Genomic DNA, 72089 nt, shown 5'->3' with positions numbered 1-72089 from the left:
AGGATTGCTGTCCTCCTCTTTATCTTTCTCTCTCTCTCTCTTTTTTTTAATGGGCAAAACTCTACCAAATAACAAGATAAACTTTGTGTAAGCCTTGGTAAGAGCAGAGTGTCTGACACCGTATGGTGCTATAATACTCAAAGCAAAAGCAAAATCATCTATGACCAGAAAAGGGAGTCACAGGACATCTAGAAGACTTATTGGCCAAGAGACCTGTAGCCTTGTAGTTCATTAGCTCTCCATAAGAACTCTCACGTGAAATGAAGTCAGTGGTGGTTCAAGTGCTTGAAACCCTCATTACTCTACCTCTAAATGTGAATTAATTAGGCAAGTTTACTAGCAGTTACTAGACCTCAAAAGCAAGAGAATCAGGCATTACTCTACTAAATATTGTTCTCCATAACTCCTCTATTTTCTTTAGGAAAAGCTAGTTAGCCTAAGACATTTGGCATAAGGGCTATGCCAAAGCTATGTTGGAGTCAGCCAGGAAGGATTCATGGGGGTCTCCTTGAAAATATTACAATAATCGAAGAAATCTTCAACCTATTGCCCCTCAGTACTGTTGGTCCCTTGTACTTGATTTTTCCCCTTAAGTTTTATTCCAATTTCTAATATTATCATTCCCTCTTCTTTCTCAGCAACTAGTCCTCCAAAGTAGAACTTAAACAATGACCAGACATGGCCCTGCAACAGAGCATATCCTTCTACATTTAGCATGCAATCATGAATCACAGGTATAAGACCCCTTGAACAGACATGGTTTTGGTGACTACATGTAGGACTTATTGCTTTTACCCAAGAAGAGGATCAGACATCCTAAGTAGCTCAGAAATTTTTCTGGAGCTCTTGAATGTGTAGAGGCAAGAAAGATTAAGCAACCTGTTGCCTCACATGAGGCATACTATCTTCTTATGTTTTCTTTTGAATTCAGGATTTCAAGGTTGGGGAAGGAGTGGGAAAGTAGCCATGGACATGTGAGAATGTAGATGATCCTTTTACATTGTCAGGAACGGTCAAATTCTATGCTTTATGTTGTTTGCTAAAAGACACTTTCCAAAGCTTTCAACAGAAAATGTAATGGCACACATGCCTATTCTTGGTGAACCCAGACTTTTTATCTAGTCTGTGATAGTCAATTTTGAAGGACTGCTTAGGGTAATGAATCCTTCAAGTTGTAAAGATGAAGGGCAGTTTTTGGACAATTCCCATTTTGCTGTAGGAAAACTAATCTGGAAGAAGTAAAAGGGAGAGATTGAAGTGGGAGAGAATGGAGGTGGAAAATGAGTTCAGTTGATCAAATATTTGTTAAGCACCCACTGTATGTCGGGCTCTTACAAGGAAGCAAGCAAAGAACAAAAGCATGTGATGGTCTTCCTCCTAAGAAGCTAGAGACCAGTAACCTGGATTGCTATAGAGCAGAAAAATGTCCACAAGCCCCTACAATACAGCACTGGCATAGGATGAAGAAGAAGTTTCTTTCTATGAGATCAATAGCATACAACCAAATAAGAAAGTCAAAAGTTACACAAAGTTCAAAAACCTAAGGCACCAACCTTTAAGAGATCTGACTGTTGGTGGTGACTTTGGAAGGAAAGTTATTATTAGGATTATTTTAGTACTAAGAGTTTTGAGCTGTCTATCCAATATTTTCATCTGCACCTCTGCTTTGGTAATACTGTGTGTGTGCGTGCGTGCGTGTGTGTGCGTGTGTGCACATGCGCCTTTTCATGTGTATGAAATATATTATCTATACCACACTCCACATAGGTTTGGGGGTTAATTACATACAGGCTGATCTGAATCTATACTCTTAGGGACGGGGTTAAGCTACTCTACCACATTGTGAAGAGTTGATATGTAAGAGACTCTGAACATCTTATAAATTATCTTTAAAATGTTTCCTTTTTTGGGAAGGGAGGAATAAGTATTTGTAAACAAATTCAGAAATATCTTTACCTAAACAAAAGAACAGTTAGTTAACCTTGTTGTGATTAGCAGAGAGGATAGCTGCAGACACTATAAAATCACTCAGCAACAAGATTTGACAAAACGTTAAAGATGGCTCTATTTTTCCTGTTTTATACAGGAAAATATTAAGGCCCTGGGAATTGAAGTACTTTTCCCAGCAGTGGAGTAAATGTCAGAGTCAAGGCTGTGTTTTACATCTCGGTTTCCCCACACATCCCACCCTATGGTTCTGTTGTGCTGTTCTTTTGTGTGACTCCTCAAAGCCTGGTTAAAGGTGGTACCGTATCAAATTGTATTAACTCAGTAGCACAAAACACCAGGGAATTGATTTATAAGTGTATTAACCTTGTGGCATTACTGAAGACCTATCTGATTAGTAGTTATCAAGTAGTCACCCTGGCTAAATATATAGGTTTGATTTTTAATTTTGAAAATGAAAAATATTTTAAAATATATGTCTTACATCCATATGTCCAGGAAATTTTAATCAATTTTTAAAACTTTCAAATTTAGATAAACTCATGTTTTTTGTTGTTTTAATTTTCACTCAATGAAAATAGAAAAAAACTAATTGGATAGAACAGCACAGCAGAAGCATTACTTATCGCCAAAAATGGGATGCAACAAGACTGAAGAAGAAAATGCAGGACAGTGCTTAAAAAAGCAGTCTAATGAAAAGTGGGGTCTCCTCAGGATGTCCTTAGGTAGACATTGCAGCAGAACTGCAAAGTTTTCTTTAGAAGGCTGGGGAAGAGAGGAGGAAACAGAGAAGGGGCAAGAGTGGAAAACAGAATGAGGCTCCGAATACCAAGCGTTAGTGCCGTCCCTATCACCTTCCTCACTTGATCACTGGGTGATCTTGGGCAAGTTTCTTCCTTTCCCTCAGCTCATTTCCTCATCTGTAAGGTAAGTCACTAGACAAGATAGCCTTTGATGTTCATTGTAACTCTCACTGATCTTCCCCAAGCAAATAGCTGGGAAAGACACTGTGCCCACAATATGCAAGACACAAGGTTTACAAGCAAAGAACAAATCAAAACAAAAGATGTTTTAAAACCCCTAATGTCACTTGAATTCTTACAACTAAGCAATGGTACATCATACTTTTACAAAGCCCTTCTGTGATTTCATTTTTAAAATCATTTCAAGTTTTATTTTACTTCATATTAAGATAATGGGAGATAAAGTGTTACATGGGTTCATGCAGGAATATATGTAAGAGACACAAAAATCCAAAATAGGTAATTGTTATGTTAGTAGTTCCCTTTACTGAGGGGGAGCAGACAAAAGAATGTTAGAAAAAGCTTCATAAAGTGGATTATATAGAATGTGCTTTAAAAGAGTTTTGTATTTTATTGAGTGGAAAAGAGCAATATGGGAAGTTATTGTTCAAGGGTTAAAGCTATGCAAAATGAGTCAATTACAGAGATAGGCTCTAAAACATAGTACGTATAGTTATTACTGAAGTATTTTGTATTTAACAATTTGTTAAGAGGGTCGAACTTAGGGGTTCTGACAACAACAACAACAATAAAGGGACATAGGAAACATTTGGAGGTGATGGATATATTATTACCTGGATATTTGTTGCGGTAACAAGAGTAATATCTATGTGCAAATTTGCCAAACTATATACATTAATTACCTACAGTTTTTGTATAACAATTTTACTTCAGTTCCTACTATATTGCCTGGCAAACAATACTTTATACTTAAAGTAAGAGCAATGATTATTGCATGTGTATGTTGAAAATAATAAAGAAAGCAGGTGACAATAAGACATCCTGAGGCTTTTGGAAATAAATAGCATTCACCTGCTTTCTCATCCATTGAGATATCACCACATTTATGTACTTGTGTGTCCCTGGAAGTTTCTTGTGGGAGATTTAGTTATTCTCTTTTCATTAGGCTCTACTAACCAAGAACAAATCACAGACTCAGACAGCGTCATAAAAAGGCCCAGACCCACGATGTCCAGAGACTCCAGGCTCAACCCACATTGATGCTGGCCCTTCAGCCATGAGATTCCATTTGCTTCTTCTTATTCTCCTTCTTTTTTCAATTCTTTTATCCCCAGGTAAGTTGGTAGCTGATTACTCTAAGGTTCTGCAGATTAGAAGGCTATATCCCTGGCCAGACAAGATCCTAGAATCAGTCCTGTGGGTTCAAGAACCTAATATTTACAGCTTCACTAGGATTATAATAGGGAAAAATAGAAAAGAGACTCATTTAGCAGTAGCTCCTGTTGATAAGATTCCATCCATGTTTTTTGATCTAGTGAGTGGATATAATAATGGATGCTGCTGAAATTCAATGCTGTCAGATCAAACTGCCTACATATAAATTTCCATGCCCCACCAAGGCATCTCAAGATACAAAGTAAGGATACAACAGAATGTGACCTCAATGAGATGCCTTTGTGGGACCTGGAAATTTATATGCAGGCAGTTAGATCTGACAGGATTGAATTTCAGCAGCATTTATTATTATATTTGCTCACTAGGTCAAAGGAGATGGATGGAATTCTATCAACAGGAGCTACTGCTAAATGAATGCTGACAAATCTGAAAGTTTTATTCAAAGAGACAAACAGAAAAATCATAATCCTAGAATAAGTGAAAATTATATCAGAGACTTCAAAGTAAATTCTATTTTACGTGTCTATGAATAAAAAATGATTCACAAAGTGAAACTTAGGACTAGAAAGGAGAGTTAAAGGAACTTCAGACAAGTGAATTAATAATAAGTAAAGACACCAAGAAGTGCCGCTCATGGTATATTACAGGTAACCACACAGAAATGGGTAACATCACTTTCAATACTAAACGGGCTAAAATTTAATGGTCTAAGCATGCATTTTGAGGGCTTTGGGGGAAAAAAAACAGCATAATACACCTAAAGAAGATAAAGGGAAAGTTATAAATACAAAATATAAATTAATGAAACAAATGAGAAAAAAACTAATATTTTAAAAAATGTTTTTCATAAAGTCTAATATACTTTATAATAACCTGGCAACACTGGACAAACGAGAACATGCTTAAAATAACTATTGCAGGAATGAAAGGTTAATGTCAAAACAGATGTTTCAGAGATTCAAATAATTTTTTAAAAAATATATTTGTATATTATCTTCCCTCTTTGCTGTGTACTTGGGGATTTTCCTGTTGCAGTTCACTATATCATGTGTCATCAATTGTGACTGTGTCATCAATTTTTATGCTAGTAAATTATTACCATCAGCATACAAATATGCTGTTAAGTATGTCCTTGCTTTTCTTCTGATGCCAGCTGTCATCCTATTTTTTGCTCCAGTTTTCAGCAAAACATCTTAAAATCGTTGTCCATACTCTCTGCCTTCAATTCCTCTCCTCTCATTGTCTCTTAAATATATCCCAGTTGGGCTCTCTCGCCTTTTTTCGATCATGTTATTGACACCACTCTTGTCAAAGTTACCAATAATCTCCATATTGCTAGATCCAATGATCATTTTTTTTTTTTTTTTTTTTTTTTTTTTTTGAGACGGAGTCTCGCTTTGTCGCCCAGGCTGGAGTGCAGTGGCGCAATCTCGGCTCACTGCAAGCTCCGCCTCCCGGGTTCACGCCATTCTCCTGCCTCAGCCTCCCGAGTAGCTGGGACTACAGGCGCCCGCCACTGCGCCCGGCTAATTTTTTTTTCTATTTTTAGTAGAGACGGGGTTTCACCGTGTTAGCCAGGATGGTCTCGATCTCCTGACCTTGTGATCCGCCCGCCTCGGCCTCCCAAAGTGCTGGGATTACAGGCGTGAGCCACCGCTCCCGGCCCCAATGATCATTTTTTACTACAACTTTAATTGGCCTATTAGCAGCATTTGACACAAATAATCACTTCCTTCTTCATAGTATACTTTCTTCACTTGGCTTCCAGGACAGCACATTCACTTGATTCTCAGCCTATCTCACTGGAGCTACCACTTCAGCTTCCTTTGTTTCTTCCTCATCTTTTCCCATCACACTTCCTATTGGAGAGCTCCGGAGCTCAGTTCCTGATTCTCTTCTCTTCTCCCTCACCACACACTCTGGAGGGGCTCAGCAGGTCTCATCCTTTTCAATTCTCCTTTTGGACCTCCTTTTGAACTGCAGGCTTATAATAAATTATCCAACTGCATAACTGGTATATCTACTTGACACTTAATTTCAAAAGTCATAGATATCCAAAATTGAACTCATGATTTTCCCTCATAAACCACTACCTACAGATTTTCTCTTCTTGCTGAATGCCATGGTCAGCACTGGAGCCTCTCTTAGCTCTCCTGTACACTTTCATCCTCAGCAAGCCTCTATCTCTGCACCTCAAGAATCTCTCAGGGCTCCTATCCCTTGCCCAGCCTTGGGCAGTAGCTGCCTCACACTCAGTGAAAGACCAAGAATCTGCTTCTCTCATCTACCTGCCCTGCCCTGCCTTCAGACCTCATCAGGCCCCTCTGCTTATGCACCTGTGAGAGAAGAGAGTGAAGGGGGCATTGTCTCTGCTCCCCCACCCACCCCCAGTAACAGAGGATTTTACCCGATTCTCACAGTAAGACCTTTACCTTACTCTCACTTCAAATTGCAGCAGTTCCTACATGCCTGTCCCTCAAAAGTGTCTCAGGTAATTCTGCTCTCCATCAGATCTTACCTAGGAGCACACAAGATAGGTCATGAAAAAACCATTAGTGGGGGCGGGCGCTGTGGCTCACGCTTGTAATTCCAGCACTTTGGGAGGCCGAGGTGGGCAGATCACGAGGTCAGTGGCTAACACGGTGAAACCCCGTCCCTACTAAATACAAAAAATTAGCCGGGCATGGTGGCATGAACCTGTAGTCCCAGCTACTCGGCAGGCTGAGTCAGGAGAATCGCTTGAACCCTGGAGGCGGAGGTTGCAGTGGAGGCGGAGGTTGCAGTGAGACAAGATCACGCCATTGCACTCCAGCCTGGGCAACAGAGTGAGACTCCAAAGAAATAAAGAGAGAGAGAAAGAGAGAGAGAGAGAGACAGAGAGAGAGAGAGAAAGGAAGGAAGGAAGGAAGGAAGGAAGGAAGGAAGGAAGGAAGGAAGGAAGGAAGGAAGGGAGGGAGGGAGGGAGGGAGGGAGGAAGGAAGGAAGGAAGGAAGGAGAGAAAAAGAAAGAAAAAGAAAGAAAGAAAGAAAGAAAGAAAGAAAGAAAGAAAGAAAGAAAGAAAGAAAGAAAGAAAGAAAGAAAGAAAGAGAAAAGGAAAGGAAGAGAAAGAAGAGAGAAAGAAAGAAAGAGAAAGAAAGGAAGGAAGGAAGGAAGGAAGGAAGGAAGGAAGGAAGGAAGAAAGGAAGGAAGGAAGAAAGAAAGAAAGAAAGAAAGAAAGAAAGAAAGAAAGAAAGAAAGAAAGAAAGAAAGAAAGAAAGAAAGAAGCAATCGTGAGTGAGAGTGAGTGAGAGTGAGTGTGTTTGGGTCCCTACTGATGATGCTAAACTATCACAAGCCCACACTCAGCCTTTCAACATTTGTTGGAGATTCACTTGTTTCCTTGTTATCTCCATCAAGGGCAGCTTCCTCCTGCTTCTGCTGCTGCAACTCAGCTAGGCACAAAGCATCTGTGGATCTGTTCTTTTTTCAGCAGGGCTTCATCACTCTGAATTTAAGTTAATTAGCTTTTTTTGAGACCTCAGTTCTGTGTTTTAAAATGAAATCTAGGATCTATAGATTATCCAGCTTATTCTCTTTGTCAGGGCAAGAGCATTTTTCTATAACTTTCTAAATTCTAAACAAAAGTAAAAGTTCACTTCTTTTCAGAATCCCCACGTGTCAGAAAGTGTTACTATTATCATCAGTTCAGTGATATTTATGGAATTCCAAGTTGACTCTAATATCAGCTTTTGGTATAAATTCTTTCTTTCTGATATGTAGCCTTTGAAATTTTATTTGCTGCAGATCTCTTGGTAGTGAACAATTTTCATTTTTATCTGTCAATTTCATATTGTGATTTTTGATCTTGAAAGACAGCATTACTGAGTACCCAATTCTATATTAACAGTTATTTGCTCTCGACATTTGTTGATACTAGTTTACTCATTTTTAGTTTTTGCTTTACTATAATAATCAGATAAATATTATTTCATTATAAATTATCCTTTTTTTCAATGTTTGTACGGTCTGGTGTTTGGTTTTAATGTTTTATAATTTAACTAAAGTGAGTTTATTTTTATATCATCTGTTAGAAATATATTCTTTGAATCAATGGATTTATACCTTTTCTTAATTTCTTTTTGAGAATCTCTTGAAATGGTGAATCATTTTACACTTCTCTCCCCCCATATTCGAATTAAATAAATGTTAGACCTTGTGTTTCCATGCTACATTCTGGGTATATCATTTAAACATTTTTTCTTCACTAGTTATCCTCTTACCTGTGTCTAATATATCATTAATAACTTGCATTTATTTTTAAATTATTTTTTGTTTCAGACCTGCCTTTTTTTTTTTTTTTTTTTTTTTTTTTTTGGAGATGGAGTCTCGCTCTGTTGCCCAGGCTGGAGTGCAGTGGTGTAATCTTGGCTCACTGCAACCTCCACCTCCCGGGTTCAAGCTATTCTTCTATCTCAGCCGCCTGAGTAGCTGGGACTACAGGCACCCACCACCATGCTCGGCTAATTTTTATATATATATATTTTTAGTAGCCACAAGGTTTCACCATCTTGGACCTGCTGGTCTTGAACTCCTGACCTCATGATCCACCCATCTTGGCCTCCCAACGTGCTGGGATTACAGGTATGAGCCACCATGCCCAGCCAGATCTGCCCATTTTTTCTATCAACTATATTGTTTTACTATTGTTTTTACATCTTTGTAATAGTAGATTGCTTCTTTAAACAATTGATACATACCTGCTTAATTATTTCTTCACATTGACGATTTCAATATATTTAGTTTTTAAGGGTCTAGATATGCTATTCATTTCATTAACTTTTATTCATGGTATCTTGCTTACCTGATCATTTTTAATACTGAACTCATTGTTCATCCTTAACCTGACATCATTTTATGGTCTGAAATGAGAATGCTATTATCCAGACTTCCTCCGTGAAGCTGACTCAATGCTTTAACTCAATATAGAAGTTTCAGCATTAACAAACTGGAATTTCTGATGGCCCAAGAGTCAGTAGTACCATCATTGGCATTACTGATCATAGCAGATCTTCCCAGAAGATCTGGGAAACCCTCACCCCCCTCCATCAGCTATCCAATGCAAAGTGCCCACTGCTCAAGCTCCAGTTCACAGACTATTTTTGTGTTTGAAAGAGGAGATATTTTAAGAACTTGCCTAATCATTTTCAGGGATAGAAATATTTCAAAGAGATCCTCTACTATACATATGTTCTATAGCAGCAGTCACTTGAGAGCAGCTCACTTGCAGTCATGGCCAAAAGCCTAAATCTTTCTTTCATTCTAGTCACACCTATTTTGTATCTTTTGGGGATATCTCAGATTCAGATGCATTCATAGTATTCTATGATTTGCGACACTACTATAGATTCTTCAAAATGTTACAACATTCCAATGGTATCTTGGGAGGTATAGAAGGAGAGGAAAAACAATGGGCTCAAATCTCCTCTGACTTCTCTTCTTACAATATGTTTCATTGTTCAAAACTTTTAGAACTACATTAATACAGCATTGACAGTGGGCATTCTTCTTTTCCTTCTGACTTTAATAGGATTGAAGGAAGTGTTTTGCTATGAAATTGCTATATGGGTTGTATTCAGATAAATTTTGACTTTATAAAGCCAATATTCTCCTCATTATTTTTAAATGCTTACCAGGATTCACAGTATTATTTTCAGTTCTCCCTGTTTAAAGCCATATTTAAATAACTTGATGACTTGGATATACTATATATGTTACTCTGCTACAGAAACAGAAAAACCACCACCAAATTATATTCTAAGATACTTGGTACACCAATTGCACCATCGATTTTTATCTAAGACATTCAATTCTTCCACAGGTGGGAGCACATGAATTAGCATCATTTACTACTTGTAGCTTTCACTACAGACTTTCAGACTTATGGTGCCTAAAAGAAATAGAATACTTCTAGCTGGGTTTAAAAGCTACAAATAAACAGAGGAAATATACACTATTTTGAAAGTACCACTTGAGTGTTATGCATGTATTTCAATATTATGTTGCTAATTTTAATTGTTCAAAGTTAAAGAGCTTAAACCTCCCCCTCATGCATTCCTGAATCACCCATTACTCCCACACATATATTGTTCGATACAGCATAAACCTAAGTAAATAAAGATGTGGCAAAATGAAAAAAGTAAAATAACGTTATACCATTCTCATCTGTGAATGGCATCAGTAGACAGATGTGAATAAAAGTGATGTGATTATAATTATAAAAATCATATTTAATAGGATCCATTTATTATTAAATGAACATTAGGCTACTTAATGAATAATAAATCTTTGACACAATGAAAACTCTTAATGCAGAGTGAGACCAAAATGAAAGTAATAACTGTTTTTCTCTTAACCCTTGCTTTAGTTGGTCTTTCCACCAGACTGTCACTTTAAGGATATTCTAATAGCACAAAGCCACCAGCTTTACCATTAGAGAAATCTTCATTAAATTATCTTTGTTGTAATAAAGGTCATCTGGAGGAAATACTGGTCTGGACACAATAATAAATGTCAAGCTTTCTAATATTTTCCAGTTTTAGACACAAATTGAAAGGATCATTTATAATGTCAAAAATATACTTTTTTCTAACTAATCTATCCTATGACTAAGACACTATTAGCAATTAAAGTAGATAGAGCAAATATAAATGTGGAGAGAAAAAGTAATTTCCACTTGTTTGAACAGATGAAAGCACGAATAAATTGAAAGTCTGAAATATTAGCTTGGGGGAATAAAATCACTCGGGGGAGCAAGAGCAGGATATACCAGCCTTTAACTCTACACTTCCCCCACGAAAAAATTTATAGATAGCTATGTACAAACCAAAATAGCGCTGGGAGGGTTCAAGGGACCACTTAAGAAACTACAGCAACACAGTGAAGCCAAAAAAGAAAAAAAAAAAAGAGAGAGAGAGAGAGTGAAAGAAAAAAAAAACAAAAAAACAAAAACGAATAGCCATATAGAAAAAACAACTCCTGAAATCAGCATACCTGAGACAGCAGAAACATCTTTTTTGGCTAGGAACGAAAAAAGCTGAAAGGGAGTATCAGTATCAGCCACAAGGTGGAACCACTATGGCCCTCAGTAACCCACTCTGGCAGAAGACACTGGCATTTTTGCCCTGCAGTAAGCAACAGCCATTTCTGAGAGAAAACCCAGAGGAAAAGATGAAGATGTACCTTCCCCTCCCACATCCCTTTTCCCCCACCAAAAATACCGTGACTGTTGTGCCAAACCAGGATCGGAACTACTACCTTTCTTAATCTGCATGTGTCTCTGACATATGAGCAGCAACCATTTCAAAAGCTCCCACATAGAAATGCTCATACTCAATTTATTCTGTTACTTAAGAGTGTTTAAGGATTTACATTCCATTTGTGGACTATCTCACTGGATCTTCTTTCCTGCAGTAAGAGGTGGTTTGGGTGCTGCTGAAGGTCATTGTCTCAATTTGTCTGGTGTTTGCAGAAGAGATGTCTGCAAAGTAGTAGAAGATCAAATTGGTGCCTGCCGAAGAAGGATGAAGTGCTGTAGAGCATGGTGGATTTTAACGCCAATTCCAACACCACTTATCATGTCAGATTATCAAGAACCCCTTAAACCTAAGTTGAAATGAAACTGATGTAAAATAAAAATACATCAAAAGTGAAGTTATTTGCATCTAAGAATGTAGAAATATACATATTAAGTACTTCCATCTTGATAACCATCTTGTGTTTTCACTTATCAACATAAATGAATAAATACTAATTTCAAATATACCCAATACTATTTCTTTGTGAGTCATTAACAGATCTTAACAAAACCTTTAAAAATGAGAAATCTGTTACTTTTGTTTTCCAAGATGGTGGATTGAAGGCATTGTTAGCCTGCCTCTTGCACTTGGAAAGACAAAATGGTGTGTAGAGATTCACACTGAACTTTCTTTCAAGGAGCAACACAGGAACTTAACAGGAAAATTGAAATAAGCCACAGACCATTTGAAAGAAGCAGCAGGATGCAGCTTACACCATAAGCTAGGCAGAAAATTTTGAGTTTCCAGGGTGTGAGATGGGGATAAACTGACTGTAAAATATACACTTCCATTGGGAAATCTATCAATCTAGGCCATAGGGGAAGGCCTTAATCGTACTCAGGGCTGGAGTTGATTCAGTGAAGAGTGACGACTATATGAGGAGTGGCATTGGGATGTGCTTTGAGTCTCCAGCACGTTCCCAGTTTCTGGCAGGATGGAGGGAAGCCATTTCTGATTCTACCTCACAGAGGACCTCCCAGAAGTCTGCCAGCTAACTCAAATGGTGGTCACAGGTTGAGAGAACCTCCCAACTGAAATGTTTGATATAATTTCCTGTGGGGACAAACTCCCCAGGCCAGAACTGAGAGGTGAGTGGGACGTGTGATGCAGCAGCAAGCACAGGAGCTGGATGCCCCTGTTCTGCAGGTGGATCAGGAGGGGTGTGGCCTGAAGGCTGCAGTTACTGTCTCAATAGGAGAGGCTTATGGTATGGGTCAGTTTTGAGCTCTGAGTTCAGACTTCTTGAAACTTAGCTAACTACTCCCAGTGGAACACTGTGGGTGTGAGACCTGCCTTGCCAAGCGTGTGGGAGCTGGATGGGGCTTACCGCCAAGCTGCTACTCCCCATTCTTCATATGGACTCTCCTTGTACAGAGGCAGAGGCAGCTTCACTTCTCTCTGGAAAATTACCCCAGTGGCCCAAGAACTGCCTTCCAATTCCCACTGGAGCCACTGCTTGTCCCACACGTAGAGAGCCAGAGCATCACTTTACCTGACCTAGTTCCCACCTGGTTTTGCTCAACCACCTACCCTGGTAGATTAACACAAATAACAGAAGAAACTTTTAGAAGCCCTTTCGCTCTACCCGTTCCCTGAGACACCAGAGTACCTCCCATGGGTAACATAAGGCAAGTCCAAATCTCACCACTACCACCACAGCTGGCAGTCTTTTGCAAGCACCACCTCCTGGCTGAAGGCCAACTGACACAGTCCATTAGAGCATCTTGAATTCAGAACATTCAATGTCATGACAGGCCAGGGAGCCTCCTCTGCCTTAATTTGGCTCTCTATCACACATTCACACACACACACACACGCGCGCGCGCGTCACACACACACACATCAACCTACTGGCAAACCGAGGAAAACACACACACACACACACACACACACACACACACACACACACACACACCTGCTCAATTCAGGCCATTATCCCTGATGAACATCGATGCAAAAATTCTCAGTAAAATACTGGCAAACCGAATCCAGCAGCACATCAAAAAGCTTATCCACCACGATCAAGTGGGCTGCATCTTTGGGGTGAAAGGCTGAGTCAACATACACAAATCAATAAATGTAATTGATCACTTAAACAGAACCAAAGACAAACACCAGACAATTATTTTGATACACGCAAAAATGCCTCTGATAAAATTCAACATCCCTTCCTGTTAAAAACTCTCAGTAAACTAGGTATTGATGGAACATACCTTAAAATAATAAGAGCTATTTCATACAGCCAATATCATAAAGAATAGGCAAAAGCTGGAAGCATTTCAATTGAAAACTGGTACAAGACAAGGAAGCCCTCCGTAACCACTTCTATTCAACATAGTATTGGAAGTTCTCGCCAGGGCAATCAGGCAATAGAAAGAAATAAAGGGTATTCAAATAGGAAGAGAGAAAGTCAACTTGTCTCTGTTTGCAGATGACACGACTTCATATTTAGAAAACCCATCATCTCAACTGAAAAACTTCTTGAACTGATAAGCAACTTCACCAAGGTCTCAAGATACAAAATCATTGTGCAAAAATCACAAGCATTCCATTACACCAACAATAGTCAAGCAGAGAGCCAAATCAAGAGTGAACTCCCATTCACAATTACTACAAAGAAAGTAAAATAGCTAGGAATACAACTAGGAGTACAAGGGATGTGAAGGACCTCTTCAAGGACAACTGCAAACCACTGCTCAAGGTAATAAGAGAGGACACAGACAAATGGAAAAAATTCCATCTTCATGAATAGGAAGAATCAATATTGTAAAAATGGCCATACTGCCCAAACATTATAGATTCAATGCTATATCCATCAAAATACCATTGACATTTTTCACAGAATTAGAAAGAACTATTTTAAATGTCATATGGAATCAAAGAATACCCCATATACCCAAGAAAATCATAAGCAAAAATAACAAAGCTGGAGGCATTACGCTTACTTCAAACTGTACTAGAAGGCTACGGTACCAAAACAGCAGGCTACTGCTGCCAAAACAGACATATAGACCAATGGAGAAGAGCAAAGACCTCAGAAATAACACCACACATCTATGACCACCTGATGTTTGACAAACCTGACAGAAACAAGCAAGGGAGAAAGGATCTCCTATTCAGTAAATGATGCTGGGAAAACTGGCTTGCCATATACAGAAAACCAAAACTTGACCCCTTCCTTATACCTTATACAATAATTAACTCAAGCTGGATTAAAGATTTAAATGTAAAATCCAAAACCATAAAAACCCTAGAAGAAAACCTAGGCAATATCATTCAGGACACAGGCAAGGACAAAGATTTCATGACAAAAATGTCAAAAGCAATTGTAACAAAAGCCAAAATTGACAAATCGGATCTAATTAAACTAAAGACCTTCTGCACAGCAAAGAAACTATCATCAGCATGAGCAATCAACCTACAGGATGGGAGAAAATTATCACAACCTACCCATCTGACAAAGGTCTAATAACAAAAATTGACAAGGAACTTGAACATATTTACAAGCAAAAAAACAAACAACCCCATCAAAAGTGAGCAAAGGATATGAACAGAAACTTATCAAAAGAAGACATTGATCTAACCAACAAATATATTTTTTAAAAGCTCAACAATACTGATCATCAGAGAAGTGAAAATCAAAACTACAATGAGATACCATCTCACACCCATCAGAATGGTGATTATTAAAAAGTTAAGAAACAATAGATGCTGGTGAGGCTGAGAAGAAAGAGGGACACTTTTACACTGTTGGGGAAATTGTAAATTAGTTCAACCATTGTGGAAGACAGTATGGTGATTCCTCAAGGATCTAGAACCAGAAACACCATTTGATCCAGTAATCCCATTACTGGCTATATACCCAAAGGAATATAAATCATTCCACTATAAAGACACATGCACATGTAAGTTTATTGCAGCACTATATACAACAGCAAAGACATGAAACCAACCCAAATGCGCTTCAGTGCTAGACTGGATAAAGAAAATGTGGTACCTATACACCATAAAATACTATGCAGTCATAAAAAGGAATGAGATCATGTCTTTTGCAGGCACATGGATGAAGCCATCATACTGAGCAAACTAACACAGTAACAAAAAAATCAAACACCGCATGTTCTCACTAATAAGTGAAAGTTGAACTTTGAGAAAACAAGGACACAGTGAGGGGAACAACGCACAACACGGTCCGCTGGGGACTGGGGGTGAGGGAAGAGAACTTAGAGGATGAGTCAATAGGTGCAACAAACCATCATGGCAAAGGATACCCATACAACAAACCTGTACGTTCTGCACATGTATCCCGTATTTTTTAAATTTAAAAACAGGAAATACTTATGGACACACGTACATACATACATACACACATACATTCTTCCCGGATCTTCATTCCTGGCAAGCCAAGGAACCTGGAGAAACACCAGAATTCTGTCCCTCTGAAAATGCAGGACAGGTCTACCTTCATCAGCATAAAATTTTGGACCAAATGTGGTAACTGCAGGTCCACCCCACAATGAGTAACTGAAAATTGAGGCAGTATTTCAGATCCAAAAAACCTGATGAAGCAATTCGTGACACATTTGGGTTGTTTTTGCCTTTTCCTACTATGAAGAGTGCCAGTAGGAAGAAGGAAGAACGGTGTACAAATATCTGTTTGATTCTCTGTTTTCAGAATCCTTTGCTTGTTTGTGTGTGTGTTTGTTCTTTCTTGAGACAGGACATCACTCCAGTCAGCCAGGCTTTTCCAGTCTGTAAATTTTGTTCTTTCCTTTTGTCAAGTTTTAGAAGATTTTATTTACTTTCTATTGAATTTTAAGGCATTTTTAGATGTGTATTAAAACATTATCTGACATGCTGTGTGTTACATTTCATTTATTTTCATCGTCCCTTTTTTATTTTATTATTTTATTTTATTATAGTTTATATTCTAGGGAATATATGCACAAAGTGCAGGTTTGTTACATATGTATACATGTGCCATGTTGGTGTGCTGCACCCATTAACTCGTCAAGTACATTAGGCGTATCTCCTAATGCTATCCTTCTCTCCTCCCCCCACCCCACAACAGGCCCTGGTGTGTGATATTCCCCTTCCTGTGTCCAGGTGTTCTCATTGTTCAATTCCCATCCATGAGTGAAAACATGTGGTGTTTGGTTTTCTGTTCTTGCAGTAGTTTGCTGAGAATGATGGTTTCCAGCTGCATCCATGTCCCTACAAAGGACATGAACTCATCCTCTTTTATGGCTACATAGTATTCCATGGTGTATATGTGCCACATTTTCTTAATCCAGTCTATCATTGATGAACATTTGGGTTGGTTCCAAGTCTTTACTGTTGTGAATAGTGATGCAATAAACATATGTGTGCATGTCTTTATAGCAGCATGATTTCTAATCCTTTGGGGATATAGCCAGTAATGGGATGTCTGGGTCAAATGGTATTTCTAGTTCTAGATCCTTAAGGAATCGCCATGCTGTTTTCCACAATGGTTGAACTAGTTGACAGTTCCACCAACAGTGTAAAAGTGTTCCTATTTCTCCACATCCTCTCCAGCACCTGTTGTTTCCTGACTTTTTAATGATCACCATTCTAACTGGTGTGAGACGGTATCTCATTGTGGTCTTGATTTGCCTTTCTTTGATGGCTAGTGATGATGAGCATTTTTTCATGTGTCTGTTGACTCCATAAATGTCTTCTTTTGAGAAGTGTCTGTTCATATCCTTTGCCCACTTTTTGATGGGATTGTTTTTTTTCTGTTTTTGTTTTTTTCTTGTAAATTTCTTTGAGTTCTTTGTAGGTTCTGGATATTAGCCCTTTGTCAGATGAGTAGATTGCAAAAATTTTCTCCCATTCTGTAGGTTGCCTGTTTATTCTGATGGTAGTTTCTTCTGCTGTGCAGAAGCTCTTTAGTTTAATGAGATCCCATTTGTCAATTTTGGCTTTTGTTGCCATTGCTTTTGTTGTTTTAGACAAGAAGTCCTTGCCCACTCTTGTGTCCTGAATGGTATCGCCTAGGTTTTCTTCTAGGGTTTTTATGGTTTTAGGTCTAACATTTAAGTCTCTAATGCATCTTGAATTAATTTTTGTATAAGGTGTAAGGAAAGGATACAGTTTCAGCTTTCTACTTATGGCTAGCCACTTTTCCCAGCAGTATTTATTGAATAGGGAATCCTTTCTCCATTTCTTGTTTTTGTCAGGTTTGTCAAAGATCAGATAGTTGTAGAAGTGTGGTATTATTTCTGAGGGCTCTGTTCTGTTCCATTGGTCTATAGCTCTGTTTTGGTGCCAGTACCATGCTGTTTTGGTTACTGTAGCCTTGTAGTATAGTTTGAAGTCAGGTAGTGTGATGACTCCAGCTTTGTTCTTTTGACTTAGGATTGTCTTGGCAATGCGGGCTCTTTTTTGGTTCCATATGAACTTTAAAGTAGTTTTTTCCAATTCTGTGAAGAAAGTCACTGGTAGCTTAATGGGGATGGCATTGAATCTATAAATTACCTTGCACAGTATGGCCATTTTCACTATATTGATTCTTGATTCTTCCTATCCATGAGCATGGAAAGTACGGAATGTTCTCCCATTTGTTTCTGTCCTCTTTTATTTCATTGAGCAGTGGTTTGTAGTTCTCCTTGAAGAGGTCCTTCACATCCCTTGTAAGTTAAATTCCTAGATATTTTATTCTCTTTGAAGCAATTGTGAATGGGAGTTCACTTATGATTTGGTTCTCTGTTTGTCTGTCATTGGTGTATAAGAATGCTTGTGATTTTTGCAAATTGATTTTGTATCCTGAGACTTTGCTGAAGTTGCTTATCAGCTTAAGGAGATCTTGGGCTGAGAGGATGAGGTTTTCTAAATATACAATCATGTCATCTGCAAACAGGGACAATTTGACTTCCTCTTTTCCTATTTGAATACCCTTTATTTCTTTCTCTTGCCTGGTTGCCCTGGCCAGAAGTTCAATACTATGTTGAATAGGAGTGGTGAAAGAGGGCATCCCTGTCTTGTGCTAGCTTTCAAGGGGAATGCTTCCAGTTTTTGCCTATTCAATATGATATAGGCTGTGGGTTTGTCATAAATAACTCTTATTATTTTGAGATATGTTCCATCATTTCTGAATTTATTAAGTTTTTAGCATGAAGAGCTGTTGAATTTTGTCAAAGGCCTTTTCTGCATCTATTGAGATAATCCTGTGGTTTTTGTCTTTGGTTCTGTTTATATGCTGGATTACGTTTCTTGATTTGTGTATGTTGAACCAGTCTTGCATCCCAGGGATGAAGCCCACTTGATCATGGTGGATAAGCTTTTTGAAGTGCTGTGGATTTGGTTTAGCAGTATTTTATTGAGGATTTTTGCGTGGATGTTCATCAGGGATATTGGTCTAAAATTCTCTTTTTTTTGTTGTGTCTCTGTCAGGCTTTGGTATCAAGATGGTGTTGGCCTTATAAAATGAGTTATGGAGGATTCCCTCTTTTTCTATTGATTAGAATAGTTTCAGAAGGAATGGTACCAGCTCCTCCTTGTACCTCTGGTAGAATTCGGCTATGAATCTTTCTGGTCCTGGACTTTTTTGGTTGATAGGCTATTAATTATTGCCTCAATTTCAGAGCCTGTTATTGGTCTATTCAGGGATTCAACTTCTTCCTGGTTTAGTCTTGGGAGAATGTATGTGTCCAGGAATTTATCCATTTACTGTAGGTTTTCTAGCTTATTTATGTAGAGGTGTTTTTAGTATTCTCTGATGGTACTTTGTATTTCTGTGGGGTCAGTAGTGATATCCCCTTTATCATTTTTTATTGCATCTATTTGATTCTTCTCTCTTTTCTTCTTTATTAGTCTTGCTAGCTGCCTATCAATTTTGTTAATCTTTTCAAGAAATCAGCTTCTGGATTCATTGACTTTTTTAAGGGTTTTTTGTGTCTCTGTCTCCTTCAGTTCTGCTCTGATCTTAGTTATTTCTTACCTTCTGCTAGCTTTTGAATGTGTTTGCTCTTGCTTCTCTAGTTCTTTTAGTTGTGATATTAGGATGTCAATTTTAGATCTTTCCTGCTTTCACTTGTGAGAATTTAGTGCTATAAATTTCCCTCTACACACTGCTTTAAATGTGTCCAGAGATTCTGGTATGATGTATCTTTATTCTCATTGGTTTCAAAGAACATCTTTATTTCTGCCTTCATTTCGTTATGTAACCAGTAGTCATTCAGGAGCAGGTTGTTTAGTTTCCATTTAATTGAGCAGTTTTGATTGAGTTTCTTAATGCTGAGTTCTTGTTTGATTGCACTGTGGTCTGAGAGACAGTTTGTTATAGTTTCTGTTCTTTTATATTTCCTGAGGAGTGCTTTACTTCCAACTATGTGGTCAATTTTGGAATAAGTGCGATATGGTGTTGAGAAGAATGTATATTCTGTTGGTTTGGGGTGGAGAGTTCTGTAGATGTCTATTAGGTCTGCTTGGTGCAGAGTTGGGTTCAATTCCTGTATATCCTTAACTTTCTGTCTCGTTGATCTAATGTTGACGGTGGGGTGTTAAAGTCTCCCATTATCATTGTGTGGGAGTCTAAGTCTCTTTGTAAGTCTCTAAGGACTTGCTTTATGAATCTGGGTGCTCCTGAATTGGGTGTATATATATTTTGGATAGTTAGTTCTTCCTGTTGAATTGATCCCTTTACGATTGTGTAATGGCCTTCTTTGTCTCTTTTGATCTTTCTTGGTTTAAACTCTGTTTTATCAGCGACTAGGATTGCAACCCCTGCCATTTTTTGTTTTCCATTTGCTTGGTAGATCTTCCTCCATCCCTTTATTTTAAGCCTATGTGTGTCTCTGCACGTGAGATGGGTCTGCTGAATACAGCAAACTGCTGGGTCTTGTCACCACCAGGCCTGCCCTATAAGAGCTCCTGACTCTTTATCCAACTTGCCAGTCTGTGTCTTTTAATTGGAACATTTAGCCCATTTACATTTAGGTTAATATTGTCACATGTGAACTTGATCCTGTCATTATGATGTTGGCTGGTTATTTTGCTCATTAGTTGATGCAGTTTCTTCCTAGCATCGATGGTCTTTACATTTTGGCATGTTTTGGCAGTGGCTGGTACCGGTTGTTCATTTCCATGTTTAGTGCTTCCTTCAGGAGCTCTTGTAGGGCAGGCCTGGTGGTGACAAAATCTCTCAGCGCTTGCTTGTCTGTAAGGATTTTATTTCTCCCTCACTTATGAAACTTAATTTGGCTGGATATGAAATTCTGGGTTGAAAATTCTTTTCTTTAAGAATGTTGAATATTGCCCCACCCCTCCCTTCTGGCTTGTAGAGTTTCTGCCGAGAAATCCACTGTTAGCCTAATGGGCTTCCCTTTGTGGGTAACCCGACCTTTCTTTCTGGCTGCCCTTAACATTTTTTCCTTCATTTCAACTTTGGTGAATCTGACAATTATGTGTCTTGGAGTTGCTCTTCTAGAGGAGTATCTTTGTGGCATTCTCTGTATTTGCTGAATTTGAATGTCAGCCTGCTTGCTAGGTTGGGGGAGTTCTCCTGGATGATATCCTGCAGAATGTTTTCCAACTTGGTTCCATTCTCCCCCTCACTTTCAGGTACACAAATCAGACGTAGATTTTGCCTTTTCCCATATTCCCATATTTCTTGGAGGCTTTGTTCATTTCTTTTTACTCTTTTTTCTCTAAACTTCTCTTCTCACTTCATTTTATTCATTTGATCTTCAATCACTGACGCCCTTTCTTCCAGTTGACCGAGTCGGTTACTGAAGCTTGTGCATTTGTCATGTAGTTCTTGTGTCATGGTTTTCAGCTCTCTCAGGTCATTTAAGGACTTCTTTACTTTGGTTATTCTAGTTAGCCATTCAGGAAATCTTTTTCCAAGGTTTTTAGCTTCTTTGCTATGGGTTCGAACTTCCTCCTTTAGCTCGGAGAAGTTTGATCGTCTGAAACCTTCTTCTCTCAACTCGTCAAAGTCATTCTCTGTTCAGCTTTGTTCCATTGCTGGAGAGGAGCTGCATTCCTTTGGAGGGGGAGTGTTGCTCAGATTTTTAGAATTTTCAGTTTTTCTGCACTTCTTTCTCCCCATCTTTGTGGTTTTATCTACCTTTGGTCTTTAATGATGTTGATGTACAGATGGGGTTTTGGTGTGGATGTCCTTTCTGTTTGTTTGTTAGCTTTCTTTCTAATAGTCATGACCCTCAGTTTCAGGTCTGTTGGAGTTTGCTCAAGGTCCACTCCAGACCCTGTTTGCCTAGGTGGCAGCAGTGGAGGCTGCAGAAGAGTAAATATTGCTGAACAGCAAATGTTTCTGCCTGATTATTCCTCTGGAAGCTTCGTCTCAGAGGGGTACCCGGTTGTGTGAGATGTGAGGTGTCAATCTGACCCTAGTGGGGGTGTTTCCCAGTTAGGCTACTCCAGGGTCAGGGACCCACTTGAGCAGGCAGTCTGTCTGTTCTCAGATCTCAAACACCATGCTGGGAGAACCACTACTCTCTTCAAAGCTGTCAGACAGGGACATTTAAATCTGCAGAGGTTTCTGCTGTCTTTTGTTTGGCTATGCCCTCTCCCCAGAGGTGGAGTCTACAGAGGCAGGCAGGCTTCTTTGAGCTGTGGCGGGCTCCACCCAGTTCGAGCTTCCCCACTACTTTGTTTACCTACTCAAGCCTCAGCAATGGCGAGCGCCCCTCCCCCAGCCTTGCAGCCTCCTTGCAGTTAGATCTTGGACTACTGGGCTAGCAATGAGGGAGGCTCTGTGGGCGTGGGACTCTCCAAGCCAGATGCGGGATATAATCTCCTGGTGTGACGTTTGCTGAGACCCTTGATAAAGGACAGTGTTAGGGTGGGAGTAACCCAATTTTCCAGGTGCTGTGTATCACGGTTTCCCTTGGCTAGGAAAGGGAATTCCCTTCCTCCTTGCACTTTCTGGGTAAGGTGATGGCTCACCCTGCTTCGGTTGCTCTGTGTGCTGCATTCACTGTCCTGCCCCCACTGTCCAACAAGCCCCAGTGAGATGAACCCGGTACCTCAGTTGGAAATGCAGAAATCACCCGTCTCCTGTGTCACGCTGGGAGCTGGAGGCTGGATCTGTTCCTATTCGGCCATCTTGGAACTGCCTCTCATCGCTCCTTTAATGAACAAAAGGTTTTAGCTTAGATATCTTCGTATTTGTCAAGTTTTTCTGATTTTGACTTTTCAAAATATGCTGTCATATACAAGAAACGCTTGGATATAAAATTCCATGAATATTTCTCTTTTCTTGCACTCATCACTTCGGTGGATGTCATCAATTAATCTCTGGGTTATAGCATGTTTTCTTGAAAGTGTTCTGTAGTCTATTTTGGGCATTGAGAATTTCATCAAACTTAAGTGAATATTTCTGCAAATTGAAGGCATAGTCCTTTTTGATGCTTTATTATTTGCATATATTGCTTCCACAAGACCATTTCATGCAAAGACTTGTCTTGTCCTCATAGCCAGATCATTACAACGTGATATAGAATCAATTGGTCAAAAATGGTAAGGTTATCTCTGGAATGTCAATTTGACTCCATTGATCTCTCCATGTTAATTAAGACACAATATGCTGTGTTAATTACATAACATCGCTACACATTCTCAAATCAGAAAATGTAGTTCCAACTTCTTGTCGTTCAATCGTGGAAAGAATGATCTTATCTCCCAGATGCACATGCTTGGAAGTACTTCTCAACACACACACACACACACAGTCACATCCAGACACAAAGATACAAATACACACACAGACACAAACTGTTTAATATGTACACAATTGTTAACTGGCATTGTTTTACATGAAATAAGGCAAATGTGTAGCCACTGTCCTAACCCAGTTCCACTCCTATCATATTTGCCCATAACACTGATTAGTAAATCTGATTCAACTGTTCCATAATCACAATTTAAGCTGTGTCCATTAAATTCCCAGAGGAATGCAAAAGGATACAACCTAAGACACAAAACTTAATTGACTGCTGATATTTCATTGGTAAATTGGGTAATTGATGGGTAAATGTAGTGGAACCAGTGGGTGGGCATTAGTTATATAAGCGGTGAAGCAGCAAGATACTTCATTATTAAAAGGTGTTTGAAAGAAATTGAAACACAGGAGTGTGTGTATTCAGCTGAACTAAAATTAGAAAACCCAGAAATAAATCTCACTTGGGGTGTAAAAAAATGGCATTAGGGGAGATTCTGGGTCAATCGTCCAACTGTGCAAACTGGATCTTGGAAGCAGGATCCCTTTCCTGCAATGAGACTTGTTTATTGGTGGTGGTGTTTCAGTGGAAACGATTTTGGAGAATGGCCCCTTCCTTTTGTGTATCTGCTGATTAGATTTCATGGCTGATTAGATTTCATGGGAAATCAGGGGTTTTAAACTCTATTTAAATGTTAACATAATTCATTCAAATGACAAAAAATCAACAGGTTCTTTGATGTGGAATCATCACAGATCCATTTCTTCTTAGGTACAGTTATTAAAGTTGACCTACCAGAGTGAAACAATTATGGAGAATGGCCCCTTACTTTAGTGTATTTGCTGATTAGATTTAATGGTACATTTATCATTAGGCATAGTGATCAAAGTTGACCTACCCAAGAGCAGAGATGTCCAGGACAGAACTCAGGACTCTGTAGAATCACAGAATATTGGATGCAACACTGTTCAAGCACATAAATATGCTCATTCAGAGGGTTTCGGTGTGACGTGTGTGTGAATTGCAGTGTAATGAGCATGACACGCAGACAGGTTATCAAGTGGACTCACCTCAAAATCAGTTATGGGCATTACAGAACACTGATGCCAAGTTCCCGGATCCAGAGGAAAGAAACTCCAGCATCCTGTGTAAAGCCATGGCATCTGGATTTCTCATGCTTCTGGGGATCATGCTCCTGAAAATAGTGACTCCTTCCTCCTTGTGGAGCATCTTTCTCAGCAGCGCTCATTTCTTCTTCCAGGACTCTGTCCAACAGAAAGGGGAAGCCTTCTGATAGAGCACACTTGACCCATGAAAAGAAAAGGGAAAGAAAGGAGACCAAAGGTCACACTCTCCTCATTCCACCATCCTCCCTAAAATCATCCTGATTTCATGGGCCCTGAGACCGGGGATGCTTCTGTACACCTCGAGGCCTTGGCACCTGGCCTAAATTCTATTCTCTTTCTCATTATCTGAAAAATTTTAAGAAAATCCCTAGAGCCAGGATCTTTATTCCTAGTAAGCCAAAAGTCCCAAAGAAACACCCAAATTCTGTCCCTCTTAGTTTGGGAAACAAGTCTACCTTCATCAGCATGACATTTTCCACCAAATGTGGTAACTGCAAGTCCACCACACAATGCTTAACTGGAATTGGAAGCAACATCTCAGACGATGAAAAATACATGCAACAATCCCTAAGACAAATGGTTTATTTTTCCCTTTCTTACTAAAACAACCGCCAGTTTTAACAATGGTATGCAAATCTCTTTTAGACGCCCTGCTTTTAAATCTCTATGTTTCCTCCTGAGACAGGGACTCACTCCCATCACCCAGGCATTTACAGTGTTTAATTCTGGTTATATGCTATTCTCAAATTTACAACTATTTATTTCATCTCTCTCAAATGTTGATCCATTATCACATACGTATTAAAATATTATCTCCCATGCTGTGTGATATGTTGTTTTATATTCATCCTTTCTTAAATGAACCAAAGGTTTTAGTTGGATTAAATTGTGATTAGTCAAGTTTTCTGATTTCATGATTTCTTAAATTGCGGTCATATGACCTCAATCACTGGAAATAGAATGTCATGAGTATTTCTCTTTACTTGCAATCATAAATACGGGGAATGTCATCAATTGGTATGTCGGTGATTGCATGATTTCCTGAAAGTCTTTCACAGTCTAATTTGGACACTGAGTATTTCGTCTAAGTTCAGTGCATGTTTCCGACACTTGATGCTTTATGATTTCGGTATATAGCTTCCACAAGAGCATTTCCTGCAAAGACATGTCTTGGTCCCCACTGGTAAGTCATCTCACTCGAACACAGAATCAATAGGCTGAACATGGAAAGGTTATCGCTAGAATACTTATTAGACTGCACGGATTTCTTCTTTGATATTAAGGAAACAAATACACTGTGTTATTAACTGTACTTCATTGATGATTCTCAAGTCAGAAAGTACAGGTCTGACTTCCTGTCCTTCAATGCCTGAAAGGATGATCGTATCTGCCAAGAGCACATAGTTAGAAGCACATCGCAGCTCAAACACACACACACCCAGACATATAAACAAAAACAAAGAAACACTCACATGGGCATGATTCCGCATGCCCACAAGTTCACGCAAGCAAACACATACACACAAACACACACATTGTTTTGTAAGGACAGAATTATTCCCTACCACTGTTTTAAGTAAACTAACGCATTCCCCAGGAGTTTTAAGTGAACTCCCTGGGGAATACAAGGGGACACACCCTATGACTCATTCTTTAACTGAGTGCTGATATTGGATTGGTGGACCGCGTACCTGATGGGTGGGTGGGGTGTTCGCGGTAGGCGGGGGTGAGTTATATAAGGGCTGATGCAGCCAGATGGCGCGTCATTTGAAGACTCTCTCGGAAGAGATAGCGTCTTTCTGCAACGTGTGGTCCCAGCAGAAAAAGCTTGTGATCCTTGCTCCTGGCGACATGGAGGCCGATTCACTCCACTTGGGAGGTGAGTGGCAGTTCAACCGCTTTTCAAAACTCATATCTTCTCGGCCAGATGCAGCTTTTGCTGAAATTCAGCGGACTTCTCTACCTGAGAAGTCACCACTGTCATCTGAGACCCAAGTCAACCTCTGTGATGATTTGGCTCCTGTGGCAAGACAGCCTGCCCCCAGAAAGAAGCTTCCTCTCAGTAGCAGGAGACCTGCTGCGGTGGGGGCTGGGCTCCAGAATATGGGAAATACTTGCTACTTGAATGCTTCCCTGCAGTGCCTGACATACACACCACCCCTTGCCAACTACATGCTGTCGCAGGAGCACTCTCAACTTTGTCAGCGTCACAAGTGCTGCATGCTGTGTACGATGGAAGCTCACATTACACGGGCCCTCCACTGTCCTGGCCACGTCATCCAGCCCTCACAGGCATTGGCTGCTGGCTTCCATCGAGGCAAGCAGGAAGATGCCCATGAGTTTCTGATGTTTATTGTGGATGCGATGAAAAAGGCATGCCTTCCCGGGCACAAGCAGGTAGATCATGACTCTGAGGACACCACCCTCATCCACCAGATATTTGGAGGCTGCTGGAGATCTCAAATCAAGTGTGTCCACTGCCAGGGCGTTTCGGACACCTTTGACCCTTACCTGGACATCGCCCTGGATATCCAGGCAGCTCAGAGTGTGAAGCAAGCTTTGGAACAGGTGGTGAAGCCCGAAGAACTCAATGGAGAGAATGCCTATCATTGTGGTCTTTGTCTCTAGAAGGCACCTGCCTCCAAGACGTTCACTCTACACACTTCTGCCAAGGTCCTCATCCTTGTATTGAAGAGATTCTCCGATGTCACAGGCAACAAACTTGCCAAGAATGTGCAATACCCTGAGTGCCTTGACATGCAGCCATACATGTCTCAGCAGAACACAGGACCTCTAGTCTATGTCCTCTATGCTGTGCTGGTCCACGCTGGGTGGAGTTGTCACAACGGACATTACCTCTCTTATGTCAAAGCTCCAGGAGGCCAGTGGTATAAAATAGATGACACCAAGGTCACTGCCTGTAGCATCGCTTCTGTCCTGAGTCAACAGGCCTATGTCCTCTTTTACATCCAGAAGAGTGAACTGGAAAGATGCAGTGAGAGTGTGTCAATAGGCAGGGAACCAGGAGCCCCTGGCGCTGAACACAAAGACAGGCGAGCAACGCAAGGAGAGCTCCAGAGAGAACCCTGCCTCCAGGTACCCGACTTGGAGGAGCACTTAGTGGAAAGAGCCACTCAGGAAAGCACCTTAGACCACTGGAAGTTCCTCCAAGAGCAAAACAAAACCAAGCCTGACTTCAACGTCAGAAAAGTCGAATGTACCCTGCCTCCCAACGTGCTTGTGATTCATCCATCAAAATACAAGAGTGGGATGAACAACCATCATCCTGAACAGCAAAGCTCCCTGCTGAACCTCTCTTCAAGGAAACTGACACCTCAGGAGTCCATGAACACTGACACACTCACTTCTCTGCAAGGGAGGACCAGGAGATCCAAAGGGAGGAACAAACACAGCAAGAGGGCTCTGTTTGTGTGCCAGTGATCTCAGGAAAAGTCTCCACCCAAACGCAGGAGTGCATGCGCACACAAACTGACACACACACATACACGTACACACACACACACCCACGAGGGGGTTCACGCACGCACACACACACACACCATCACATACTCAGTCAATCCGACATAAAGTAATGAGGAGCCCAGGTTTCTGTCTACACAAGAGGGACAACTGGATAGTGACGGCTGCGTTTCAGGATGAGCCCAGACATGGGAAACATCGAGTTTTGCCGTCGTGAGTCTTCTGAACCTGTGGGGGGATTGTCTGTGTGTTTGTGTTCATGGAAGATGACATTCAGTGTGAATTTCTGAATAGGACATATTGCGGTGTAGGGTTGCACGTGAAGTTATTGCAGGGGACGGGGTTGACTGTTTTCTCTTGGAGTGTGTTTCATTCGTCAGTTGTTGGTGAGCACCAGAAGTTGAAATTTTGCGAACGTGGGACTTCTGTGGATCCTTCTCCCTACCTTGAGTAGTGGAAACTGGAACGCATTTGAAGAGAGGAAGGGTGTTTTTCTTTTGAACCTGCCTCGCCGTTTTTACATTGCTTGTTGAATGGACCTCAGGCGCCCTAGGACTTGTGCCCTTGGTGGAACCCACAGAATGCTGGAAACAGACAGACAGACACACTTGCCTATTGAATGCTGTCCATTTCCAATGAATTGAAGCAGAAAATCATCCCACTGGTATGTGAGTCATTTGGAAGTAAGTCGTATTTATAATAAAGGAAATCAAACACAGGATCGTGTGTGTATTCAACTAAAATAAAATCAGCAAGCACTGAAATAAATCTCATTTGGTGTGTATCAAAATGGCATTTGGGAGATTCCGGGTCAATCGTCCAGCTGCAAAAGGTGCATCTCTGAAGCACAGTCCCTGACCAGCAATGAGACTTGTTCATCCGAGGTGGTGTTGCAGTGGAAGTGATTGTGGGAAATGGCCCCTTCCTTTTGTGTATTCGCTGATTGGATTTCAGGCTCCGTTTCTCGTTCGGTACAGAGATCCAAGTTGACCAACCCGAGAGTAAAGATGTCCAGTGCATAACTCAGGGCTCCGTACAACCACAGAATCTTGGGTGCAACCCTGCTCAAGCACACAAATGTGCGTATTAACAGTGTCTCTGTGTGACGTGTGTGCAAAGTACAGTGTGATGAGCATGACTGGCAGACAGTATGTTACCATCGTATGTCCCCAACCACCGGAAATAGAATGTTATGAGCATTTGTCTCTTCTTGCAATCATAAATTTGGGGAATGTCATCAATCAGCCGGTCGGTGATTGCATGATTACCTGAAAGTCTTTCACCGTCTAAACTGTGCATTGAGTATTTCGTCTAACTTCAGTGCATGTTTCCAACACTCGATGCTTTATGATTTGAGTATCTAGCTCCCACCAGAGCGCTTCCTGCAAAGACTTATCTTGTTCCCCACTGGAAAGTCATTTCACTCGGATATAGAATCAAGAGCCTGAACATGGAAAAAATCAAGAGGCTGGAATGTCTATTGGATTCCCCAGATCCCTACACACACACATGCACACAGGTGCACAGTCATTTCTACACAACATAATGTGGTCCTCAGGTTTTTGTCTATGTGAAAGGGACAACTGGTTAGTGATGGCCGCATTTCAAGATGATCCCATATCTAATATGTTGTTGTGGAGTTGTGAGTATTCTGATCAGGTGAAGGGACTGTCTCTGTGCATGTGTTTTCACAGTAGATGACATCCTGTGTAAATATCTGTAGACTACAGAGGTGTAGGTTTTCCCCTCAGGTTACTGGATGAATTTGAATTTATTGTTCTGTCTTGGTTTGTTTTGATTAGTCAATTGGTAGGCGAGAGTCGGTGAAATTTTGCTAAAGTGGTATATAGGTGAATCATTCTCGTGAATGTGAATAATTGAGACTGGGATGCATTTGTAACATTGGAAGGGTGTTCTTACTTTTTATTCCAACTTTTTTTGCATTTGTTTTCAACTGATCTCAGGTGCCCTGGGTAGAACCTAGGTAATTCTTGGAACAGACAAACAGATGCTGCTAATTTTATGGTGTGAGTTTAAGTTTAATTTAAAGGGAAAATTTTCTCACCAGTATGTAATTCATTTTCAAATAAGTTATACTTATCAGCAATGGAATAATACACAACACACTGAAGTGTGTGAGTATGAAACTACAGTCAAATTAGAAAGTTCTTAAATAAACTGCATTTCATGAGTAAAGGATGGAATTTTCAGAAATTCGAGATCAACCATCCAGCTGTGAAATCTGTGTCTTTGAAGCAGTATCCCTGTCCTGAGAGTTGTTTCTCTCTGGTGGTATTTCAATGGAAACTAGTTTGGGGAATAGCCCCTTCACGTTTTATATTTGCTTGTTACTTTTCATTGTAAATCTGCGTTTTTAAACTGTATTTAAATGTTAATAGAATCCATCCCAATAAAACATAACCAACAGATCTTCTCATTTCTAATCATCACAGATCAATCTCTTGTTAGTTATGGTGATAAGTTTACTTACCTGAGAGTAAATGACACCTGGGCAGAACACAGGGCTCCATAGAAGTACAGAATCTTGGGTCCAACCCTGTCCAAGCATCAAAATGTGTATATTAACAATGTGTCTGTGTGAATTGTGTGTCAAGTAAACTGAGTTTAGTAAAACTTGCAGTAGATTATTAATTTGGCTCACTTTGTAATCAGCGAATGAGCTTTAAAGAGTATCAATGACCAGTACCTACCCCCTAGAGATAAGAACTTCCAATGTCTTGTGTGAAACCATAGCATCTGGATTGCTCATGATTCTGAAGATAATTCTGTCCCCCATGGTTTCAGAATCACTGCAGGAGGTGGAAACAGATAACACATCAGTCCCTTGCTCTCTCTGCTCTCTTCACTCAGGAAAAGTCTCACTGGGACCAAGGAAAATCCTATGGTTTCCTAGGGAGAAGGATTTTTCTCAGGAGAGAAAATGCTGGCTCCTTCCTCCCTGTTGAGCCTCTTCCTCAGGATTGCCCCTTTGTCTCTCCAGGACTCTGTTCATCAGAACCGAGATGCCCCCTGGTTGAGCACACCTGGCCTATGAACAAAAAAGGGGAAGGAATGGTTCCAAAGACTGTACTATGCTCACTCCACCATCCCCTCTGAAACTATCCTGACTTCATGAGCCCTGGGTCAGAAGCTGTTTCTTTATATCTCTAGGCTTTGCCTCACAGCCTAAATCCTGCCCCATTTCCTACATCTTGTAAATTTTGACAAAACCTGTAGAGTCTAGATCTTTATTCCTGACAGGGCAAAGGGAGACACACCAGAATTCTGTCCCTCTGAGGCTGCAGGACATCTCAGCTTCCATCAACATGAAGTTTTGCATCAAATATAGTTACTGCAGGTCCACCTCACAATGAGTAATGGAAGTTGAGACAACATCTCAGACCCTGTACAGTTTTTGACCAAGCTCATTTAGTTTGGCAATGCTTTTACTCTAGAAATCAGTTGTGAAAACACTTAGGATTCATGTTATTTAGTCTTTTAATCAGTCTGTTATTATTTTCAATGTATTTACTACACGTTAGCTTAATATTTCTGATAAACTTTGTTGCAAAATTCTCAATATAATAGTGGCAAACCAAATCCAGCAATACATCAAAAATCTTATCCACCAAGATCAAATCGGCCTCATCCCTTGGGTGCAAGGCTGGTTCAACATATGCAAATCAACAAATGTAATTCACCACATAAACAGAACTAAAGACAAAAACCCCATGATTATTTCAGTTGACTCAGAAAAGGTCTTTGATAAAATCCAACACTCCTTTATGCTAAAAACTCTCATGAAACTAGGTATTGATGGAGCATGCCTCAAAATAATAAGCGCCATTTATGACAAACCCACAGTCATTATCATATTGAACAGGCAAAAGCTGGAAGTGTTCCATTTGAAATTTGGCACAAGGCAAGGATGCCCTCTCACCACTCCTATTCAATATAGTGTTGGAAGTTCTGGCCAAGGCAATCAGGCAAGAGAAAGAATAAAGCATATTCAAACAGGAAAAAAGGAAGTTGGACTTTCTTTTCTTGCAGATGGCACGATCCTATATCTATAAAATCTCATCACCTCAGCCCAAAAGATTCTTAAGCTACAAGCAACTTCAGCAAAGTCTCAAGATACAAAATCAGTATGCAAAAATCTCAAGCATTCTTATACGCCAACAATAGACAAGAAGAGAGCCAAATCACAAATGAATTCACATTTACAATTGCTACAAAGAGTATAAAATACCTACCTAGGAATACAACTAGCAAGGCAAGTGAAGGACCTCTTCAAGGAGAACTACAAACCACTACTCAAGGAAATAAGAGAGGACACAAACAGATGGAAAAACATTCCATGCTCATGGGTAAGAAGAATCAATATCATGAAAATGGCCATACTTCCCAAAGTAATTCATAGATTCAGTGCTATTCCCATAAACTACTATGGACATTCTTTACAAAATTAGAAAAAACTACTTCAGAATTCATATGAAATGAAAAAAGAGCCCATATACCCAGGACAATCCTAAGTAAAAATAACAAAGCTGGAGGCATCCTGCTACCTGACTTCAAACCATATTACAAGGCTACAGTAACCCAAACAGCATGGTAGTGGTACAAAACAGACACATAGACCAATGGAATGGAATAGAGATATCAGAAATAAGACTGCACATCTACAACCATTTTATTTTGGATGAAAACAAACAATGGGGAAAGGATTCCCTATTTAATAACAAATGGTGCTGGAAAAACTATCTAGACATATGCAGAAAACTAAAACTGGACCCTTCCATATACCTTATACAAAAATGAACTGAAAATGGATTAAAGATTTAAATGTAAAACCCAAAACTATAAAAATCCAACCCCATATAAAAGTGAGCAAAAACTGGGTGCAGTAGCTCATGCCTGTAATCCCAGAAGTTTGGGAAGGTGAGGTGGGCAGATAACTTGAGGCCAGGAGTTCAAGATCAGCCTGGCCAACCTGGTGAAACTCAGTCTCTACTCAAAATACAATAAATTAGCCAGATGTGGTGGCAGGTGCCTGTAATCCCAACTACTCAGGAGGCTGAGACAGAAGAACCACCTGAATCTGGGAGGTAGAGGTTGCAGTGACCCGAGATTGTGCCACTGAACTCCACCCTGGGTGACACAGCAAGACTCTGTCTTAAAAAGCGAAAATAAAAATATTTTAAAAAGTGGGCAAAGGATATAAACAGACACTTATGCAGCCAACAAACATATGAAAAAAAAGCCCAACGTTACTGATCATTAGAGAAATACAAATCAAAACCACAGTGAGATGCCATCTCATGCCAGTCAGAATGGCGATTATTAAAAAGTCAAGAAACAACAGATGCTGGCGAGACTGTGGGGAAACAGGAACACTTTTACACTGTCGGAGCGAATGTAAATTCAAACGCTGTGGAAGACAGTGTGGTGATTTTTCAAAGAGCTAGAATCAGAAATACCATTTGATGCAGCAATGCCATTACTGGGTATATACCCAAAGGAATATAAATTCTTGTATTATAAAGATACTTGCATGCATATGTTCATTGCCACACTATTCACAATAGCAAAGACATGGAATCAACCCAAATGCCCATCAGTGACAGACTGGATACAGAAAATGTGATACATATACACCATGGAATACTATGCAGCCATAAAAAGGAATGAGATCATGTCCTTTGCAAGGACATGGATGAAGCTGGAAGCCATGATTCTCAGCAAACTAATGCAGGAACAGAAAACCAAATACACATGTTCTCACTTATAAGTGGCAGATGAACAATGAGAAAACATAGACACAGGGAGGGGAACAACATACACTGGAGCCTGTCTGGGGGTGAGTGAGGAGGGAGTGCGTCAGAATAAATAGCTAATCCATGTGGGGCTGAATACCTAGGTTACGGGTTGATAGGTACAGCAAACCACCATGGCACACACTTACCTATGTAACAAACCTGCACGTCCTGCACATGTATCCTGGAACTTAAAATGAAATAAAATAAAATTTTTAAAAACTTTATTTTTTCTAAGTCGTGTTTGCAATTTTCAACGTGAACTTTGTAGTAGACATTTATCATATATAGAATTATATAGTTGATTTTTGAACAACTATGGGTCTACCATTCTTTAAAATGCAAATTCTTTATGAGTGTGTGTATATGTACACATGTGTGTGTATATATATTCGTGTGTGTATATATATGTGTACGTGCGTGTGTGTGCAGATAGATAGATAGACAGACAGACAGACAGATAGACAGATAGATAGATAGATAGATAGACAGACAGACAGACAGACAGATAGATAGATAGATAGATAGATAGATAGACAGATAGATAGATAGATAGACAGATAGACAGATAGATAGATAGATAGATAGATAGATAGATAGATAGATAGACAGACAGACAGACAGACAGATAGATAGACAGACAGACAGACAGACAGATAGATAGATAGATAGACAGACAGACAGACAGACAGACAGATAGATAGATAGACAGACAGACAGACAGACAGACAGATAGATAGATAGACAGACAGACAGACAGACAGACAGATAGATAGATAGACAGACAGACAGACAGACAGATAGATAGATAGATAGATAGATAGATAGATAGATAGACAGACAGACAGACAGACAGATAGACAGACAGACAGACAGACAGACAGACAGATAGATAGATAGATAGATAGATAGATAGATAGATAGATAGATAATGCTCCTGGTCTTCTGTTTGAGTAGGCTGAGAAGGAGGAGGGGGGAGTGATTGTTCTTGCAGTCTCAGAGGTAGCTAGGTGGAAGAGAATCTGTACAAACGAACACATGAAGTTCTCATTTGTAAGTGTGAGTTAAATAATTGTACACCTGGACATAGAAGTGGAATGATAGACACTAGAGCTCTGGAAGGGTGAGAGGGTGGGAGGGGCTAATAATAAACAATGGTTCAGATATCTGGATTCCTTGATCCCAAATGGTGTGCAATTATTTCTCTTTAATTTGTGTCCATTTACCAGCAAGTTTGAGAGGAGTGAACCAAGCTCAGAAAGACATTCAGCTCTAAAATCAGATGTGCATGGCAATGGGCAGAAGTACCCTCTCCCTTTCTCAGAACAAATCCAAGCTTCCTTTATACCCCTTACCTACAGGAAAGTTATGTTCCAAAATGTATTTCTGCTGGAGGCAAAACATTTTATATTTTATGAAAAAAAAAAAACTTGTAACTTGGTAAAACTTAGAAATTAATATTGGAAAAACAGTAGGGCACTCTCTTTGGGACTTAATCTTTGAGACACTTCAGCAGCATATACAGCTTGTAATTCGTCCTGAGAAAATCCAGATAGTATAAACTTGAGAATGTTCATGAGGAACGGAAAAGTACACATTTACTCACATATTTTACATTAAAGTTTATCAAGGGTAGAAATTCAAAAATCTGTTTTACTATGAATGTTCATATGAAAGTACAGACATTCACCTAAATTTTCCTGAAATTATTTAAAAATTAATTTGTCATTGGTAAGAGAAACTTCCAAACATCTCCATTTTACAAGTGTCATTATCCACATTTTCTCTAAAATATTCAGAAGTAGAAAAAAATATATAGATTAAAATAGCTCATATTTTTCAAATTTAAAATAATTGTTCAGTAACTGGGAAGAAAGGTTTACACAAATTGGAAATTCTGTATGTATATAGAAATTAATAAGATGAGAAAATTATGGCAAATAGTAGGGGGCTTCAATAAGTTCATGCAAAATAACAATTATGAAAAAACTATGCATGAACTTTTAGCTTTTGCATCAAAACACAAATATGCTAGTTTATTTTAACTTTTTTTTATTTTTGAGACAGGGTTTCACTCCTCTCACCGAGGTTGCAGTGCAGTGGAGCAATCTTGGCTCAAAGTAACCTCTGCTTCCCAAGCTGAAGCGATTCTCCTGCCTCAGCCTTCCAAGTAGTTGGGACCTTGTCTGGTTAATTTTTGTATTTTTTGTAGAGGCTAATTTTTGTATTTTCTGTCGAGGCAGGGTTTTGCCATGTTGCCCAACCTCCCAAAGTGCAGGGATTACAGGCGTGAGCCACCATGCCCGGACCTGTTTTAACATATGTGAACAGGATTTAAAACATCAGTCTGAAAAGAGCCACGTGAATTCTGCCGAACTTGAATTCTGCCAAACCTGAAATAAGAACAAACATCAAATTTATGGTGAAGCTGGGGTACAAAAAACGGTGAAATAAATTATTCTTTATGAAAAATCTATGGGAAAAATGACCTGAAGGATCAGTCGTTTACAAACGGATACCTGATTCTAAGAAGAGGTAAGACAATGTTGAAAATGAAGCCCACAGAGGAGGGGCATCCATTCCAATTTTTGAGAGAAAAAAAATTGTTTCTATGCCCTAATTGAGGAGAACTGACAATTAACGAGAGATATTATAGCCAACACCACAGACATCTCAATTGGTTCAGCTTACACAATACTGACTATAACGTGAAAGTTGAGAAACTTTACATTTGATGAGTCCTGAATACCCTTGTGCCTAGATCAGCTATGGACAAAAGCAGAGCTATTAGTGACTATTTTGAACAAGCAGAATCAAGATCCTGAAGCATTATTTTGAAGAATTATAACAGGGAGTGAAATTGACTTTATCAATAGGATCCTGAAGGCAAAGCACAATTAAAACAATGGCTACCAAGAGGTAGAAGTGCTCCAGTCAAAGCAAAAGCAAACTTCTCAAAAGCAAAAGCCATAGAGGTTTTGGGGATGCTCAAGGCATTTTGCTTGTTGACGTTCTGTAGCATCAAAGCACCATAATATTTGCTTAGTAGGAGAGTTCTTAGAGAAAATTAGCAAACACTTTTGCAGAAAAGTGCCCTGCAAAGCTTCACTAGAGAGTCCCTCTGCACCACAACAACACTTCTGTTCCTTCCTCTTGACAAACACCAGTAATTTTGAAAGAGTTTTCATGGGAAATTATTAGGCATCAACATTACAGTCCTGATTTGGTTTCTTCTGACCTTATTTTTCCTAATCTTGAAATAACTGTAAAGGGCACCCATTTTTCTTTAGTTAATAGTAGAAGACTGCATTGGCATGGTTAAATTCCCATGACCCTCAGTTCTTTAGCAATGGATTGAATGGTTGGGATCATCCCTTAATGCAGTGTCTTGACCTCAGTAGAGATTATATTGAGAAATAAAGTTGATATTTATATTTTTATTTTTAATTCCATTTTTCACTGACATTTTTAAATCCCTTCACAATTCGCATTTGTCCCAAAGGTATTTAAATTTAGAAATCATATCAAGTGAGGTTGGTGCCACAATGGCCGAATAGGAACAGCTCCAGCCACCAGCTGCCAGCGTGAGCAACACAGAAGATGGGTGATTTCTGCATTTCCAATTGAGGTACCGGGTTCATCTCACTGGGGCATGTTGGACAGTTGGTGCAGGACAGTGGGCGCAGCCCAACGAGTGAGAGCCGAAGCAGGGCAAGGCATCGCCTCACCTAAGAAGTGCAAGGGGGAAGGGAATTTCTTTTCCTAGTGAAGGGAAACTGTGACACAAAACACTGGAAAATTGGGTCACTCCCACCCAATACTGTGCTTTACCAAGGGTCTTAACAAACAACACACCAGGAGATTATATCCCATGCCTGGCTTGGAGGGTCCCAAGCCCACAGAGCCTCTGTCATTGCTAGCACAGCAGTCTGAGATCTAACTGCAAGGCGGCAGTGAGGCTGGGGGAGGGGTGCCCACCATTGCTGAGGCTTAAGTAGGTAAACAAAGCAGCCAGGAAGCTCGAACTGGGTGGAGCCCACTGCAGCTCAAGGAGGCCTGCCTGCCTCTGTAGACTCCACCTCTGGGGACAGGGCATAGCTAAACAAAAAGCAGCAGAAACATCTGCAGATGTAAATGTCCCTGTCTGACAGCTTCGAAGAGAGTAGTGATTCTCCCAGCATGGAGGTTGGGATCTGAGAACTGACAGACTACCTGCTCAAGTGGGTCCCTGACCCCCGAGTAGCCTAACTGGAGAGCCTAACTGGGAGGAACCTACCTGGAGCGGACCTCAAGCAAATTCCAACAGACCTGAAGCTGAGGGTCCTGACTGTTAGAAGGAAAACTAACAAACAGAAAGGACACCCACACCAAAACCTCATCCATACATCAACATCATCAAAGACTAAAGGTAGATAAAACCACAAAGAGGGGGAAAAAGCAGTGCAGAAAAGCTCAAAATTCAAAAAATCAGAGCACCTCTCCCCATCCAAAGGAACGCAGCTCCTCACCAGCAACAGAACAAAGCTGGATGGAGAATGACTTTGACAAGTTGAGAGAGGAAGGCTTCAGTTGATCAAACTTCTCAGAACTAAAGGAGGAACTACGAACCCAGCACAAAGAAACTAAAAACCTTGAAAAAAGATTTGACGAATGGGTAACTAGAATAACCAATGCAGAGAAGTCCATAAACGACCTGATAGAAATGAAAACCATGACACAGGAAGTACATGACAAATGCACAAGCTTCAGCAACCGACTTGATCAACTGGAAGAAAGAGTATCAGAGATTGAAGATCAAATGAATCAAATGAAGCAAGAAGAGAAATTTAGAGAAGAAAGAGTAAAAAGAAATGAACAAAGCCTTCAAGAAATATGGGATTATGTGAAAAGACCAAATCTACATCTGATTGGTGTACCTGAAAGTGATGGGGAGAATGGAACCAAGTTGGAAGATACTCTGCAGGATATCATCCAGGAGAACTTCCCTAACTCAGCAAGGCAGGCCAACATTCAAATTCGGGAAATACAGAGGATGCCACAAAGATACTCCTCAAGAAAAGCAACTCCAAAACACATAATTGTCAGATTCACCAAAGATGAAAAGAAGGAAAAAATGTTAAGGGCAGCCAGAGAGAAAGGTTACATTACCCACAAAGGGAAGCCCATCAGACTAACAGCAGATATCTTGGCAGAAACTCTACAAGCCAGAAGAGAGTGGGGGCTGATTGTCAACATTCTTAAAGAATTTTCAAACCAGAATTTCATATCCAGTCAACTAAGTTTCATAAGTGAAGGAGAAATAAAATCCTTTACAGATAAGCAAATGCTGAGAGATTCTGACAACACCAGGCCTGCCCTACAAGGGTTCCTGAAGGAAGTACTAAACATGGAAAGGAACAAACAGTACTAGCCATTGCAAAAACATGCCAACATGTAAAGACCATCGATGCTAGGAAGAAACTGCATCAACTAACGAGCAAAATAACCAACTAACATCATAATGACAGGATCAAGTTCACACATAACAATATTAACTTTAAATGTAAATGGGTTAAATGCTCCAATTAAAAGACACAGACTGGCAGGTTGGATAAAGAGTCAAGACCCATCAGTTTGCTGTATTTAGGAGACCCATCTCATGTGCAGAGACACACATAGGCTCAAAATAAAGGGATGGAAGAAGATCTACCAAGCAAATGGAAAACAAAAAAATGGCAGGGGTTACAATCCTAGTCTCTGATAATACAGACATTAAACCACAAAGATCAAAAGAGACAAAGAAGGTCATTACATAATGATAAAAGGATCAATTCAACAAGAAGAGTTAACTATCCAAAATATATATGCACCCAAATACACGAGCATCCAGATTCATAAAACAAGGCCTTAGAGACTTACAAAGAGAGTTAGACTCCCACACAATAATAGTTGGAGAATTTACCACCCCACTGTCAACATTGGACTGATCAACGAGACAGAAAGTTAATAAGGATATCCAGGAACTGAACTCAACTCTGCACCAAGCGGACCTAATAGACTTCTACAGAACTCTCCACCCCAAATCAACAGAATACACATTCTTCTCAGCATCACATTGTACTTATTCCAAAATTGACCACATAGTTCGAAGTAAAGCACCCTTCAGCAAGTGTAAAAGAACTGAAATTATAACAAACTCTCTCTCAGACCACAGTGCAATCAAACAAGAATTCAGGATTAAGAAACTCAATCAAAACCACTCAACTACATGGAAACTGAACAACTTGCTCTTGAATGACTACTGGGTACATAACGAAATGAAGGCAGAAATAAAGATGTTCTTTGAAATCAATGAGAACAAAGATACAACATACCAGAATCTCTGGGACACATTTAAAGCAGTGTGTAGAGGGAAATTTATAGCACTAAATTCTCACAAGAGAAAGCAGGAAAGATCTAAAATTGACACCATAACATCACAATTAAAAGAACTAGAGAAGCAAGAGCAAACACATTCAAAAGCTAGCAGAAGGCAAGAAATAACTAAGATCAGAGCAGAACTGAAGGAGACAGAGACACAAAAAACCCTTTAAAGAAGAAAAGAGAGAAGAATCAAATAGATGCAATAAAAAATGATAAAGGGGATATCACCACCGACCCCACAGAAATACAGACTACCATCAGAGAATACTAGAAACACCTCTACGCAAATAAACTAGAAAACCTGGAAGAAATGGATACATTCCTGGACACATACACTCTGCCAAGACTAAACCAGGAAGAAGTTGAATCCCTGAATAGGCCAATAGCAGGCTCTGAAATTGAGGTAATAATTAATAGCCTACTAACCAAAAAAAGTCCAGGACCAGAAAGATTCATAGCTGAATTCTACCAGAGGTACAAAGAGGAGCTGGTACCATTCCTTCTGAAACTATTCCGATCAATAGAAAAAGAGGGAATCCTCTCTAACTCATTTTATGAGGCCAGTATCATCCTGATACCAAAGCCTGGCAGAGACACACCAAAGCAAGAGAATTTTAGACCAATATGCCTGATGAACATTGACACAAAAATCCTCAATAAAATACTGGCTAACCGAATCCAGCAGCACATCAAAAAGCTTATCCACCATGATCAAGTGCGCTTCATCCCTGGGATGCAAGGCTGGTACAACATACTCGAATCAATAAACGTAATCCAACATATAAACAAAACCAAAGACAAAAACCACATGATTATCTCAATAGATGCAGAAAAGGCCTTTGACAAAATTCAACAACCCTTCATGCTAAAAACTCTCAATAAATTTAGTATTGATGGAACGTATCTCAAAATAATAAGAGCTATTCATGACAAACCCACAGCCAGTATCATACTGGATACCCATACTGACTGGGCAAAAACTGGAAGCATTCCCCTTAAAAACTGGCACAAGACAGGGATGCCCTCTCTCACCACTCCTATTCAACATAGTGTTGGAAGTTCTGGCCATGGCAATCAGGCAAGAGAAAGAAATAAAGTGTATTTGATTAGGAAACGAAGAAGTCAAACTGTCCCTGTTTGCAGATAACATGCTTGTCTATTTAGAAAACCCCATCATCTCAGCCCAAAATCTCCTCAAACTGATAAGCAACTTTAGCAAAGTCTCAGGATACAAAATTAATGTGCAAAAATCACAAGCATTCTTATACACCAATAACAGACAAGCAGAGAGCCAAATCATGAATGAACTCCCATTCACAATTGCTTCAAAGAGAATAAAATACCCAGGAATCCAACTTACAACAGATGTGAAGGACCTCTTCAAGGAGAACTACAAACCACTGCTCAATGAAATAAAGGAGGACACAAATAAATGGAAGAATATTCCATGCTCATGAACAGGAAGAATCAATATTGTGAAAATGGCCATACTGCCCAAGGTAATTTATAGATTCAATGCCATCCCCATTAACCTACCAATGACTTCCTTTACAGAATTGGAAAAAAACTACTTTAAAGTTCATATGGAACCAAAAAAGAGCCCGCATTGTCAAGACAATCCTAAGTCAAAAGAACGAAGCTGGGGGCATCACACTATGTGACTTAAAACTATACAGCAAGGCTACAGTAACCAAAACAGCATGGTACTGTTATGAAAACAGAGCTATAGACCAATGGAACAGAACAGAGCCCTCAGAAATAATACGACACTTCTACAACCATCTGATCTTTGACAAACCTGACAAAAATAAGAAATGGGGAAAGTATTTCCTATTTAATAAATGCAGCTGGGAAAACTGGCTAGCCATAAATAAAAAGCTGAAACTGGATCCCTTCCTTACTCCTTACACAAAAATTAATTCAAGAGGGATTAGAGACTTAAATGTTAGACCTAAAACCATAAAAACCCTAGAAGAAAACCTAAGCAATACCATTCAGGACATAGGCATGGGCAAGGACTTCATGTCTACAACACCAAAAGCAATGGCAACAAAAGCCAAAATAGACAAATGGGATCTAATTAAACTAAAGAGCTTCTGCACAGCAAAAGAAACTACCATCAGAGTGAACAGGCAACCTACAGAATGGGAGAAAATTGTGGCAATCTACTCGTCTGACAAAGGGCTAATATCCAGAACCTACAAAGAACTCAAACAAAATTTACAAGAAAAAAACAAACAACCCCATCCAAAAGTGGGCAAAGGATAAGAACGGACACTTCTCAAAAGAAGACATTTATGCAGCCAACAGACACATGAAAGAATGCTCATCATCACTAGCCATCAGAGAAATGCAAATCAAAACCACAATAAGATACCACCTCACACCAGTTAGAATGGCAATCATTAAAAAGTCAGGAAACAACAGGTGCTGGAGAGGATGTGGAGAAATAGGAACACTTTTACACTGTTGGTGGGACTGCAAACTAATTCAACCACTGTGGAAGACAGTGTGGCGATTCCTCAAGGATGTAGAACTTGAAATACCATTTGACCCAGCCATCCTATTACTGGGTATATCCCCAAAGGATTATAAATCATGCTGCTATAAAGACACATGCTCATGTATGTTTACTGCAGCACTATTCACAATAGCAAAGACGTGGAACCAACCCAAATGTCCATAATGACAGACTGGATTAAGAAAATGTGGCACATATACACCATGGAGTACTATGCAGCCATAAAAAAGGATGAGTTTGAGTCCTTTGTAGGGACATGGATGTAGCTGGAAACCATCATTCTCAGCAAACTATCACAAGAACAAAAAACCAAACACCGCATGTTCTCACTCATAGGTGGTAACTGAACAATGAGATCACTTGGACACAGTAAGGGGAACATCACACACTGGGGCCTGATGTAGGGTGGGGGGAGGGGGAAGGTATAGCATTAGGAGGTATACCTAATGTAAATGACAAGTTAATGGGTGCAGCACACCAACATGGCACATGTATACATATATAACAAACCTACACATTGTGCACATGTGCCCTAGAACACAAAGTATAATAAAAAAAATCATATCAAGTGTGAAATAAAGAAAATTATATATAGAGAGGGAGAACAGAATCTACAAATATGCATATTTGTGTACATACATCCATATACATACATATGTGTGTGCATGCAGTAATTTTATTCTCCTAAAGCAATGCCTCTGCCTTCCACCCTCACTGTACATGTCCTAGTCCTGTGATGTCCCTAGAACTGAGCACTTGATTTCCTTCTCTGCCTCCCACATGAACAGGGAATAGAAATGGAAACTACACTCTGTGGTTACTGTTGTGAAAATACATGTCCCCCACAGGCTAGTTTTGCATCTTACATTCCAGTTCCCATTGTGAAAAAAGCAAGCAACAAACAAAAACTACAAAAGAAAAACTGAAATATTTGAAAGTCTAGAACCACAGAGGTTCCGGATTCACCCACCACCCACAGTGACCTCCGCCGCCCTCCAGACCTGAGGCAGTTGCGCCTGAACAGCCTGCCTCTTCACCATCCATGAAAAGAGGTGACCTTAAACTTCAATAGATTTTACTCTGTTCAAAAGGAACCAGGTCAACATTCAAAGTCAGTGGTCTGGCAACTCTAAACTTTGGCCAGAAAGTATTGGAAACATTTAACGTGCAGTGGATGAAGCAGCCTGGCCCCACTGCACACAACACACTCGTGGGGACTCAAAGAAGGATACTCAACATCCGCTGGGTGAAAGTGAGGACAGACCCAGAAACATGGGGGGTAGGGGGGTCAAACCAGGAAGGCTCAGGCCCTGACCTCCTCCTAGGCCCTGCCCCTCCAGAACTTGCAGTTTTTTCTGACCCGGAAGTGGATTTCACTGATGGAAAAGAAGTTCAGTATTTCTGGTCCAGCCCAGTAAGCTGCTCCCGTCGCCCAGCCTTCCACACCCCTGCAGACGTCACAATGCCTACTCCCACTAACCCCACAAGGGAGCCATGCATCTCCTAGAGACGGTCCTTGGCCTGCAACCCCGCGATGGGGTCCAGGGTCTGTGTCCATTTCTGGTTAAAATTGCTCTAAGGCTGGTCACTGTCTTGGCCTTCCCTGTTTCCCCTCTGTTTACTTCTCCCCTCCTCACCCCATATGAAGTTTTTACTCAGGAGATGGATTATCTCCCCTCTTGGAACATCAAGGACACCACCAGGACACCGCACTGTCTCCTTGACCCTGGGATTCTGCAGACCTCAGTCTTCCTCTGAGGTCCCCTCCCTCCCCACCTCATTTTTTCCATCCTTCTGGGGCCTGGGTCTGCTATACCTCAGGCTTTCTCTTCAGTCACATACAGAAGGAGCCCCCTTCATCCTTGGGCTCTGGCCACAGTTCACCTGCTGCAGGACACTCAGTGGCTTTCAGTAGTTCATCCAGACATCCAGATGGAAGTGAGATTTCCTGGAAGAAAAGCAGGACCCCAGAATTACACTGAATTCTAACACAAGAGCCCAGAGTCCCCTTCTGCAGGAGACATTAAGCTGCAAACACTACATAGGCACTTAATGCTCAGCTGCCCTTTTAACATCTGGTCCAGTTGTATCCCTCCTCCTTGGAATATCTCAGAAAATATATCTCCACCTAGAGTTGTTTAAACGCATCATCCTATGTGATTCCAGACCATCGGGGGTACAATGGGTCCTCACCAGAACTTCCACTCTGCTTGGAAGACTTAGAAAATTCTGAGGCTGCTCAGAGGGTCAGATTCCCATTTCTGTGTTCCAGAAAAACTTCAGTCTTCCCCGGACAAGTGAGGAAACAGAAAGTGTCTAGTCTCTGGCACATCTTTTGCAAGCAATGGCAGCTCCCAGGAACCAAAACTATCAATGAATATATTTTTGAGACTCTGGTCAAAAGAAGAGTCATTCTGCAATTTCAGGTAGGATGGAGTGGTTCTGTGGCTCCTGAGGTGATTTTGAAAAGATCTGGACCCTCACAAGAACCACGGAGGACATTTGGCATTTCCAGACCAGGAGGAGTGACTGATGGGCCTCCAGTGTTACTAGGAAAACGTTTTGTTGGACAGCTTTGCTTTGGCTTTCAGGCCTTCACATAGGTTGCTTAGATCATGGAAGTGCTTCTGCATTTCTGCATAGGCTCAGGATGCCTTCTCAAGTCGTCCCTGCAATTATGAGACAGTTTCTGTCTCCAGAGGTCACTTAGAATAACACAAGAGGCTTCACCTTCAAAGGGACACCAGACAATATAGCCACAGTTCAGCCAAGATTATCTGTGTTTACATACCTGTAAAGTAACACTCCTAGTTACCTCCATTAACGTGGACGTCTTTCATGAATAGAGAAACTCTAGTGATTGTTATATAACAGCTGCCACAAAAATTAACCAATAAAAATAAATGATAAATGAAAAATATTTAACAATTATGATAGTGAACGCAATGACCTAAATAGTAAGAATTTGAATACTGGTGACAATATGAACATAAGGATACAAAAATCAATGTGGAGATTCTCCTAAATATATGAAAAGTTCACAAATTGGGTCCGCCTTGTGTAATTTGGAGTCAGAGTCAAAGAATTTCACTATGAAATGTGTTCCATGATGGCAAACATGAGAAACAGGTGAAAGGAAAGCAAGCCACAGGAGAGCATGGGCTAATAGGACCACTTGTGTGCAAACCTCTCTAGTCAAGGACTACCAGCCAGAGGTGAAGAGAGTTTGGCTTGTGTCTTGCCTACCACTGGGCACACAAAAGCTTTCAGTAGTGCAACCAGATGGCTGGTTTGGCCTGGTTCCCTGCAAAGAAGACATGTATCTCATCCCCACCAGCCCATCAGTCCTGGAACTCAGAATCCTACATGCAGTAAACATGAAGCTCCAACTCCATAGCTGACTTCACCTCCTTACTGTCCTTCTGCCATCTGGTGTTTCAGGTGCTCTCCAGATCTGGACTTCTTGGCTCCCCTACCTTTATCAAGTGAAGTCAGGATGTATCATTCTCAGAGTTCTCCTGCCAGTCCAAGGTGAAATTCACCAATACAGGCATACCCTGGATGGACTTTCTTGGAATATTTAGAAAACAATGAGTTTGCTCAGGGGTGGTGTGAGCTCTAGGAGTAGAGTTACGGTTTCCCATGGAAACCTGAGAGGACTTAGAATAGTCCCAGAGGCCTAAGCAGTCCAATCTGCCCTGGAAACATCAGGAATGATATACTTGGTCTTCCTGAGGCTCCAAATTTTTCTAAATAAACTCAGAGGTTACAGAACCATTTTTCTCTCAGGAACTGAAGTGGAGTTATTTGCCTTCTACCAGCATCTCACTTTTTTTATTTTCTAAGTTAGCTTTTGAGCCCAGAAGTAGATATTCCTTGTATTTGATTTACACAGAGAGCTTCCTAGAATGCCCATGCGTCTGGATACTTTCTGCATTCACTCAGGTATTCACAAAATGCTGCAGTTCTGCTGAAAATCTATGAGATGAAGAGGGCTCATATGGGAACAATGTCACAGGCTTACAGGAATATGCTCTTAAATACCAGCTTTTTAATTATTCTCTTCATTAAAATGACATTTATATCACACCATTATGATTGCTATTAATGTTATTATTATGTGGGTACAGTTCTTTATCATGGATATATTTGTGGTAGTTATTATGCAATGTTGAATAATTTTTTTTTTATGTTCTGAAGACTGTTGAATTTGCTGAAGATGATTAAAAGACAACCTTAAAACATACATACCACAGCAACCCAAAGACTCCTACTGTATCACCTGGTGTCCTGTAGAATGGGCTTCGTGAGTTATTCTTTTATTTTTTTGGGCAAGTACCTATTCATATCAGCATAGGAGATGGATGAAGTGCACCCTGGTCTTGCCATGGGCTCAGAAAGAATTCATACATATGCTTTATGTGCTAGCAACTCTATGTGTAGGCCTGTGAGCCCTAGAATGCACTTTCTTTCACCAACTAGTCCACCTAAAAGTTTTCTAAGTCAAATTCCCCCTCCATGCTTGGATAGGTCATGAATGGTTTTCTGTTACCCACCTAAGATGAAGGGATACTGCTAAATCAGGTTTGTGGCCAAGAAACTTTTACCTGGAGTGGCAGGAGAGGGACTACCTGTTCACCAGAGTCTCTGCAACATTTTCTTTTTCTTCTTCTTCTTCTTTTTTTTTTTTTTTTTTTTTTTTTTTTTTGTGATACAGTCTCGCACTGTCGCCCAGGCTGGAGTCCAGTGGCACAATCTTTGCTCATTGCAACCTCCGACTCTCAGGTTCAAGCGATTCTCCCGCCTCAGCCTCCTGAGCAGCTGGGTTACAGGTGCATGCCACCACACCCCCCTAATTTTTGTATTTTTAGTAGAGATGGGGTTTCAGGCTGGTCTCAAACTCCTGACCTCGAGATCTGCCTGCCTCAGCCTCCCAAAGTGCTGGTATTACAGGCATGAGCCACTGCGCCCAGCCTCTGCGACATTTCCTAAGTCAGAACAGTAGTTTTTTGAACCACCTTTTCAGTCAAAGAACTCATGAAAAAGTCCTCCAAGAACTTGTGACCTTCTGGAAATTGTCAAAATCTCTACAGGTGTCCAGAGTCATCCAGAGCTGTATTGCAAACCATTGACTGGGTTCCACCATTAGTAAAGCAAATGCGAAATATGCCATGCCCACCAAAAAGAATCCAGAAACCATGGTATTTAGCTCTTTCCATCTTTCTTGCCTCCTGCAGGTGGGTGAGTACTGAGTATGATGCCCTCCTACAGCCTCTGGAGGACATGCCAGTGCCTAGAGGTACCAGTAGAGAGGGGCCATGAAAGAGCAGATGACAGTCAGGTGGCTGGGAATGACATTATCCTGGGGTTTATTGCTTGTCATGAACTCTGTCACTGGGCAACATGTACTGGTCTGGACACGTAACTTCTCTGGATCCCTGTCCCATCAGCCAGCTATCTTATCTCCTGAAAGCTGGTAGGTGTTGGTCAGCATGGTGTTACAGGACCAGGGTTATATTTACATTCCCTCTTAGGCTGAAACACCAGAAGTTAACACAGGAGTCCCCAGGTGTGCACATGCCAACCTCCAGATTGTTTTTCTTCTCGTTCTAGATGTTCATCCTTGCTTTCTGGGACTTGAAATAACCCTACACCACCAAATATTTATGCCTATTATACACTTAGGGAAAACTTGTATGTCCCAAGTCTATAGGGTTAGTATTATTATCAGTATTATAACCACTAGTACTAGTATCATGATGATCATCATTCCTGTTAATATTCATCAATATTTTTATTACTACCATTGTTAATATGAATTTTTCACTATTGTACAGCAAGGAATATAGTTTATCCATTCACAAATGGTTTTCAGTTACTAAAGATGACTACAAGGCATGCTCTGCAGACATATACACACACAGCTGTCCTGGAGACCAAGCTTTGCCACCAATTGCTCTTTCATAAGATGAGCTCCCCCAATACCCATCAGTTTTTCAGGACTCGACCTGAGCTGGTTGGGCTAGACCTGGAAAAGTTTCCTATTCTCAGCTGCACCCTGAAAAATTTTAAAGACTCTTCAGAGGCCCAGTAATAGCTTTTGGCAGCTTCCAAGACCAGGGAGGGTTTCTTGACCATTCAGAGCCATTCAGATATTCTAAGTAAACTCAAGGAACCAGAAACCCAACTTGCAGTCATGAAATACCAGTGAATGGCCTCTGTGAGTCTCTTCAAGTTTTTCAAAGATAACTGCCTGGAAAGGCTGGCCAGGAAGTCACCCAACCCCATCCCTCTGCAGGATGTTCTATGTCAGCCAGGGACGCAGTGAATTGCCATTGAACAGAAGGGAGGAACAGAGACAGCATGCCTGAGCTTCTGGAAACATTCTAAGTGCCCTTGTTGGCCCAGAAAAGACTGGTGCTGCCATACGAGGCACAGATATGGCAACTTAGCCACTTTAGGAACCACACAAGGTTTAAAGGCTCCCAGGAAGTCCAGGAAGGGCAAACATGGCCTTTTAGAGCCATCAGATTTTATTCTAAGTCTACGTGGGAGACAGTGCACTGGCTTCATAAAAACATCAGTGGAGGTGCTATCACTTGCCCCAGTGTCCGGTCTTTTCCACCTCATCTCAGAGCCAGGCAGCCACCATTTCCCAAAGCTGCTGTGCAATGAAAGGGGAATATTCTAGGTGCTCTCCTGTGCCCATGAAATTCTGTGGCTGCACTAAAGGCAGGGGTTGTCCTCTGGAATGCTCTTCAGGAATCTGACAACACTAGTCAAGATTAGAGAAGTTCAATTCAACGTCATACAAAACCAATCACAAAAAAAAAAAAAAAAAAAAAAAAAATGCATAGTGAGACAAAATGATGAACCCACCTGCTAATAATCATGAATGACAATAACAACAATGATGATCTTAGTGATAATGCCACCAACACTGTTAATGGCAATAACAATAAACCTGGGGTAATGGGTGTTAGGGTCCCGATTCACCGATGTGAAGGATGCCGCCAATTTCTGGCCTTACAGAAATAAAGAAAAAGTAAACAGCTGAAGGAGGAGGAGGTGAACCTGGAGCTCCCGCCGGCCTCTGGGCGCTCCTTGGTGGAAGGAGAGGGACTTGGTCCTGAGCCTGCCCAGGATCCACCCGCACCAGAACTCGGGAGTCCCAGTCCCTGGATGGGCTCAGTCCCACCCAGGCCAGACGCCCCAGAGCCCCGGAGCCCGGGTCCTCCAGCCCTCGCTGCCGCCGCTCCTTGCGGAGCCCGGGCCCCCCGCGCCACCTCAGCCACAGTGCGGCTCTGCGAGGGCAGCGCCAAGGATGCTCCGGGCCCAGCGGGGGCATCCGGCCCCAACGGGATACTGACGCCCTGAGGGCGCGGAACAGCGCGGCCTGTGCAGGGCCCGCCATATTGGGCCTTGCAAAAAGAGCGGCCTCTTCAACGCCCCCACCCGGAGAGGCCCCAGCCCCAAGGCCAGGGCGGCGGCGCCTTCCTCACCCTGGGTAAAGAAAACTCAGGTCCTCCCTGGAGACCCGGCTCGCCGCGGCAAGCAGACCGCGCATGCGCCCTGCATGGCCGGAACGATGGGTTTCATTGCCCTCTGCCGGCCATGAAGTGGCAGCACAGGACGTTTGGCCTTTACTGCTTAGCGGTGGACCTGAGTCTGAATCACTGAAATTCAGGTATGGATTATTCAGTACCTTTCTTTTGGAAGATCAAATGGAAATTGAGTACGATATCTTGTGCTTTAATTAAAGAAGATGGGAATAAAGAAACAAATTCGAAAGTTAGTATACAAAAGTCGATTGATTCCCTCTATGTGAAGGGAAGAAGAGCTTGAATAAGAGAAGCATTCTGTGTTATGCTTTAATACTGGACATCTGCCACCATGCACTTGTCAAATCCCGTAGAATTTCACAGCACAAATAGTACATCTTAATGTGGCTCAGGACTACATATAATGTCAGCCACAGTTTGAGGGTAAATTACATGTTTAATTAAATAGATTAAACAATAAATAATGTTATGAGCTCTACCTGGACACAATCCTTGCCTCTCCAACCAGTTTGCCAAGGGCTTGAATTTCTTGCTCGTTATCCTCACACTTGACATAAACCCTGGCTGCTGAGTAAAATCAATCACTTGTGGAGATTTTTTAATATAATCATGTGTCAATTTCAACCATGGATAAGGCCATTTAGCCTTAGTAAGGCCTATCGTATTAAGATTGTGCCTGTTTTGCAAAATTTCAAGTCGTCACCCACTTATTATTCAGGAAAAGTTTTCTCTTGAGTTTTAGGTTCAGTACTGAGGCTCCTCGATGGACAATACATTTTCCAATTCTGAGGACAAGGCAGAGGAGGCCCCATCTGTGAGAACTTTCATTTTGCTTCTGGAAAAGTACATTGAATCGAATATAGGAAAGGCTTGCATGGTGGCTGACAGGTTCGGCTGTTTTAGCATGCTGGCGTTTTATCTTCTGGACAGAAGTAAAAGAAACACAACTGTGTCTGTCTCTGTGTAATAACTCAGGACTTACCTGAGTAAATTCTGGGGTGTCATGAGATGAACTGCTACCTCCACTTAGAGAGGCTTCAGGGACAAAATTTCAAGAGATTTCTGAGGGATAGAAGAGCAGGGCTGCCTTATTCTCTGATCCCAGGTAACTACTCAGAGACACAGGCAAGGGCTGGGGACACCCAAATGCATATACTAGGTGTCTTTGATCCAGCCTCCATTTCCTTGCTAAATCTATGCAATGACACACTGAGAAATCTGGCAAGTGGGGCTGAAGATCCCTGATGTGTCAGTTCTAGGGTTGGATGGAAACAAGTGGTTTTCGTGGACATTGAAGTAAAGGGAGGTGAGCTGTGAGGAAAGAACCGTTGAAGACTGGGGAGACTCAGAAGTTGGGGTAGAATCTCGACCCATAAGCCAAGGAGTGCAGATGCAAATCGATTTGTTAGGGTGAAAGAAGGACTTCACCAACACACTAAGTTTTTTCAACAACCGATTGTATTCTTTCAACATTGTAAGTATTGATCTTTTGGAAATGTTTAATGAGATTTCTTATATAATTCTGCATTCAATTTATGCCCAGGTCACTTTGCTATTATATGTTTATGTGCTGCATTTTTATGAATAGACATTTTCTCAAATTTCTGAATTATTTTGCTAAACTATGTGTTAAGAGTTTTTTCTAGAGGTCTACCTTCTTGACTCACTTTTCTGATGAGAAATCTATCAGGTTTCTCCACAGTAATTTTCAAGTTTGATAGCTCCTCAATGTGAGAAACTTAATGTCAAATAAGAAATGAATTACCCCTAAAGAATCTTCTCCTTTCAAGATGCTAACCATGTTTTGTCCAGTGTGAAATCTCACATGTGCCACAAGCGTTTCTCTGTGAAGAAAGGATTTCTCATGATTTTTCAAGGCATAACTTCTCCAGTAAGAAGTGTTTGGTATTCCAAGAGAATTCATTGCCCTTGGAAAGACTTTCCCTTCTTATTTAGCTTATAAAGGATTTCCTCTCTTATTTTCCATTTTAGCAGCATTTTATCACTGTGTTTTCTTGTGAACATCAAGCCTAGTGCTTGGCTGAATGTTTATTCACAGAAAATACAAATAAAGGGTTCATCCAAGTAAAGTTTTCTTACGTTATTTGACAACAAATTGCACATAAAAACATTTTCACACTGAACGCAGAGCTAGAGATTCTCGACCTGAAAGTCCCACACGTTTTAAGTTATTAAAACTGTTGCTGAAGACTTTTAGTTTATTATGTTGACAGTTTCAGCTCTCTCATGTCATTTATGATCAGATCACTAACAAGTCTTTGGTACATACGTGTCGTACAATTTCTCTTCCATATGAATTTATTGATGTGGACTGAAGAATAAAGGTAACCGAAGTAACGTCCATGTTGATTATAGTAATTTTTCAAAATGTGAGTCCTTTGGCATGTTTAGATGTTACAACTGCAGCTGAAGTCTCTTCCATATTCCTTACATTCGTCATTCCTAACACCATGTCATCTAAAGTCAGAATATGTTCTGAAGACATTTATCATTTTCTCTCCAGGGTGAATTTTCTGATGTTATTTAAGATTAGTACACTGACTGAAGGCTTTCCCACATAAATGGCATTCACATGGCTTTTCTCCAGTGCATGTTCTCTCATATCATCTAAGGTCAGAAGATAGACTGAAGGCTTTCCCACATAGAAGACAAGCATGTGGTTTCTCTTCAGTGTGAATTCTTGTGTGTCCTCTAAAGCCAGAGCTTTGACTAAAGACTTTTCCACTTTTATCACATTCATAACGCTTTTATCCAAGGTGAGTTCTCTCATGTCTTCGAAGGTTAAAGGATTGAATAAAGCCTTTCCCACACTGATGACACTTATACGGTCTCTCTCCCCTGTGAGTTTTCTCATATCTTCTAAGGTGAGAACACTGAGTGGATTTTCCACATAGATGACATGCATATGGCCTCTCTCCAGTGTGAGTCATCTTGTGCCATCTAAGGTGAAAACAATTAGTATAGACCTTTTCACATATATTACATTGATATGATTTACCTTTAGTATGAATTTGTTTATGTGGTTTAGGGGAGAACTGATTACTAAGGGATTTTCCACACTGTTTGCTGACGTAGGGTTTCTTTCCACTCTGAGTTAACAAACACTGAGTCATTGTGGAACTGTGAGTGCAATCTTCTCCCAAATCATTACATTCAAAGGGATCCTCCAGAATGAGAGAGTTCTCCTTTAGGGACAAAGATTAAAAGCTCTTAATGATTTACCAACATACATCTATACATTCATTTCACCACCTTTGAATCCTAGACCAACCATTCAGTGGTAGAGCCCAGTTGTAATCTTTCCAGTGTTCCTTGTGTGAAAGGAAATTAAATTTTGGCACCCCAAACTCATTGAACCAAAGGGAAAAATCAAGCTGAGAACAGGGTCACACAAACCTGCCTCCCTCTTCTGGTTCCTAAATAATATGGCTACAAGATGAAAAGCTACATGCCTCCCCCATATTTTGCCCACAAGGAAATTCCTCATGAGCTGTTAAAGTTACACCATGGCAATGCAAACTGATAGCTTGTCTTTACAGGCGCAGTCATCCCCAGTTCACCAGACACAAATGCATATCCGATTGTTTCCCTGCCCAATTTTGCCTATGTTGTCTTATATAAAATGCAGCTCTCCTGCATTATTCCTCTGCCTCATTTGTTTATGTCATCTTATGTAAAAAAATCCAGATTCACTGAGCCAGAAAAATGCACGAATTACTATTTTTTTCTACCCACCTTTTGCATGAAAATTGTGTACTTCTCAATATCCCACCCTTTCCCCCTTTAAATTTAGAGAAAATCATCTTTGGAGAAAGGTATACACCTGTCCCCCAGGTGCATGTCCTTAACTCTGGCAAATAAATTTCCTAAAATGATTGAGACTTGTCTCGTCATTTTTATCGATTGACACTTGCATACACGTTATCTCCTGCAGACACAGATATTTTCTCTTTTGTATGATCCCAACTGCAGAGCTTTTCCATTAATTGTGATGATATCAATATCTTTCAAAGTCTGAGCATAAGCAATGTCTATGCACTTGTTCTATTTTAAAGATCTCATGTTATGGTTTAGAGCACAGGTCACTTTATTCATTGAATTCAAAGTATCAAATTTTCTTTTGCTTAGAAAGCACTTAATGCCAGCCTAATTACACTCAGGTGACTGTGCGTCATTACTAACTTAACCCATTACCAGGTGTTTAACTTAGATGACTGGTGTACACAGCTATAAAACTCACCATTGACATAACGGTGGATGTGTCTTTTCTGATAGGATGCATGGATATCGTGTGTTTTTTCTTAAGGGCACTTTCCTTGTCTGAAATAATTGAAAAATAAATTGTTACCTTGGTATTATGGTAATTGAAAAACCCCAAGGCCGGTTTATTTTTTTTCAAAAATTAACACTTAGCTGTGACAAATGTGTCAAATGAAGAAAATCCTTCAATAGAAGAAACAGATTGTACAGCGTCAGCAATTAGAAAAGGGTTTTAAAATTAAAATGTGAAAAGAGTTAAAATGGAGATGTCTTCACAGGGGTATCGGGAAAAGAGGCAGCATGTGACAGTTTAACCCCAACAAGTACATGAATTATCCTTTTCCCGAAAGTAAAAGAAAAGGCAAGAGGACACAAGAGTAGCATCTGGCATATGAACAAAATGATAATAACATCTAAGGAATTCTGCTCCAGTAGCTTAACCTACATTTTAGAAATTACCACTCATTTGATAAAACCGCTAATTAATATTTGACTGATATTATTCATTGACAAAGCACCTCCTCCTATTAGAGCACAGGACCCTGTTGCTTACCCAGATTCTGGCCTTGCAGAGATTCTCTTCCTTCCCGCCAGAGCTCTTTTCCTTGCTCCAGCTGCAAAGTTATATAGGATTTGCTTATCTGTACCCTGTTAGTGGAAACAGTACATGTGTTTTGAGTTCACTGTCAATAAATGTGCATTATCACCAACTGTAAGGCAGGCCACCGAGGAAGAATAAAAACAGTGAAGGTCAGCTCAGGCCACAAGACCTAGAACACAGAAAACTCCCCAGGATTTTTCTGACCCAACGTGAGACTAGAAAATAAATCCAAACGAAAGGTCCATCAGGAAAAGAAAATTTAAAACAGTCAGGACCTATGAATGCTGAGTCCATGCCTAAGTTCCAAGACACAATGCGTAATACACAGTCTTTTCAGAAAGAGATTAATTAAACCTCTGCACAGTATGTTTATTATTATTCTCATGCAGAACAAAAAAAAACATTCGATTTACAAAAATAATTGGTGTTCTATACAGAAAAGATATTGCTATTGTTTTTACTAATTGGTCTCAGCCTAAGCATAGCGACTAAAGCAGAAGAGTTATTTAGAAAATATTTAATTTAATACATTGAAAATATTCATTAAGTTCCCAGGTGTGTTCTGAGTATTAGAGACTGAGTACCAAGGAAACCATGAAATCCTTGTCAAGATTACATTGTAATTGAGTGACAAACTAAATAAAACGAAATAAAATAAAATAAAATAAAGCTATTTCTTTCAGACAGATTTAGAGAGCTCAAACTTTTTTCAGATAAGATCTGTGAATCAGAGGAGATTAGAGTGAGATATGGGGAAGCTGTTCCAACACTTATTGAATGAATGAGTCAATGTGTGTCTACATACGTATGTGAATGTTGAGGGACTCACCGAGGGATACCAGGTGACTGATGTTTGCCAGCATTATCTCTCTGTACAACTTTCTCTTGGATGTGTCCATCATGGCCCACTCTTCCTGGGTGAAGTCAATAGCTACATCTTCAAAAGTCACTTTGTTCTAAAACATCACAGACATTTTAGTTTAGACAGAGAATCCCTTTTAATGTCCAGAGGAGGAAGGCTGAGATGACATAGGTAGGAGCTGGGTATGCAGAACACTCAGTGTTTTAGGTTCCAGCCAATTCATTCTCAATACTAAGCTGGTATCTGCCTTTCAGATTCACTCACAGAGACATACCCACTCTTAATCCATTAAACTTTCCTATGAAGAAATATCGCATGAGATGTGGCATAATATAGCCCAGATATTTTTCAGTAATGTGTTAATCACCTGTACATAACTGATTATAAAATTTTCACTTGAACCTTCATAAATAAAACAAATTTACCATGAATTTCAAGTAAATTACAGATTTGTCACAAGGCAAATAACCATGATTTACTACTGTTTAAACATGACCGTGATTAAATGAATTATTTCTCTAGATAAACCACAGGTTTTTCACCAATCAAATGGTTAAAAGATCTATTATGTGTTTTGAATAATCTAAAGAAGTAATAGAAAACATGTTTCCTATCTAGCAAATATTTATTAAATACAGGTCATTGGTCCCTTATTCATTAAAAAGTTAGAAAGTGATGAACCAGACTCCAGCATTCTTCAGAACTGAACAAGTTTTACGCAGAATATAGGATTCAATTCATACATATAGTCACTCTAATGTTATGTAATTCAGGTGTTCATGACAAGGCTTAAAGACAGTCCAGCCGCACAAGACAAGACCGCTGAGGCTGCTATACTGAGGAAGTCTTAGTCTGATGATTCCTGTCATATGAAGCCTCCTGTTCTCAACTTTCTCTGGGCAATCCAAACATCAGTTATCACTGCCTCTCTTTTAACTTTACCTTGTCACTTGGCTTGTTCAAGGATAAAAAGGCCTCTTTACGGTTTTGTTTTTTTCTAACCAGCCCTTATAGAGCATTTCCACAGAACCCTAAATTGTACTATATCTACAATATTCCTTCTCCTGAGTGTGCAACCATAGTTAAGTAATTGTATTTCTTATATGTTACTTTCAGTTACCAGAAGGCAAAAAGGTTAATTATCAAAAGGTAAAATGAATGGGGATAAGAATAATAATGACTTCTTTAGTTGTCCTTTTGCAAAGTTTTTAAAAGCATAAACATATTTTATCAAACTCTCCTTCTTCCTCAACACTGTGCAGCTCTTGCCCAAGGCCTATCACACGGGATTTATTGAACTCAGCTGCTAGAACATCAGCCTCATTATTGGGCTGTGATCTTCTGCTCTTCACGCATCTCTATTGCCTGCATTCATCACAATCCTAAGTGTATTTCAGCCAACGGGACAGTTAATGGGTCAATTATTGCCCTATGAGGTTACAGGATGGATGGAAGAAAAATACATAAATGAGATCTCTCATGTCTTTTTTTGTAAATAGCCTGCATAGGGGCTGGAATAAAGTAGTGTAATATTAGAAATTATATTGATAATTTAGGAATCTTTGACACATGATACCCAACCTAGAGTCCTGAGAAAACTTAATTGGAGGCCAGATACCTGAAAGTCTCCTGATTGCACTTGGAACACCCAGGCTGGGTGGATTTTGCATCATAAAAACAAACAAACAAAAAAGAATAAAAATGAAACACCCATGCAAACTGGAGAAAACTGCCCATTTGCCAGCAATATGGGTATAATTTCAGTAGAAAGAGGCATCCCCTACTCACTAGTGAATGCATTGTCAAGAACTCAGTTTCTCTCTGTCTTTTTCTGGATTTCCACTTGCAGACACTTCAGGCACTAAGAAAAGCTGAGGTTAGAGAGAGAACATGTGAGACACCAGCCTTGTACATAATTTTCAGACCAACCTGTGATGAAAAGCCAGACCTTCACTGAAGTGTGACACCACCTGCACCACAGCCTAACCAACAGACACAAACACACAGAGGCCTCTCCTCTTTTCCCACGGTCAAAATTAGGAAGCCTATGACTATGGTTTCTGACAAAGAAGGAACACAGATATCTTGTGAATGAGAACATCAAAAGCACTGAGTTTTGTATGTTAATTGACACAAGTCCAGATATTCAATTCCCTCACGGATTTTAAAACAAAGGGATCCCTGACTCCACCCACATGTGGAATATGATTTCTACCTGTAGATAAACACTGTGGGATTTCTCAGATTTTATTATCCAGGCTTTATGCCCTAGCAATGTTTCTCCAACACCAATCACAGCCTTCTGAAGCCTTACTCGACTTTTACTTTCTCTCAATTTCGACTTTTGCATTTCCCCTTGGAACTCGGAAATCAATCAAGAAAGAATCTGTTTTAGGGTCAAGTGCAGTTGCTCTCGCCTGTAATCCCAGCACTTTAGGAGGCCAAGGCAGGTGGATCACCTGAGGTCAGGAGTTCGAGACCAGCCTGGCCAAAATGGCGAAACCCCATTTCTACTAAAAATACACAAATTAGCTGGGCATAGTGGTGCTTGCCTGTAATCCCAGCTACTCACGAGGCTGAAGCAGGAGAATTGCTTGAACTCAGGAGGCAATTACAGTGCGCCAAGATCCTAACACTGCACTCCAGCAAGGGCGACAGAGCAAGACTCTCTATCACAAAAAAAAAAAAAAAAAAAAAAAAATCTGTTTTAGGATGGGGATAATCAATTCAGGAATTTATTTCACTTGGAGGGTCAACACTCCCATCCCGCTTATCTAGCCCTTAAAATCCCCTGCATCAGAAATTCGCAGCAGTGCCCTGGGTCATGGTGTTTCTGTCCTGTGTATACAGTCACAATCCTCTGGGATGCTCAGAAAATACAAAATGACTTAGGGCTGAGAGAAATTTAGCAGCTCAATCTGATATTTTACTAAGGTGGTATCTAAAATTTTTGCAATCATGGTTTATATTAGTCTTTGTTAGTTGCAATATCTCTGATTATCATGATATATATTTGCTGAGAAATACTGATGTTCATATGTATATTCATACATAGATATGTAGGTATACAGATGGATATGTTTATATGAACTCATGTGTTTGAGATGGGGAAAACATGTTTGTATTATTTCCCTGCTAAAAATACAAAAATAATTAAATATATTTTATGTACAAATGATAATTATGTGTCATAACAAAAAATTAACTGACCCATTTGTACATGAAGTCCAGGAAAAATAAAAAGGGTAACTTTGTATTAATTGTGACATTGTGCTTACAGATATACATAAATTTCCTTATTTAACCCTTATAATAACCCTGCTGATTGTAGTTTACCAGTTTAATAAATAATCAACAGAGTTTGACAAATATGACAAAATTACAAAACTAGAAAATGACACAGAAATACTTTTAATTCTATTCTGCCTTGTCACTGCCTCTTCTGGTTTTTTTTTACAAAATTACTCCCCTAATCAAGGTTCTCTATGATTCTGGGGACTCCAGGATTCAGACCCCAGTTCCCAAACTTCACTGTGTCTATTTTTACTGACACATTTTAATGCACATTTACAGACTTCAACAAGCACTTTTCAATATCAACTATTTTCTTATTCCTTGGACTATTTCCTACATCTGTTCATCAAGACTCCAGTAACATATGACTCCATCTGCCTGTCCCTTCCATGAATGTACCTGACAGTGCATGTATTATGTAGTCTATAATTCAAGCAGAACAGATATTCCTTCAAAACAATAAGGTATTAGAGAATGCCTACAAAGCTTCAGTGAAACCAGCTGTAACTCTTACTATTATTACCATGTAAACTCTTCCTTGAATATCAAAATAAGATGTGGACCTTAGAGAATATTTGTGTGTGATTATAACCCAAACATGAACTAAAAGTAATTTAAATGGTCATATACAGACTGTGCCAGGGACAAAAAAGGACAAATATTATAAGAAAATTAAAACACACTTATTTCCTAACGGACCCTTGTGTGGAATCTATAAAAACTATTTCAAGATATAGAGATTAAATACATTTCAAAACACATACATACACAAGCAATCTTTAGGATAAATTTTTTTAAACTTACATTATGGGTCTAAAATTTTCATTAATTCATGGAAAAAATGTATTGACAAACTTCTCACCAGAGCAGGAATAACAACTTACGTATTTGGTGACTTCAAGATGAGAGTCTGCACAGCTTAGTATCTCCCTCCGGATCTCTCTCTCTCTCTCTCCTTTTTTGTTTTTTGACAGAGTTTCGCTTTTGTTGCCCAGGCTGGAGTGCAATGGTGAAATCTCAGCTCACTGCAACCTCCACCTCCCAGGTTCAAGCTATTCTTCTGCCTCAGCCTTCCAAGTAGCTAGGATGACAGGCATGCACCACCACGCTTGGCTAATTTTGTATTTTCAGTCGAGACGGGGTTTCTCCATTTTGGTCAGGCTGGTCTGGAACTCCTGACCTCAGGTAATCCACCCGCCTCAGCCTCTCAAAGTGCTGGGATTACAGGCGTGAGCCACAGCGCCCGGCCCAGATCTCTTAAAAAGTCATGAGGAAGGAGCCATTCTGCATCCTCAATATTCCCTTAATATTTTAAGGACACTCATAACAACTAAGAGGCTGACTTGTGACTTCCTAGCCCTTTCAGGGCTATTTAGACACACCTTAGTGAAGTATTAGGAATGCAGTATTAGGTCTCAAGTTCCTGGACACCAAAACCATGTTCTCCAACAGATCTTCAGTAAAAATAGCTGATGTCTATATTCTTTTGCCTGTCCTTTCCCTTCCTTTTAATTCAGAACAGCGGTCTCGAAAAGTGCTATTATTTAGTAGATTCTCTCAATTCTCAACACCAGCACTATACAGTGTTGAGTAACATCTCAGGTGCTAGGGAAACAGCAGCCGACATTCTAGCAATGCACAAATAGAAAAGCAAAGATCACCACAGAGTAAAAGAGAATAGATTTTTTAAAAGTATGAAATCAAAATGAATATATATCAGATTACACTATAAATGGAAAATTCTATTATCTTGACTGGATGCAAGTCAAAACCTCTCATGGCTTCCAACATCCAATATATTCAAAGCAGTTCAGGAATGGTGAAAGTGGAATGGAATTTAAAATTATTCTAAGGTTGCATGTGTGAAAGCACCATGCCCTGAAACAAAATATTTATTTTTAAAGTGCATAATGAACACTGTATACAAAGTTTGTGTAACAAGAGAGAGAAAAAATCTCACATTTTTAAAAAGGAATATGCAACATATTTACATATAATAAATTAAAATTAAACTAAAATAACAGCAATGGAAGACACAATCTGACCTCTGAAAATCAAGGGAGAAATCTCTTTTAAATAAAATTGGCACAATTTTTAAAGTAAGTTATGAAAAATAGTAATACCTAAATATAGTATGTAAAAGTACCAACACAATAAAGCTAAAACAATATCCGTGGAAAAATTATTTGCTGTACATTATTTTTAAAAAATGATCTAAGTACGTTCCTCAAGAAGGTAAATGAATGAAATTTAAAAATTGCCTGAGAAAATCTGTGAAAGGAAATGAGTATAGAGAAGCAGAATATAATTGACTGGAGGACGGAGGAGGACAAAGATGACTAAGATGGCGCATTTCCAGGTTCTTCATCACCAACTTAACCGCGCACGGGAAAACGCAGCCCGCGCCCGGGAAAAATACAGACCAACTGCACAGGCGCAACATGGCGTCTGATCGAGGAAACCGCAACTTACATGGCCGCAACTACGGAACACCCCCGACACGCCCGTGTCCCACCTATTGCCCTCCCACTCCCAAGCCTTAGACAGAAAAGCCGCTCCCGGCAGGCGCGCGGCGCGAACTTCCTCGGCCCCTCCTCCTGTGCAGACCTAGGAACCTCCACCGCCAGAGACCGGTGAACTTCGCCCTTTCTTCCTTCACATTGGCTAGCTAATACAGTTTCTTTTTACCTTGCCTACTTGCTTTTTCTCTGGCGCCTGCTCTGGTGGTCACATAAAACAAATCAATAATTTAACTATAAACCACACAAACAGAATTTAAAAATAAGGCCGGGCGCAATGGCTCATACCTGCAATCCCAGCACTTTGGGAGGCTGAGGCAGGCGGATCACTTGAGGTCAGGAGTTTGAGACCAGCCTGACCAACATGGAGAAACCCCGTCTCTACTAAAAATAGAAGAAAAAAAAAAAAAAAAACAGGCGGGCGTGGGGACACATGCCGGTAATCCCAGCTACTAGGGAAGCTTAGGCAGGAGAATCACTTGAACCTGGGAGGCGGAGGTTGCGGTGAGCTGAGATCATGCCATTGCACTCCAGCCTGGGCAACAAGAGCAAAACTCTGTCTCAAAGAAATAAAAAATAAAAATAAAATAAAAATAAATGGCAGCCAACATGCCCAACATGATTTTCTGTGATGAAAGAAATTCTCTGTATCTGCATTGTCCAATGCAGTAACTACCACACATATGTAGTTACAGAATTTCTAGTTTGGCCACAAATTTGGCTATTACTACTAAGGATATGCCATTTAGTTATTTAATTATAATTAATTTACAGTTTATAGCCACATGTGACTAGTAGTTACTCTATTGGTCAATGCAGATCTAGAATCTTGGAGAAGGCAGTTAAAATAATGAGATATGGTCAAAACAAAAATGGAAAAGGCACACAGATAGTGAACACAGAATATGAGAATGTGAAGGAACAATTCACACAGTAAAGTTTAATAATGAGATGCTGCCTTGATGGGACACATGTCTAATGATATTCAAGGCTTGTCTTGTTACAGGTAGAAGAGCAGGAGCAGGGCAGGAGAGGGCTCTTCCCCTACCCACTAGAAATGTCAGGTGATGGCCTGTTCATGATCACTTTGCCTCTCTAAAAATGATAATTAGGCAGCACCAGAGAGAGGCCAATTCCTGGTGGTTTACACCTGTTAATATCAAAAATGTTAATTAAATGCAGACTCCAGGAAGAAGCAACTTCTTGGGCATTCATGTTAAGAGACAAAAATGACAAAGTATAATCTTCCGGGGACACACTCCGCTGGAAAAGGAAAGAAAGCCTCGGATGGACATGCATATAACTCCCTAAACACACCATGCATGCTCAATTCCAAAGGGTAAGGAAAGCACTGTGCATGCCAGAAACTCTCCCTAAAGGAAGAATCATGGGAAAGACGCAAGCCCATCCCAGGATCAAGGTAAAAGACCCTTCTCTTTTCTCTCTTGGACCTTCAGGCATCCACTTGGGTCTCTTCCAAGAGAATTATCCTTTCCTTTCTGTTCTAAAGCCTTTTTAAATAAACTTCCACTCCTGCTCTGAAACTTAGTCTCTTTTTCCGCTGTATGCCCCTCAGTCGAATTCTTTCTTCTGAGGAAGCAAGGACTGAAGTTGCTTATGGACCCATGCAGATATGCTGCCAGTAACTCGAATCTCTTCTACTGGTAACAGTATCATTGTAAGGGAATGAGACCAGTTCACATCTCAGTGCTTGGAGAACTCACCAAAAATAAAAAATTGGAGGATGCTGTGAACTTATCTACCTTCCAAGGCAAGTCCCACAAGCAAGCAGCAAGACTCTCTTCCCCCAAGGTCTTAAACTCTTCTGATGCTCCTTCTCTGGGAAAACGCATCCTCCGATTGGCTTCCCCTTATATAGGAAAAAACAATTAATAAACCTAATCAGCACTACATTCCAAGAGACGTGCCCTGATTGCACAGATACTGAACCTCATCCAAACTTCATTCTGGAGACACACCAGGGTCAATTTGATTGGATTTTTGAGACAAGTACTAAAAACCCCACATCAACTTGGAAACCAAAGAGTTAAGGCTATTTTGAAGGAAAAATAGGAAGATTCATTCCTTTTTTCGTTGATAAGTACTTTTTTTTTTTTTTTTGAAATGGAGTCTTGCTCTGTCGCCCAGGCTAGAGCGCAGTAGTAGTAGATCTCAGCTCTCTGCAAGCTCCGCCTCCCGGGTTCACGCCGTTCTCCTGCCTCAGCCTCCTGAGTAGTTGGGACTACAGGAGTTGGGACTACAGGCGCCCGATACCACGTCCGGCTATTTTTTTTTTTTTTTTTCAGTAGAGACGGGGTTTCACACATGTTAGCCGGGTTGGTCTCGATCTCCTGACCTCGTGATCCGCCCACCTCGGCCTCCCAAAGTGCTGAAATTACAGGCGTGGGCCACCGCATGCAGCCTCGTAAGTACTTTTGAGTCTATTATATGTACTAGAAAGCATTCGCAGTCATGGGGTACAGCAAGAAACCAGACAAAGTAGAGTCTTATGGAGACTCTATATTCTAAAATTATTTGGAAGTAAACTGGACTTGAAAACAAATGGAAAGTGAGTAGATATAAAAAGTTTCAATATTCATGATGATGTAAAAAATTAAAATACATTGCAGAAATGAAGTCAGGAAGTGTTAGGGGTCATATGGTACTTTTAAGGCCATTGGTATCCTCTGAAATTCAAGCAGGCTGAAGACATTTGCATAACTAAAAGGAAAGCAGATGCTAATAGAAGACAATGAAGAAAGAGCCTGAAAGGCATTTCAGAGTCCTTGGCTGGTGGCAGCCCCTCCCTTCAAAGGTCTGGAGGCCTGTAAGGGAAGACTGGCTTTGTGGGCTGGGCCTAGGGCTGAACCAGCCAGGGCAAGGGCAGGACAGTGCTCACAGCATTCTACCTCCCAACCACTCCAGCTCCAGCCATGGCTAAAAAGGCCCCAGACACAGTTTGAGTCACTGCTTTGAGGGTGCAAGCCATAAGCCTTGGCAATTGCCATGGGATATTAAACCTGCAGTTGCACAAAGTACAGGTGTGTGCTGCTGATAAAGACATACCCGAGACCGGGCAATTTTCAAAAGAAAGAGGTTTAATTAGACTTACAGTTCCACATGGCTAGGGGGAGGCAGAAGGCGAAAGGCAGGTCTTACAACACAGCAGGCAAGTGAGAGAATGAGAGCCAAGCAAAACTGGTTTTGCCTTATCAAACCATCAGAACTCGTAAGACTTATTCACTACCATGAGAACGATATGGGAGAAACTGCCCCCATGATTCAATTATTTCCCACTAGGTCTCCCCACAACATGTGGGAATTGTGGGAGTACAATTTGAGGTGAGATTTGGGGGGGGGGGGACACAGAGCCAAACCATATCAGAAACCTTCACCTAGATTTCAAAAGATGTATGGAAAAGCCTGTATGTCCAGTAGAAGCCTGCTGGGGTGGAGATCTCATGGCAAATGTCTACTACAGCAGTGCAGAGGGAGAATATGGGGTAGGAGCCCCCACAGAGTCCCCACTGGGGCACTGCCTAGTGGAGCTCTGAGAAGACGGCCACCATCCTCCAGACTCCAGAATGATAGATCCACTGACAGCTTGCACCCTGAGCCTGGAAAAGCTGCACGCACTCAATGCTAGCCCTTGACAGCAGCCATGGGGACTGACCCTTGTATCCAAAAGAAAATAAATGGTTCTACCATAAAGACGTGTGCACTCATATATTTATTATACCATTATTTGCAATAGCAAAGACATGAATATTTTCTCTATCATTGAATAGAGAAAATATAGTATATGTACACCATGGAATACTATGCAACCATTAAAAAAATTATGTCCTTTGCACCGACTTGGATGCAGCTAGAGGCCATTATTCTAAAATAATGCAGGAAGAAAAAACCAAATACCATATGTTCTTAGTTATAAGTAAGAACAAAGCACTGATTACACATGGATGTAAAGATGGGAACAACGGATACTGGGGACTACAAGAAGGGGAAGGGAAAGTGGGGACCAAGACCTGAAAAACATATACACCATGAAATACTATGTTTTCTACCTGGGTTACAAGATCATTCATATTCCAAGCCTCAGCATCACACAATGTGCCAATGTAAAACCCTGCACATACATTCACTGAATCTAAAATAAAAGTTGAAATTTCTTTTTAAACAGGTGAAGATCTGAATAGTCGTTTCCAAGAAGAAAAGAGACAAATGGCCAACAAATATATGACAAAATTCTTACCATCTCTAATTGTCAGGGGGATGCAAATAAAAACCACCATGAAATGTCACCTGACGCCTCTTAGAATAGCTGTTATCAAAAAGATGAATAGCAAGTATTAGTGAGGATGTGGATAAAAGATAACCCTTGTATACTCGTGGTGGAAATACAAACTACTATGGTCATTTTGGATAATAGTATGAAGGTTTCTCAAAAATTTTTTAAATAAAACTACCTGCTGATGAGGCTGTTGAGATATAGGAACACTTTAACACTGTTGGTGGAATGTAAATTAGTTCAACCATTGTGGAAGACAGTATGGTGATTCCTCAAAGACCTAGAACCAGAAAGATCATTTGACCCAGCAAGCTCATTACTGTGTATATACCCAAAGGAATATAAATCATTCTGTTATAAAGATACATGCACACACATGTTCATTGCAGCACTAGTCACAATAGCAAAGACATGGAATCAACCCAAATGTCCATCCATGATAGACTGGATAAAGAAAATGTGGTACATATACACCATGAAATACTATGCGGTCATAAAAAGGAATGAGATCATGTCCTTTGCAGGGACATAGATGGAGCTGGAAGCCATTATCCTCAGCAAACTAACCCGGGAACAGAAAATCAAACACTGCATGTTCCCACTTACAAGTGGAAGCAGAACAATGAGAACACATGGATACTGAGAGGGGAGCAACACACACTGGGGCCTGTTGGGAGGCAGGTGGAGGGAGAGTGTCAGGATAAATGGGTAATACATACATGCATTGGAATATTGTTCAGTGTTACATAATAATGAAACCCTGTCTTTTGTGACAACATGGGTGGACTTCGAGGGCATTACGTTATATGAAATAGGCCAGCCACAGAATGACAATAACTATATGATTTCACTTGCATTTGAAATCTAAAATAGACAAACTCACAAAAGCAGAGAGTAGAATGGTGGTTACCAGGGGCCGTGGTGCAGGGGAAATGGGTAGATATGGTTAGAGCACAAAGTTTCAGATATACCATATAAGTAAGTTCTGGAGGTCTCATTTACAGCATAGTGCTTAGAGCTAAGAATACTGTATTGCATACTGAAAATTTGCTAAAAGGGTGGATTTTGTGTTCTTACCAACATTTCTTACCAGTAATAATCATAATGGGGGGGACTTTGGGCGGTGAAGGATGTGTGTATAATCTTAAGGGTAGTGGTGTTCATGATGTATACTTATCCCCAGACTCACTGAGATGCATACCTTAAACATGTACAGCTTTTTAAATGTAATCATAGCTCAACAAATTGGGTTAAAAAAAAAAAGAGGTGGTTGGTTAAAAAATTTAAAGGGAGGGGTAGATGTTCCCTTGTTTTTCTCTCTTGGCTATTTTCTTTCCTGCTGCCTGGAATTAAAAAATGATAGGTGGGCATTTAGCAGCCAAACTGGAGCCTCTTCTAAAGTACAGCAGAGCAGACAGCTGGAAGGGGCCTGTGTCCCTAATGAATTTGGCAAGCATCTGTACCAGCCATGATAGGTGTAACTACAGATATAAGTGAGAAAGAAATAAACTTCTGCCTTGTTTAAGCCACTTTGTTCAGACATTAATTTCATAATAATATAGAGAATATATGCTCCTTATGAGTAGGAAAAATGTTTATGCCATATGGTTTATAATGGCTGTTCAGCAATGTAGGATGATGCTGATTATGATGACAATGGTGACAAACAGCATGAAATAATAAGGAATGAAAAAAGTGGTTTAATAGTTGTATATGGTTACTTTATTTAAAGATTCTGCTGCTAATATCATTCAATGTATTTGTATGCCGGTGGGAGTTGTATTAGATGTAGACTAAGAAAGTTTACATTATTTAATGAAAAATACTAGATCAATTTTAAAAAACAGTAAAAATATCATGAGATGGAACTAAGCATCTGTATACCAAAGCAACTCTTCCAGTTGATTTTATGCATAGTAATGATTGAGAATCCCCTGATCTAGATGCAACAGATCTCAACATTTATAGGTGTTATCAAGTAAGCACCTAAGGAAGACAATTTTCCTGACTATATCCATACCTCCAGTTAGTAATAGATCTAGAGATCTAGAACCCAAATCCAGACCTCCTGCTTCCATGTGCAGTGGTCTTTCGCTGTTCTGCTTTGTTCCACTTGGTGAAGAGGATTTGAGAATAAATGGCCGCATGATTCAACTCCCTCCTCTGCTCTGAGGAATATAGCCTTGTCCTAGCAAGCAAGAAACTCATACAGTAGTGGAAGAGGCAAATATACATTCACTAATCTAACATACAAGGCAGTAAGCACTGTAACATCAACAAAGCACTTTGGGGTTTCAGACCAGGAGCAAGTGGGGTGATTAATTCTTAGCAGGGCTAGTAAAGTCTGGGAAGTGTTCACTAACAAAATGTCTGGTCATTAACGAAAGCAACTGGTTTCTCAACACAGTCTAACTTATTGTAACAATATAAATGGTTGTTTGTTCATCAACTTTCATCTTTTGCCAAAATGTTTGTAGCTTATGTTCCCATTTAACAAGGTTTTCTGGCCAAAACTGTGCACCCACATCAGTCCTCCCATCAAAGCAATTGTGCATGCATAGAACACCTCTATCTATGAATATCCCTAATGACGTCCAGAAAGGCTCTTCTTATCCAAACAGAGACATTCCACTGGTGCTAGAGAGCCACGGACGGAAGTTTTCTCTGCCTCCTGGAAATGAAGCCGAACTTTCTTCTTTCTTCAGCCATGAGGATTCCTGTCCTCCTCTTCACCATTTTCTTCTTTATGAGCCAAGTTCTACCAGGTAACAAAATAAACTTGGTAAGAATGGAGCGCCTAACACCTTACAGGGATTCAGAGCAATCACCATCATCTATGACCAGATAGGGGATCTCATAGGAAATCTGGAAGACACACCAGTCTCTGGCTCCCTGGTTAGGCCCAGTTCTGTCCAACCCACCTGTACAGGCCCCGCACACCCAGTGCCCACCAGGTCCTGTCAGCCAGGAGGACCCGTGTTCATCCCCTGAAGTATCCGTGGGAGCCTGCATCCCACAGGGACCCACATCTCGGGGCCAACCTCCATGGGGGCCTCTTGGTTGTGGTGGCGGGGGGAGGGTAGTTGACCTCCAGCCCTCCCATCCTGGCCACTGTATTTGTGGGGATCATTCAGTCCTGGGAGCTTCCTGGGGACCCCAGAAGGAAGAGAACAGGGTGGTCATGGCAGCCTCAGCCTCAGCCTCTGGGCCCAAGTGCAACAGAAAGTAGAGAACAGGGTGGTCATGGCAGCCTCAGCCTCAGGCTCTGGGCCAGAAGTTGATAACGGCCAATTGAGGGCAACCACTGAATTCGATCCTCTTACAGATACACGAGAAGTTGGTGAAAAACTGAATGTCCACCATTCTATGGTCATCCAGCATTTGAAGCCAATTGGAAAGCTGAAAAATCTTGATAAGTGGGTGCCTCATGAGCTGACCAAATATTTTAAAAATCATCCTTTTGTAGTGTCATCTTCTCTTATTCTATGAAACAACAATGAATCATTTCTTGATCAGATTGTGACATGCCACTAAAAGTGGATTTCATACAACAGCCAGCTCACTGGTTGGACTGAGAAGAAGCTCCAAACCACTTCCCAAAGTCAAACTTGTACCAAAAAAAGGTCATGGTCACTGTTTGGTGGTCAGCTGCCGGTCTTCTGATCCACTACTCTTTTTGAATCCTGGTGAAATCATTACATCTGAGAAGTATGCCTAGTTAATCGATGAGATGCATGGAAAACTGCAGCACCTGGAGCTGGCACTGGTCAACATGAAGGGCCCAGTTCTCCACAACGCATGACCACATGTCATACAACCAGGACTTCAAAAGTTGAATAAACTGGGCTATGAAGTTTTGTCTCATCTGCCATATTCACCTGAACTCTCGCCAAACAACTACCACTTCTTTAAGCATCTTGACAACTTTTTGCAGGGAAAACACTTACACAACCAACAGGATGCAGAAAATGCTTTCCAAGAGCTTTCGAACCCTGAAAGCACGGAATAAATAAGTTTATTTCTCATTGGCAAAAATGTGTTCAATGTAATGGTTTCTTTTTTTTTTTTTTAAGACCTAGTCTCACTCTGTCGCCCAGGCCAGAGTGCAAAGGTGCAATCTTGGCTCACTCTACCCTCTGCCTCCTGGGTTCAAGAGATTCTCCTGCCTCAGCCTCTTGAGTAGCTGGGATTACAGGCACTTGCCACCACACTGGCTACTTTTTGTATTTTTAGTAGAGACGTGATTTCACCACGTTGGTCAGGCTGGTCTCAAACTCCTGACCTCCTGATTCACCCGACTCAGTCTCCCAAAGTGCTGGGATTACAGGTGTAAGCCACTGTGCCCAGTCCATTGTAATGGGTTCTATTTTGATTAATAAACATGTGTTGCAGCCTAGTTATAAAAATTTAAAATTCACGGTCCAAAACCACAATTACTTTGGCACCAACCTAATAATAGAAGAATTAAAAGAGGCCTTTATATTAGAGAGCCCATGGATGATAAAATAATAAAGAATATTACAATCTCCATAACCCACAAACTTGGTAAATTAGACCAACTGGATTAATTAAAAGACACAATCTATTAATACTAAAACATAGGAGAAATAGGTAATCTAAAAATATTGATATCTACTTTAAAAATGGAATCAATACCTAATAACCTTACAGAAAACCTATATATTCCAAAAACCTGACATTCTGTCATGTTATTCTAACTGGTGGGATTCGGGGATTTCCATTTTGATAAGTACATAGGTGAGTCGCACACACTTACTTTTAGTGCTCACTGGTCAGGAAACCTATGTCCACTATAAGATACTGCAGAGCGATGCGTTTTGGAGAATTTAGGCAAGATAATATTATTTACAGAGTTAAAGGAAGGCAACCTGTTTTCTGTACAGTAATTCCTCATAATATTACAGGGGATACCATATTTAAACTTTTGGGTATCCCCAGGTATAATTCTTATTTGAGCCACATGTGAATTTCAGACATGCAGGCTTCCCAACTTTGGTGGCTTTCAACAGATGTGGAAGTTAATTCACAACCTACTTTGTGGAGGCATAAAATTCAATGAGCACTCATTTAGCATTTTATTTTAAATATTATTTTTGTAAACTTTGCATTCCCAATTAGGTGAAATTTTAAACCTGTTTCAGTTCTTATTCACCCTTTTTTTTTTTTTTTTTTTTTTTTTCCCCTGAGACGGAGTCTTGCCCTCTCACCCAGACTGGAGTGCAGTGGCATGGTCTTGACTCACTTCAACCTCCACCTCCCAGGTTCAAGCAATTCTCCTGCCTCAGCCTCCCAAGTAGCTGGGATTACAGGTGCCCACCACCACGCCTGGCTAATTTTTGTATTTTTAGTAGAGATGTGGCTTCCCCATGTTGGTCAGGCTGGTCTTGAACCCCTGATCTTGTGATCTGCCCACCTCGGCCTCCCAAAGTGCTCAGATTACAGGCCCGAGCCACCGTGCCTGCCCTCTCCACTCTTTTTAGGCAGAGGAAAGTAAGGTTTGCTTTAAGTTAGGAGGGACTTCCGTGTACCCAACCCATTTGTGTAAATTTCTTCCTTCAGAGTTCTTCAAATCAGTATCACCATCGTTAAAGGCCTCCCACATGGTAATAATTGTGCTACAGGGTTTTAGGAATATGAAGTTTATGTTTGGCTGAGTTAACCTCCTTGCTGTGGCACAAGGGGGGCATAGGTGTTTTCACCAATTATGAAGCGGGTTCACTGTGCAATGGCTACCAACTTTTCTGAGTACAATGAGACCAAACACATCCATACATAAATTCCATAAAGTGAGTTTATTACTTACAAATAACAAACAAAAGACAACAGAAGCCTAGGATTCAATATGAACTGCTACCACAAGATCAGGAAGGCTACCCAGAACAGATGGATGGAGTTTTGACTGTAAATGCTTCACTTGCACTACAACTGAGGGACCCCAGAAAGCAGCCCACCTTGGGTTTTCTCCCACGATGTGGTTTGCTGGACACAAGCGTTAAAGGTCATTCTGTTTCGAGCAGGGACTATAACAGAGCCTGGGCTGTTCTGACCAATGTCACTTATCAGGATATCGCCTTCCCAGCATATCATACAGTTATCTTGAGAACTACCAGTAGGAAAGGGAGGAAAATGGCCCTGCACCCTTCAAACTGAAGGATCAGGATATTTGTTGTGAC

At 40.4% G+C, this 72089-nt stretch overlaps 1 protein-coding gene and 1 pseudogene across 1 annotated transcript; one reads left to right on the top strand and one right to left on the bottom strand.

The window, feature by feature from the left end:
* Positions 1–26120: 26120 nt before the first annotated feature.
* On the top strand, positions 26121–27722 carry LOC140711131 (ubiquitin carboxyl-terminal hydrolase 17-like). The gene is given in 1 exon segment (XM_073014040.1): positions 26121–27722. A coding segment is annotated over 1 exon segment (1590 nt). The 3' UTR covers positions 27711–27722.
* A 24137-nt stretch (positions 27723–51859) lies between these two features.
* Positions 51860–58327, bottom strand: LOC140711133 (zinc finger protein 705D-like; annotated as a pseudogene).
* Between the last annotated feature and the right edge of the window lie 13762 nt (positions 58328–72089).

Source organism: Chlorocebus sabaeus, unplaced genomic scaffold, assembly GCF_047675955.1.
Source record: "Chlorocebus sabaeus isolate Y175 unplaced genomic scaffold, mChlSab1.0.hap1 unalloc_scaffold_217, whole genome shotgun sequence".
Classification (NCBI taxonomy): domain Eukaryota; kingdom Metazoa; phylum Chordata; class Mammalia; order Primates; family Cercopithecidae; genus Chlorocebus; species Chlorocebus sabaeus.
The sequence above is the reverse complement of the archived record's forward strand: the minus strand, read 5'-3'. Positions and strand labels throughout refer to the sequence as shown.